Below are 71,864 nucleotides of genomic sequence, written 5' to 3' on the forward strand. Positions count from 1 at the left end.
CCGGACCTATCTTAAAGTCGTTCTTATCAAAAAAAAAAAAAAGGTATCTTAAAGTCGACAACTGAATGGGTCTACAGTATTATTCGTCATAGTTGCGCACCAACCCCAGGTGGTGAGTTGATGACGTGGCATTTTTCAATATCTGCGATTCGCACGTCACGTATGACGTATATTCTGTTACATCGTAGACTCTGTATGTGATTAAATGGATCCGGTTTTAACGGTTAAGAGAGTACTCTCATGTCATATCCAACGGTAAATGTCATCTTAAAATTAGATGCTGTTAGCACCATTATTTTATTTTGGGATTAAGGATTTGGTTTAAAGAATAAAAATTTAATTAATAATAATCACCCATCGACTGTGAACAAACTCCACAAACTCCAAAGGAAGTGGAGTTAACATGGAAGCATATCATCCGTTGGCCGCGTTTTTAAGGTTTCAACAGGTTTGCATCTCTTGAGGATAAAATTACAACATTAGATTTGCTCTTTTTAGCAAATTTTGTTAGTTGTTAGGATAGAAGTCGATGGCTAAACGAAAAATTAGGAAAGACGCTCTGGATTAGAGGATCTAATCAATTCGGATAAAGGAATTTAACAGTAATGATAATAATTATAGTTAGAGACAAAAAAATTCCAAATATGAAAATTTTTAGACAAAGACAACAAAGATTTTTTATTTTCTCTTCATAATAATCAATCTCTGAGCACCCAGTTGCCTTATTGTTTCTGCTATGCTCCAAGATTTAAGTTTTGATTGATTTTGATTTTTTTGGAGATTTGTGTATACAGTATGATGGTGTGGATGCGTCTCAATGTTTATGTTCGTTGAAATTAGATAGGGAGATAATGAAAATATTATCCCAATGAATTTCAGTGTTTAATCTGCTTGTATATTTTAATTTTCTTTTTCTCAGAGTGCTGTGAAATTTTTCCTGACGATTTCCCTTAAAAAATTAGGGACCATATTTTTTTCTTGTTCTTTTTTTTTTGGTTTCCTTTAAAACAAGAAAAAGAGAGGTGTGAAAACATGGGTTTTAATGAAATCAGGAGTGGGGTGATTTTATCCATCAGAAATTTTTATAGATGGGTTGGTAGTTTTCCCTTGATTCTGGGTATGGTTGTTGTGTTCTTCCTCCTCCATAGATTTCTTCCGTCTGTGTTCAGCTTTATGCTCTCATCATCCCCCATTATTGTATGCACCGTTATTCTTCTTCAAGCATTTTTAAGGTTTGGACATCGTAATGTTCACAAAGATGAGAAGAAAGAGAAAGATGACAACTCTGCAGAAACTCCTCTGGCCAGTAGGAGAAGAGACATTACAGACAAGACCAAGTCTTCTGGATTTAGTTCGCACCATGGAGAGACCTCCTTCTCTGGGCAGGAGGAGAAGAGACATTCGGACTCTAGACCTCATCCATCTCTTGCATCTCTTGAGGATTCTTACGATATCTCTGAATGCTCAATTGCATCCAATGATGGCAGCTTTGAGATGGAGGATGAGGCCGAGAAACTTGAAGATGGAGTTCAACCTGTGGAATGGACAGAAGATGATGAGAAGAATCTCATGGATCTTGGGACTTCCGAGCTAGAGAGGAACCGAAGACTAGAGAACCTAATTGCAAGGAGAAGGGCAAGGAAGATCTCGAAACTGGCGGCAGAGAAGGATTTGATTGATTTCGACAATAATGAGTTCTTTCAAATTCCTGCCATCACAACAAAGAGAAATGAACCTCCTCTTGACCTCTCCTACAATCCCATTGACGCAAGTGAGTTACCACCAATTCCATGTTCAGCTCCTCCTGTTCTTTCGTCAACAAGGAACCCTTTTGATATTCCTTATGACCCACTTGAAGAAAAACTAAATCTCAAGGAAGGCAGCTTCCAGGAGGAGTTCATGGCGGTTCTTCAGAAGGATGTTCACTTCTGCAGGCATGAAAGCTTTTGTTTGGGGCCTTCGTTCATGGGAGAGCCTAAGAAAGACATATGTGACAGCAAGTTGACTCTTTTCGAAGTAACTGAACAGAATACATCCGAGAGAGTGATGGGTGGAGGCTATCCTTCCTTCCCTGAAGGAACAACTGATGAGCCACTTCCTTCTTTGGTTGCAGATTTGGGTGATCAGGAAAAGTTCATTCAACAGGATTTTTCCCAAGAAGGAACATTGATCTCCCACACCGGTTTTGTTCCCGAAAGTGTTGAACAAGAAAGCCAAGCCTCCAATGAAGTGGTGAATTCCAATTCCGAGGACATTGAGCACGAAGTGAACAAAGAACTGCAAAAGGTCAGCATACATGGAGTGGACAAAGAAATTACCCATGAAATGGATTCTGAATCGACCACGTCTAACCCAGGTGAAGTTTATGTGAAACCGGAGGTACCCGGAAAGTATGAAAGCTTGAGCTCCTCTCCATCAAAAGAAGATGATGATGATGCTGAAAGTGAAAAGACCTTCGTTAATAATAAAGATGAGGAATTGGAAAATCCGAGCTGCCATATTGCAGAGGGAACAGATTATAATCAAAGAGAGGAACCATATTATGATTCAAGCCTGTCAGCAATTGATAAGAAAACCATAGAAGAGAGTTTGTTTTATGTGGACAAGGGAGTGATCCTGACCACCGCTTCCTCCCTAGCTTCAGACTTACAGGTTGAAGTATCACAAGCAGGCTCACCTCCAACAGCGCTTGATAGAACCTTTTCACAAATAGATGGGGATTCCTTGGTGTATGGTGAAGGAATCACTAAAGAGGAATTGAGTTGTGGTAGTGAAGTGCCCTATGATGCCTCTTCTCATACTAGTGACGAAGGAAATGAATCGAGATCCAACCACATAACCAAAAACAGCGAAATTGAAACTACTAGAGCGGGACATTCAGGGGACAGTGATAATCAAACTGCACCACATGTGGTGCTGGAAACAGTGGTTGTTGAGCAAGTCTCATCCGACTCATCATGGGATTCAGAGGCTGTTGAGCATGTTTCAATCAATACAACTTTATTATCTTCTCCTCCTCTCATGGATAGAGTTCTTTCAGCCACATCTGTTCTAAATGTGCTTTTTGATGTGGCTTGTAATGATTCAGATGCATCATCACATGAAGCTTTAACTCACCCTTTCAAAGGGGAGGTGAGTTCTGACAATGAAGTACCGTATGGTGCCTCCTCCCATCTTGGTGGTGATGAAAATGAATCGAGTCCAAACAAAATTATTCAGAGCAGTGAGGAAACTATAAAAGCTGGACTTTTAGGGGGCAATGATGATCCAATTGCACCACATGCAGTATCGGAATCAGTGGTAGTTCAGCAAATCTCCTCCCACTCATTGCCAGAATCAGCGGTTGTTGAGAAAGCTCCAATAGAGACATTCACATCACCTTATCCTTCCATGGATCAAGTTCTTCTGCACATTTCTGATCCAAAGATCTCTGTTGATGAGGAGAAAGATAAATCGGTACCCTTGATGGAGGAGCCAATCGTTCAGCCACCTCCTAAAGGAGTTCATGAAGAACCTCAGATGCAGTTCTTGATGGAGGAACCATCTCTCAATGGTAAAGAACCTCAGCAGATCCCTGTTGACGAGGAGAAAGAGAAACTGGTACCCTCGATGGAGGAGCTAATTGTTCAGCCATCCCCCAAAGGAGTTCATGAAGAACCTCAGACGCAGTTCTTGATGGAGGAATCGTCTATTAATGGTGAAGAACCTCAGGAGATCCCTGTTGATGAGGAGAAGGAGAAATTGGTACCCTTGATGGAGGAGCCAATTGTTCAACCACCCCCCGAAGGAGTTCATGAAGAACCTCAAACACAATTCTTGACGGAGGAACCATCTCTCAATGGTGAAGAAGCTCAAGAGATCCCTGTTGATGAGGGGAAAGAGAAACTGGTACCCTCAATAGAGGAGCCAATTGTTCAGCCACCCCCCAAAGGAGTTCATGAAGAACCTCAGATGCATGTCTTGATGGAGGAACCATCTCTCAATGGTGAAGGAGCTCAGGAGATCCCTATTGATGAGGAGAAAGAGAAACTGGTACCCTCGATGGAGGAGCCAATTGTTCTGCCACCCTCCGAAGGAGTTCATGAAGAACCTCAGATGCAGTTCTTGATGGAGGAACCATCTCTAAATGGTGAAGGAGCTCAGGTGATCCCTGTTGATGAGGAGAAAGAGAATCTGGTACCCTTGACGGAGGAGCCAATTGTTCAGCCTCCCATCGAAGGAGTTCATGAAAAGCCTCAGATACAGTTCTTGATGGAGGAGCCATCTCTCAACGGTGAAGAAGCTCAGGAGATCCCTATTGATGAGGAGAAAGAGAAACTGGTACCCTCGATGGAGAAGCCAATTGTTCAGCCACCCCTCAAAGGAGTTCATGAATACACTCAGACGCAGTTCTTGATGGAGGAACCATCTCTCAATGGTAAAGGAGCTCACGAGATCCCTATTGATGAGGAGAAAGAGAAACTAGTACCCTCGATGGAGGACCCAATTGTTCTGCCACCCTCTGATGGAGTTCATGAAGAACCTCAAACGCAGTTCTTGATGGAGGAACCATCTATTAATGGTGAAGGAGCTCAGGTGATCCCTGTTGATGAGGAGAAAGAGAATCTGGTACCCTCGATGGAGGAACCAATTGTTCAGCCACCCACCGAAGGAGTTCATGAAGAACCTCAGATGCAGTTTTTGATGGAGGAGCCATCTCTCAATAGTGAAGAAGCTCAGGAGATCCCTGTTGATGAGGAGAAAGAGAAATTGGTACCCTCGATGGAGGAGCCAATTGTTCAGCCACCCCCAAAAGGAGTTCATGAAGAAACTCAGACGCAGTTCTTGATGGAGGAACCATCTCTCAATGGTGAAGGAGCTCACGAGATCCATATTGATGAGGAGAAAGAGAAACTGGTACCCTCGATGGAGGACCCAATTGTTCTGCCACCCTCCGATGGAGTTCATGAAGAACCTCAGACGCAGTTCTTGATGGAGGAACCATCTCTCAATGGTGAAGCAGCTCAGGTGATTCCTGTTGATGAGGAGAAAGAGAATCTGGTACCCTCGATGGAGGAGCCAATTGTTCAGCCACCCACCGAAGGAGTTCATAAAGAACCTCAGATGCAGTTCTTGATGGAGGAGCCATCTCTCAACGGTGAAGAAGCTCAGGAGATCCCTGTTGATGAGGAGAAAGAGAAACTGGTACCCTCGATGGAGGAGCCAATTGTTCAGCTACCCCCCAAAGGAGTTCATGAAGAACCTCAGATGCATGTCTTGATGGAGGAACCATCTCTCAATGGGGAAGGAGCTCAGGAGATCCCTATTGATGAAGAGAAAGAGAAACTAGTACCCTTAATGGAGGAGCCAATTGTTCAGCCAATCCACAATGGAGTTCATGAAGAATCTCAGACGCAGCTCTTGATGGAGAAACCATTTGTCAATGGTGAAGAACCTCGAGAGATCCCTGTTGATGAGGAGAATGGGAAACTAGTACCCTTGATGGAGGAGCTAATTGTTCAGTCACCCCCCAAAGGAGTTCATGAAGAACCTCAGACACAGTTCTTGATGGAGAAACCATCTCTCAATGGTGAAGAACCTCAGGTCAGTTTGTTTTACATAAATGACATTTGATTTAAATGTAGAACATGTCTGCTATGATTCATTGAGATGATCTAATTTTACCGCAATGCAAGAGTTTTGTAAAACAGAGATTGATTGTAGTAAGCAATTGATGGCAAGCATAAGAATTCTTCTGAATTGCAAATTGACAAAATAAATAGCACCAGATGCTGACAGCGGTAGCTTCTTTATACAAGCAGGAACAATCTACAATTCTGGTGAATTCCACTGAAGAAACCAAGATCATCCCAAGTAGGAACGAGGCAGTAGTTTGCCAGGATGAGATAGAGGACAAGGAGAAATCAAAGCCTAGTGAAGTTAATGAAGCTGAATCCACTGTTCACTCAAGTAAGCCTTATCTCTATTGCTTGATTCTTTTCTTTTTTTTTTCTCTAACAATGATATATGTCATTGACTCATCAAATAGATTAATATGTTTACTGCTCATCTCAGGTGGGGAATCATTATTGTGATTAGAAAGAAGCTAGTTTGAAGGTGGAAGTTCTCGCGACAAACCATCTGAAGCGAAGTTTGATAAACATATCATTTTGGAGTTTGCTCAGTGACGACCCAGTACTGAAGGGTAACAAACGTGGATCGATCTGCTAGTGTACATTATATTAACCTACTGAACCCCACAAAATTTGTAAATTGGTTTTCAGTTGCAAAGGAAGTAAATTATGTATATTGGGTTTGAGGATCATTATTCCTCGCCATTCTTTGTGGGGGATGGGGGAAGATCCAAGCATGTGATGAGGCAATAAATGATTCAGACCTCACCATGCATAAACAGTGTGAAGTTCTGTGATACTTCTCTCCTCCACCCCACCCAAAAAAGGGGAAGTAAAAAAGAAAGAAAACCTCTTGTTCTGTGCATGGAGGTTGTCCAAGTGGTGAAAGAAATGGCAAATAAATCTTCCTAGTGTTGGATTGGGCTTGAGGTAAGAGGACTCAGAGTTGGGCTAGGTTTTTTAAAAACTCGATCTAACCTGTCCTGTTTCACCCCTGCCACATGGTTATATACTAACTCCAAATCATTCTATATTTGGTTAGTCAATTTCACTTGCCTAAACTCCTCCATACCATCTTGGATAGACCTTTGGATGCTGCACGTGGTCTATCTGGGGATGCTACAGTACTGAGGAGTAATTTTGATTTTGATTCAGATTGAAAGAATTAAAAGAGCCAAAAGCAAACCTAAAATGACCCTAGAAGAAGTGTTGTGAGGAAAGACATGCATAGTTTAGGCCTTATATCAAATATGACATCAAATACAGCTGATTGGAGGACAGTGGCCCATAGAGCCGACCCCATTTAGTTGGAATAAGACTAAGTTATTGTTGTTGTTAGTGGGTAACCTATGCCCGAAAATTAAAGATTCAGGCTGGCTGACCTCTACCCAAATCGCCAGGCCTGCCAGTTCAAGCCCTAAGCCCCTAACCATATCAAATGTGATTACCTATGGAATATCTAAAGTCACACACACCTACATGGATGAAGGATCTCCTTGGGGAACGGTTGTCCATGAAGACATTCTTTTTTTGTAGGGTACCTTTTAAAATTTAATCGTAGGGGAAGAATGCCCATAAGAGGATTAGGGGGGCAGAGTTTGAAGAACTATTACCCAGGAAGAAATAAGAGTCCAATCCAACATAGGCTAAGCATTGACATGTTTATATTTGGTTGATTGATTAATAGTTGGTAATCGGGGTCAAGCTAATTGGGCTAAACAGGCTATAGTTGATCTTTAAATTGGTTAATTGGGCTAATCGGGCTATAAATGGGCTGTAAGTAGATCATGAACGAGTTGAACAAGCTATAACTGGGCTAATTGAGCTATAAACGATCGGTTACGGGTGTCGGTCGGGCTCCTAGCAAGCTACAACCGAGCATCGTGAATGCCCGAATAACAATCGGTCTAGGTCTGGCACCGGATCATCTACTAACTCGTCGGTCTGATTTCAAGCTTTAATCGGTCGGGTCTATCGGAACAGACCAGCTTTTGACACCCCTACTCCTTCGTCCTTACCAGGCCCAAACCCATCTAAACTTGCCTGATTTACCCAGTCCAGAGTCTCTAGATTCCATACTAACAGAAAACCACAAACCATGTTTCCTGAGATTCTAAAGGTCTAATGGCATAGTTTTTTTTTGGTAATAGTCTAAATGCATTGTTGATTGGCATGTGGGGTGCTGAAACTTTGAAACATATGAAAATGTTTTACATTACAACTCTTTATTATTATATATACAATTCTTAGTCTCTGATGAACTCAAAAGCTGATTACATCACATGGTGTTATTAACAACCATTTTAACTCCTAATAATGATGCTTCTGTGTGTGAGAGAGAAAGAGAGAGACAAAGAATATGTGGAACCCACCTTTACTTTTATAAAAAATCAAAGGGGGAGGAGGTAGATGAACACCATGAATGAACATGACTCATTTCTGTGAATGAATTCGCATGCCAGTTCACCCAACAATAAAAATCGCATGAATAATTGGTGGGTTCCACATATTTTCTCTCTCCTCAAAACCCTCTTAATGGATTCATCTCCCATCTAGGGATGTAAATGGATAACCGAAATCCGAATCCGAATTCGCATCCGTATTTGTTTAGGGGCATCCGTATTCGTTTAGAGATATCCGGAAAATAATCCGAATACTCCGATTAAAATTCGTCCGAAAAAAAATCCGAATACTTAATAATAAAAAATTAAGTAAATAATGATTTTTAGGGTTTTTGAAGATTAAACAAGTTCTAGAATATGATGAAAAGAGAATCATGATCTAAGAGATATGGATTGAGAGAGAATTGTATCCGCTAGGGGGAGGAAGGTCCGGGTTACACAAGGCAGATATGTAAACGGATGGTCAAAAATCCGAATCCGATCCGCATCCGAATCCGTTTAGAGGTATCCGTATTCGACCAGGGAATATCCGGCTCCGATCACATCCGATCCGTATCCGATCCGAATCCGATCCGTTTACATCGTGACTCCCATCTCTCCCATTGCCCATAAACTGTATGTGGGCCTCTTTTTTCTGTGGGCACAATTCGGCAGTTCTAAGGTTTGAGCCCACTAAAAGTTAAGGAGACATGCAAAAGTCAAGGTTAACGATAAAGATAAGGCTAAGAACAAAAAAGAGATATTGATAGTGATGTAAACAGATTGAATATGATATACCAAAAAAACAAAAACAGATTGAATATGATTTGGATCTGATTGAATCTCGATATTTCTTGATAGGATACAAATATCCTTAATTGGATACGGATATCAATCAAATTCGGATTTTCGGTTATCTTTTTACATATCTAGATATTGATACTCACGAGATCTGTAATCAAATATTACAAATTGCACGCCAAATATAATTCAGTGCTCTTAAGTTTTGAGATGAAAGCCGTCATGATAGAGATGGTGGGAAAAAGATTCTATCTAGCCGTAGCTGGAGTTGGAGCATCCAGTCCCGCTAAATGATAGCAAAAACAGGGGTGGGGTGATCATTTCATAGGTGGGTCCCACTTGGACCCCATATGTGAAATGTTCACCCCCCCTCCCCCTGTTTTTGGGGGTGGTTTTCGAGCACTAGACCATCTAACTCCCGCCACGACTAGACAGGAGCCAGGTCCGAGATGATGACTAAATTTCTAAAGTCTTGGTACTGTATACAATAACTGAAACTGAGTAGGTAGATATTTTCAAAGTGGTCATCTCTTAAATAGTAGACCAAGAAACCCCTTTCTCAGACTTGGTTTGGCAATTTAACTTTGAAAGTGAAGCTAGTGTATAATATTGAGGTGACTAAATTCATTGAAGGGATAGAAACTCTAAGACATCAAGCTTTGTAGAGAGCTTTTCAACTCTAAGACCATCTCTATTCCCATTCTAAAATTGGAAAACTTGGACCATGTTACATTTTCGTTTATATGATGTGTTATAATGTATACATGTATGCATGCATGACTAGTTATGAGTTATCGGCCATATATATATGGGAAGTTAGTAGTTATCGGATAGGTTCATATGTGTACGTAACTTGCTATAACTTGAAATTTTTTTCTAAAATTTCTCTTTTGAGAATAGAAGGGTTTCTCACGTTATGCCTATTATTTCTATAATTGCTCTTTTAGAGGAGGCACGACTTGCTCCATAAAATCATCTGTCTCTCTCTCTTTCTCTCTTACCCCTTATCTCTTCCATCTATCAGGTAAGCGAAACACTTTTTTGTACGTGAGAAGCTATTTTCTTTAAATTTACAAAATGGTTCTTTACCTAGCAGGTGGATTTTTTAGTGTCTTATTCATAATATTTTATTCTATATGGGTCCACCGAAATCAGGGTGCTTTTTGGAACTCTAACCTTAATCCCTACGTGGTGTTCAATATGTTTCGAAATTGGTTTTTGATCGAATTATTATCACCTCCAATTCGTTGCCCACTCCAATTCCTTCCAATTCCTCACACAGGAGTGGAAATGATCACCTTACCCCTTGCCCGAACACACTGCCCAAGGTGGGGTAGGGTGGTCATTTCTGCTCCTATGTGAGGAATTGGAGGGAATTGGAGCGGACAGCGAATTGGAGGTGATAAAAATTCGTTTCTAACCTCCAGTTGTATTCATTCAATACTCTCACATTTCTCTTACTACTAACTCTATCATCACTTTCTAAAGTGGATTACATCAACTTGCCAATTGAGGATCATGTTCTGTTAATGCTTGGTTGTGTTTGATCAATGTTCTTGTGAGGTTGGAGGGGCTCTATTATATTAATCCCTAATCTAACTTGTTTTTGTAGCTATGAATTATGGGATCATTATCGTTTTTAGGTCTCTGTCCGGTACAGTTGTCTAGTTCCTCTCATAGAGGGTCGAAAATGATGACCTAACCTCTGCCCAAACACATTGCCCGAGTGAAGTTAAATCATCATTTTCGCTTCCCTATGAAAGGAACTGGACAACCGTACTGAACAGGAAACAGACAAGATAAAAATTCTGAATTATGGTGATACATAAGATAAGGTTGAGACAAAAGGCAAGTGGACTACTACTCCAAGGAGTAGTGTTGTGGGGTGCAAATCCATAGAAGTGTGGACCAATTCTTGGGAATGGGAGTTGGCTCAATTTATCCCTAAATCTTCAGCAAGTACGTGGCCGTGAGATTTTTATTTTCGAGTGTTACATTCTTTAATTAAAAAATAGTTTTTTTAAAAAAAATTTATGAAACTCTAACAACCTTACTTTGCGTATAATTCAATTAAAAGACAAATATTTTAGATTAAATAAGAATTGTTTTTTAGCCATTAGAACCGGTTCACCCGAGACATGTCAATCTCTACCCCGGATCCAAGCCATCCGCTGGTTGATCCGTTGACCAATTTGGTCCTGGCCTGAAGTAGGCTATGAAATGAAAAAAAAATTAAAAATAAATAATTTTCAGAAACATGATTTAAAATAAGTTAGGTTATGGTTTTATTTAGAGAAAATTACTTGGACACCCCTCTGTACTATGGCCTAATTACTTAGTCTCCCCAACGTGTGAAACAATTACTTGAACACCCCCTACAGTTTACCATTTCTTTCAAGTAAGTCCTGTCCGTTAGTTTAGTGATGATGTCATCGGTTAAATTTTTCGTAATACCTAAACTACCCTTAAAGATTCAAACCCTTTTACCCTCTTCTTCCTACAACCCAATTACAGATTCAAACCCTAATCGATTTCAGAAAAAAAATCTCTTTTCTTAAACAAATTTCAAATCAAAATAACCCAAAACCCTTAATCGATTTCAGATTTAAACCCTAATAAATCTCTTTCATGGCCGATTCAAGTACAAAAAAAATAATAATAAATTTGAGCCAAAGCGCCACCATACCCGACTGTTCCGCTACATCCTCTGGTTGCCCCATCCATTTCAGAACAGGAGTAGCAAATACGTACATGGGCAGAAGCAGAACAGAGCAGAGAAACAGAACAATCCATGATCTCTACACATAGATTCCCAGCATATGGAATTTCTTGGCTCCAAATGCTTGTCCATATAGTGTCTCTAATGCACTAGCCATTCCTAACTAATAAATCCACAAAAAAACAAACAAAACCCAGAACAGAGATTGTTATGAACATTCAATTAAAACATTAAAAAGTGTAGCAGAGTAGAGAAGATTAAGTACCAAGAGACCGTAATTGAAGCCAACAATGACATTATTGGCGATGGAGAGGGAAGCGAGATCGAGATCACCAAGATGGGCAGCGAAAGCTTGGGTGATGACATTCATAGAGTAGGAGGAGACACGACTGAAGATGGTTGGACCAACGATGTGCCATAACAGCTTTGATTCGATCCAAACCCTTTTTCCTAAATCTTCATCTTCTTCGTTCTCTCTTATTGATGGTATTTTCTACAACAAGGGAACGGATTCTTTGAGCATGTTATGGCCAATTATGGGTTTGTGATGGAAATTACTTTGCTTCCTTATTTAATTGTCCATTTTGACCTGGTGTCTTAATCTTCCCCCTCCCCCCTCTTCAATTTGAGAGAGAATGGAACCAAGCTGAAACGCCCAAATACCCTTGAATCTGGTTGTGAAAATCTTTCATTTTCCCTTACTTCCATATGCACCAACAAATGGCAAATAGAGTCAACCTTCAGAGATATGTCCTCTGCTACTTGGGCTATGACAGCTTTACAGATCTTGGAACCAGCCTTCTGTTCACAAGCTGAAGATAGTATGGTAGACTGGCAGTTTGATTTTGTCCATTCTGAGATTATTGCTGCAATGGTGTACATCAATTGACCTTTACAAATGGACTGTTGGGGTCCATGGATTGAAAATTTTGACCTCTACAAATAGACTGAGATTATTCCTGTGAGATGAACTGAGATTATTACTCCACCCCTACTCCCTCTAGGGTTCGACTGATTGAAAAAAAAAAACAAGAGAAGAAGAAGAAGAAGAGTAGAGAGGGCGAGGAACCAAGAATCCCTCCCGATGTACCCATCATGCATTGATGGTAACGGTGGTGAGGCTCTGTCCTCCCGCTGCAGCTGAATTGTACTTGCAGGAACAAGAAGAAGAAAAAGTTAAAGAAGAAAGAAGGACAGAAAGGAGACGAAGAAGGAGGGTAAGTTGATCATTTAACTTCATAAATTTAAGTTAAATAACTCATAAGGGTAAAATGGACATTTTCATTTAAACACTAATAGCAAACTAACACCGTCAGGTTTCGGGGGGTGTCAAGTAATTGTTTCAAACGTTGGTAATCGTAAGCAAAATGATCATAGTACAGGGGGTGTCCAAGTAATTTTCTCTTTTATTTATAAAATTGATTTCTGTGAACAAAATAAAAAATTAGTTTGTTTCTATTTTAATTTATGGTTTTGATTTCTATAAACAATTTATGTAAATTAGAGATAAGTAGCTATGGATTTTGAAATAAATTACAAAACTATATGTTTCTATAAAATAAAATAAACTTAAGCAGAGAACACAGTTCAGAGAGATTATAGATACCCTTGTTTACTAACTTCCATATACATGCCTTAGTGGCTAAAGCACGAGCAGGCAAAATATTGTCCTTGTTCGTACCAAAAAAAAAAAAAAATATTGTCCCTATTTACCTTATGTACAACCATTGAATCAAAAAACTCAAAAAGACTAGTGATAGAAAATAACAGAGGATAAAGCTCCCACGACCTTTTGCAAGAGTTGTCTTTCTTCAACCATAAATTGAGGTTTTTTGAATCTGTCCAATTATCTAGGTGTTGGATCCCTTGTTCTCTTGTTGCTGTTCAACTGCTTTTCCTTCTGCTTCATCTGCAAAATCTAGGTTAAATTAATCAAAAGAGAAAACAAAAACATATGTATGAATCATTAATATGGATGCCCATCCACCTTGTTTAGATATAGAATGGAAACTCCCATCAATTAGAAGGATTGCATGATCTGATAAGTGACAAGAAACGAGGAATGTAGTTGACAAAATTGTGAGACATAATAAGGTGAGATTTTTATTTTTGGAAGATGATTCTACACTCTGAACTGTAGCTAGTCCATGGTCTAAGGTGCACACCCATTGGCTGATATGATAGATAAGGTAAGTTTTTTTTTATGAAAGGAAAAGTATATTAAAGCTAAGGAATAAACAGAGTATGTACATCATCCTGATTATACAAAAAGTGGTGGTGGTACTCCGCCGCTTTTCGAGCAAAATGGTTTAGCCATCCAAGTAAACTACTATCATTGTTTTCCAAAACATACAAATTATCCACAAAAGCATTAAGATCCATCAACAAAGGCACCATATCCCACGGCCAAGGGCGTGTGGATGGTTGTGGAATATGCTGAAGGATTTCCTTTGTTGAAACCCGGACTTCTTTGACCTTAATGCCCAACTGAGTAATATGACAAAGGCCAAAAAGTAAAGTTGACGCCTCCGGTTCCAGAGCATTATATGCCGTCAAAAAACCCGCATGAGCCGAGAACAGACGTCCCTGGATCATAACGTAAAAAGCCCAAGCTGACGAATCTAGGCCTGGGTAGAAGCATCCTGCACAGAATAAAGTGGGAGTTACAAGATTAGGTAATTGCAAATCAGTAACGGAAAGTGGAGTGTGTGAGGTAAGCTCGTAAGCACTATCACTATTATTGAGCATAGGTGATTGAAGATTAAGATCAACGATCCAACGGTTTATCAAATTCATGGTTTTAAGAGGATCTGCCTTAGCTTTTCCAGCAACAACTCTATTTCTAGAATCCCAATTGAAGTAACAAGTAATTATAAAAACAGAGAAGAACCAGGTAAGGGATTGTAGTCCGAGATTACTTCGAGAGAGAAATGAAACACATAAATTTTCTAGAGAGGGGAAGGAGAGATATTCGGTTCTCAAACCCAGAGGGCCTACGGCCCAAATATGCTTAGCCCAATTGCAAGAAAGAAATATGTGCCAAATCGATTTCATAGAGTGTCCGCACAACAAGCAGCTCGGGTCGGTCCGGCTCCATTTTTTCAAAATTGCACTTGTAGGGATACTTGCATGTAAGACACACGCCAGAAAAAAATTTTAAACTTAGGATATAGAGGTAATTTCCAAAAAAAACCCCACCAACGGGTAGATCTAGATTTGATAAGAGAAAAAGAACTATTGAGAGATAGAGAGCGCGCAGCCCGACCCGTAGAAAATTGACTATCCTTGGCCAGATTGCACCACCATCTATCAGCATGAGCTGAAAACCGAACATTAGTAACTTTTGGAATAAACCAATAGGGAATACAAGATGAGCTTAAGTCGGTATTCCATTGAGAACTAGAGCAAAAGTGGCTTACCCTGTCATTCTTCAAGGTTGGATTCAAAGAGCACGGTAAAGAACAAGTTTGCAAGTTAGGAATCCAAGGATCATCCCAGAAGAAAGAATCGTTACCATTACCAATGATTCGAAATGAAATTCCTTTGAGGACCGGTATCATTCTGGCGATGCTATTCCAAGTCCAGGATCCATGCCTCCTTGTGACTTTAGGCTGGAAAATCGAATGGGAGGAAAAGTACTTTGCCTTAAGAACCCGGGCCCAAAGGGTGTTTGGCTCGGATAAAAGTCGCCAAGCAAGTTTGAGAAGAAGAGCGGAGTTAGTAACAGAGGCTTTAAGAATACCCAAACCCCCAAAATTAACCAAGGGACAGATCTTGTCCCAAGCAATTAAGGAATTGGTCCTGGTAGAGGACGACCCTCCAGTCTAAAATTTGATACAAATCGAATCAAGAGCCTTGCAGATTTTATTAAGTAAGAGAAAGCAAGACATAAGATAGACTGGAGTGGAGGTGAGAACCGATTGAATCATAACACGGCGACCTGCAAAAGAAAGGAAGTTAGATTTCCAGGAAGCCAGTCTACGTTGAACTTGATTCACAACCAGCTGCAGATCTTTTGATTTGGATCTGAAATGGAAAAGGTAGACACCCAGGTAAGTAGATTGTTTACTCATTTCCTTTATCCCAATAACGGAACATAGAGCATGTCTTTCAGCGGGGGGAACATTTTGGCTAAACCAAAGACCACTCTTGTCATAGTTTATTTCTTGTCCAGATAAGTCAGAGAAGAGGTCCAAGACTGCCTTGATTGTGCGAAGATCCTAGGCCGTGGCCCTGCAAAAGATAAAAGTATCATTTGCAAAGAGAAGGTGAGAAACTTCAGGCACAATTCTAGCAATCTTAATACCATGAAATAAATTTAAATCCCTGTATGTACCTAGAAGACGGGACATCACCTCCACAGCAGAGATGAAGAGATAAGGGCTTAAAGGGCACCCTTGCCTAATACCCCTAGAAGTCGAAAAAAGATTGAAAGGACTCCCATCTAATTTGATAGAGAAAGTGGTGTTAGAAATAAGAGCATAGATGAGACGTCTCCAGGCCTCACCGAAACCTAAAAAGTCAAAGATGGCTTTAACAAAGGACCATTCTAATCTATCATAAGCCTTGGACATATCGAGCTTGATGACCACGAAGCCACCCTTACCTTTCTTGTGATTGAGATAGTTAAAAATTTTCTGGGCAATAACAATGTTGTCAGTAATTTGTCGACCAGGTAAAAAGGCAGCTTGAAAAGGAAAAATAAAAGAGGGAAGGTGAACTTTGAGCCGATTAGCAATGATCGTAGCTAAAATTTTGTAGGACACATTGCAAAGGCTAATGGGCTGAAAATCAGAAACCTTACAAGAGACATCCGATTTAGGAATAACACAAATAGGAGTATGGTTAATCCCTGCGGGAAGTGTAGCATTGCTGAAAAACTGATGAACAAAATCAATCATATCGTCAGATAAAATATCCCAAAACTTTTGATAAAAGCAAGCTTGAAAACCATCCATACCTGGGGCCTTCCAAGAGCCCATAGAGAAGACTACCTTTCTCACCTCGTCACCTGATGGTAAACGGCAAAGAGATTGCCTTGCATTGGTAGAGATGATAGGGGAAAACAGACATTCCACAAAGGAGGGATGAAGTGGATTAGTAGTTGTGAAGATCTGCTGGAGATGAGTGGTAAAGGCCTGGGCCATTTCCTTTGGGTCTTCCACCTTTGAACCATCGTCAGACATAAGAAAATTTATTCTTCTCTAGCATAAATTGGTCCGAGAGACAACATGATAATATTTAGTATTCCTGTCTCCGTCCTTGATATAAGCCTTTCGAGATTTCTGTAATCAGAAGGCTTCCTCTACGTCGAAAATCCATTGAAGGTTTCTTGAAAGCAGGTTCAGATAAGAGATATCAGAGGCATGCCTATTCTCCAGGTAGAGAAAATTGTCCGAAAGATTTTTCTTTAGCAAGTCAACATGTCCGAACACCGATCGGTTCCACCCGCGTAGCAGGTGGGAAAAACTTTGGAGTTTGAGGTGGAGAGGATAATTACCCAAATTCCTCCAATGAAGGAGACAAAAATCCGAGAAAGCAGGGTGCTGTGTCCAGGCCTCCTGGAAGTGGAAAAGCTTTTTGTAAGAAGGTCGGGATCCAAAGGACTGAAGGACCAAAGGGTTATGATCCGATCCCACCGAAGGAAGCTCGGTAAGTGTGGCATGGGGAAAGGCATGTAGCCAATTCTGATTAGCCAAAGTTCGGTCAAGGCATTCCTTTATTAAGCCAGGGGGCTTTTGCTTGTTGGACCAGGTGAAGCAGGGGCTTGTCGATTTAATTTCTTCAAGGGAAAAGTCATTGATGATGGATCTATGCCCTCCAGTAGAAGGAGAGGTGAAACGACGAACCTCCAAGCTTCTCATTCGAAGAGAGAATCTCATTAAAGTCCCCAATAATCAAGAGCATTCCAGAAGTGGTAGAAACAAAATTGTATAAGTCATTCCAACACACATTCCGCAAAGCATAGTGAGATGGTGCATATAAACACACAATCCAAACAGCGCCCATCAAAGGATCCGTGTACTTAAAAGCAATGAAATAACAATGAATGGAAACATCAATAACCAAGTTAGGATTAGTAACAAGCACCCACAAACCATCTTTGCGCCCTTTAAGCCCCACACTATCAATAAATGCAACCGTGGTATAAAATCTCAAAAGACCAGGAAAATGAAAGGAAGCATGGTTAAAGCATTTAGTCTCACACAACAATCTCAGGAGAAAACTTTGTTAAATGTATAAGTAAACCTTTTTTGAGTTAGGGCCATGTCCTAATCCAACGACATTATTAGATTTAACCCATTATTTTAATCCAGCCCTCTCTTGTACCTCTCTCATCCGCCTAGATCCCATTAAACCCGACCCGGTATATTTCGAAAGGGTCCCCATTTCGTCTCTTTGTTTTGCTTGAGCAATGACAAACCCTAGGGAGCTCTCACCATCTCCACTGGTTGAATAGAGAACGGCTAACGGCGAAAGGCGACGAGGAGACCGATGATCGGCGACAAAAGGTAATGTGACTCTCCCCTCTTCTTCTCTCTCCTTTTCTCTCTCTCTCTCTCTCTCTCTCTCTCTCGGATTTGGCTCATTTTCGGTGGAAGTTTGAGTGTGTTTCTATGTTTCCTTGACATCCCTTATTGAAGTTAGAGATTTAAACCGATGGAAAACAGCCAAGCATCATATCCATCACTCTGTTCACAGAGATCCGCAGGTTCAGGCAACTCTCCTACATCCTTGATTGCCCTCTACTTGGGGTAATAGTGGGTAGGGTGTGTCCTCCTAATCTGCTGGTGTAGTTGTGAATCACTAAATTGGTGAAATTGGAAAAGTGGAATGGCAAACAGAGACTAAACTATGTTACTTTGTTGAGAATTTAGAACCAGAATCGGAAGTCGAAATTGAAATTGAAATTGACAGTTAAAACCAAGTTGAATAGAAAATATTTTGTTTGGTCTTGGTTTTGAAAATTTTATTCGATTTGTTTCAGTTTTGATTTTTAGTAGTTATTCAGGAACGAAAATGAGCCAAATCAGAGAGAGAGAGAGAGAGAGAGAGAGAGAGAGAGAAGAAGAGGGGAGAGTCCCATTACCATTTGTGGCCGGTCGCCGGTCGCCTTTCGCCATTCGCTGCCGTTCAATCAGTGGAGATGGTGAGATCTCCCTAGGTTTGTCGTTGTTTAAGCAAAACAAAGAGAGGAAATGGACACTTCTCTCTTATTTTTTATTTGGTTTTCAAAAAATGAAATATACCGGGTCGGGTTTAATGGGATCTGAACGAGTCAGAGAGGTCAAATAATGGGTCAAATCTAATAATACCGTTGGATTAGAACATGGCCACGTGGAACAATCGCAGGCGATGCTGAACGCTCCAGCTCCTGCCACTGCTGGACACGAGCCAAGCACGTGCACTTAATTTTTAATAGGACATCCTCTTCAGGTATTCAGCGTTAGATATGGACGAATGGTCCATCACTTGACCCTTTGAACAGTTTCTTATCAAATCCTTCTTTTTTTCTCATAATTATATTTCTGGGTAACAAACCAAACCGCGCGCATCAAGAAGTGACGAACGGTCGAGAATGCAGGGCACTATACCCAATCAAGTGGAAGGATAAAGCATCTATCTCGACAAACTTGAAACTAATCTGTCCCCAGTGGTTGTTTGTCTGCTTCCTCTTGAGTTATCATCCGTAACTATCTTAAAGTCGACAGCTGTAACGCTTTAATGGGTCTACAGTATTATTCGTCATAGTTGCGCACCAACCCCAGGTGGTGAGTTGATGACGTGGAATTTTTCATTATCTGCGATTCGCACGTCACGTATGACGTATATTCTGTTACATCGTAGACTCTGTATATGATTAAAGGATCCAGTTTTAACGGTTAAGAGAGTACTCTCATCTCATATCCAACGGTAAATGTCCTCTTAAAATTAAATGCTGTTAGCAACCATTATTTTTGGATGGGGCCCACTATAATACAGATGGATTAAGGATTTGGTTTAAATAATTTTTTTTTAAAATTAATAATAATCACCCATCGACTGTGAACAAACTCCACAAACTCCAAAGGAAGTGGAGCTAACATGGCCAAGAATCACAAACCCTTGGGAGAACAGAGAACCCTTGTCGTCTTCAGAGGGTAATGAGGTTGGCTTTGGCTTGGCTTGTTATAGTAGAAGATAGATCTGGTTATGATGTTTGGAACTTCATTAATGGCAGATTTTTGATTTGGTGGCAAAGTTTCAGTTCCTTAAAACCTCTATGTTGGCCCTGAGATGACTTTATAGGTGGGAACGATCGATCTGAACAGTTTCTACTGGTATTGATTTACTATCTGTAGTTACCTGCTAAGTCGAGGTGCTTGTTGCTTCCATCAAACAGATTCTAAGCTTGATTTAATGGCTGATTGGTTGGTTTACATGTTAGAATAAACATTTATTCTGGTTGCAGACATGTTGCAGTTTGGCTCATAACTCTGTTGGATCAGTTAGGGTTACGTGTTGGATTACTGTGGTATTACAGAAGCTTTTACTTTACTTTTACTTTACTTCTATCATTCTATCCTGGTAGAACAGTTACTAATCAGCTTCTGCTACTCGATGTTGTTTTGGAAATTTGGGAGATTTTAAACTTCTTCGGATGGGGATTTGAGGTTCTTCAATGGAATAATTGGCACCGACGGTTGGTCAGGTTTTGGCTTTTCCGATTGATTTGTTCTTTGTGGCAGGCTAGCAGATGAATTAGAGTGCTTTTTTTTATTTAAACCATGTGGGTACCCTATTCAGTTTAAAGGCTTTAGTCGGTTCTCTATTGTCGCAGTTTTTTTTTCGCCTTTTATAAAGCCAGACTTCCATTTTATTTGCTTTCACTTTTCTTTTTCAGTTTCACCCAATTTTTTTCTTTTCTTTTTCGGAATTCCTCTTTCCCGCACGGCGGCTCCTCAATTTGGAGGAAGGTTTAAGCCATGGCGGGCCGAAACCTTAACAGATTGATGAGTTTTGGAGTATCAGATGTGGCTTTAGAACTGGTTATGGCATACATCAATGATCCTCGTGACCGTGATGCTGTGTCTCTGGTTTGCCATAAATGGTTTGAGATCGATGCATTGACACGGAAGCATATTACTATTGCTCATTGTTACACAGCAAGTCCAGAGCGTCTCAGACGAAGGTTTCAGCGTCTCGAGTCACTCAAACTGAAGGGAAAACCAAGGGGTGCAATGTTTAATCTTATACCTGAGGATTGGGGAGGATATGCTGGTCCCTGGATCAGAGAAATTGCCGAGAGTTTTAATTGCTTGAAGTCACTTCATTTCCGGCGAATGATTGTTAAGGACGCGGATCTTAAGCCTCTTGCTCGAGCTCGTGGTCAGACGCTCCAGGTGCTCCAACTTGATAAGTGCTCTGGATTTTCGACGGATGGTCTTTTGCATGTTGCACGCCATTGCAGGTGCTTTTTCTCCTCAGAGTAGCTTGAATCATTAGCCCCTCCTCTGCTTCTAATTCCTGTCTATTTAGTCCTCCTTATCTTACTTCTCTTTCAAGATTTTTATTCTAGTGGGCTTCCTCTTGCAAAATGAATTTAATTTTAGAAATTAATGCTTTTGAATTCAAGAAACACTGGGAGAAACTATGAGGAGATCTTCCTAACACAGTATGATTTTTTTCATGGATTCGTGAGTAAACAACCGAGTTAAAAGAAAAGATTGTACTTTGTAAGAATTTAATTTTTTTCTTTTAGTATAAGCAGTCCTGTCTAGGAATTAATTGTGAATGAAGTATTAGGTAAACTCTTTCCATAATGTATTATTTTCTTTTGGGAAAAAGTTCCCATGATGCCAGTGTACTATTGCCCTCTCATATGTCGCGGATGATCTGCACCACCCTTGGTGTGGCATGGGAGAACCCCCCCTGGCATTATGGGGAAACTCCTCTTTGATGTGGCGTGGGAAGACCCCCTCCACACTGCCATCATGGGGAACCCTCTCTCCTTTTCTTTTACCATAAGATACTTTGATCAGACGTTTTCATGAATTCTATTTTTATAAATATGTTCCTTGGTAAGGAGTTTTTTTTTTTGTTCCTTGTTTTTTCAAAAAGCAGTATTAAATTTTCTTTTCCCTTGAAAAAGTTGGTAATTCTCTTAACAAATAACTCAGCTAAGCATGTACCTGATGATCTGTCTAACTGTAGATGGACGGTAGGTAGTCCATGTAGGCTGTCTCAGGCAATCATAGATAACGCAAAAACATTTTTGGCTTGGAATATATTATTAATTTCTTTCCTTCAAGAAAGGGAAAACTGATCTTTCTAAAGGTTATGCTTGGTTTAAATTTTTTTAGCTGAAGTCGTTGAATGGTGAATTAGGATTTGTGTAGCTGACTGCACTTAGTTCAGATGAGGCATAGTTGAGATGAGTTGTGGTGCTCTACCACCCCCGCCCCTTTTCTTTACTTCTCTTTGGTATGGATTTTACTGCATTGTCAGGACTCAGGACTGTGGACATTTATTGAGTGTAAAAATAGGAGATAAGACTTTGGTTTTTCTTTCTGAACCCAAGCCCTTGACTGAAAGGGTTCTGTTCTATTTCTATGGTGTTAGACTGTTAGCTAAAGGATTTCACTGTTTTCTTTTGAACCAATATTTGGAGAAGTAAACTCTGGCTTGATAGTGCAATTCAATTTCCATCAACGGTTTCCATAACAATCCAATGCTTCATGAGAATCTGACTAGTTGAATATGGATTGCTTTAAAGGGTTGAGGTTCAAGGAGTTTCGTCTCTTGTTGGCTGAAGCTTATAAAAGTTTCTGGAAATGAACTATGGTTTTTATTTAGTTCTGTAACATGTTCTCTTTTTTCCTAAATCATATAATTGCTGAGGGGGCTGTAAGCTTTTCTGCCCTTCTGAAATTCTTGGTCATGGTTGACAAGCCATGATACCAGGGTAATTTACATGCTTAGTGTGATTCTGTCAAAACTGTTTGAGATCACTATTGTCACTAGATACTGCTTTGAAACTTCTGAAATTTTTTCCTTCTCTTCTCCGACCTCTCTCGGCACCTCTCTCTTTCTCACCTTCCACTGCTGCTCTCAAAGGGTCTATCCTAGGCCACTGAGGGTCATTCCCTCTTCTATTGGGTTCTCAGATCTCTCTTGAATAAATGATCTGAGAGCCCTCCTATGTTCCAATCGACTTTTTCAGGGTTTTGAGGTTATATTGACTTTTTCAGGGTTTTGAGGCCTGGATCGACTTTTTCAGGGTTTTGACCCTCTATCAAATTTTTGTTAGTCCTTTATGATGATCATCGATCCCTTCAAGGCTTCATCTCTCCTTTGATTATTTTAAGCTCTTTGCATCAACCGGAGTGGTAACTATGTCGGCTGACTCTACTGCATCAACTGGAATTGAAGGATCGAGTCGTGGAACTCATAATGATTTTCCTTCATTCCCTGTTAGCTCTGTTCGATTGGATGGGAGCAATTATTTGAGTGGTCTCACTCCTGTTACCTCTCCATCGATTCATGTGTCTATGTAGGTTATTTAATGGGTGAAACTACAAAGCCTACTACTATTGATGCTTCACAAGGGAAGTGGAGTTTTGGTAACTCCTTGATAATTTTTTTTTCCTCATCAACTTTATGCAACCCAGAGTCCCACATTGCTCAAGGTTATCTCCTATTGGATACTGCAACCAAGATTTTGAAAGCAGCTCAGGACACATATTCTCAGGTTGGGAATGGTGCCTAGGTTTATGAACTGCGTAAGAAGATTCATGAAACCAAGCAGAAGGACCAAACTCTTTCTCAATACTATTTTGAGTTGCATAGTCTATGGTAGGAGCTTGACTTTTATGATACCTTTTAGGTAACCTGTACTACTGATGCTACTGGCTTCAAGAAACGGGAAGATAAGTTTCAGGTTTATGATTTTCTGGCTGGTTGAATGTTGAGTATGATCAGATTCGTGGCCAAGTACTTAGCTGGTTCCCTTTCCCTACCTTGGAGCAGTCTTATTCATTGATTCAGTTAGAGGACGGCTGCTACAATGCTATGTTATAGCATACAACTCATGACCGATCAACTTTACTCTCTGGGTCCACTTAGCCTAAAAGTGGTCCTCTTTGATCTAATGATCGTTCCACTGATCATGTCTCCTCTGATAGGGAACCGGTCAGGTTTGACTATTGCGGTAAGGAACGTCATATCAAGGACTTTTGCTAGATGCTGCATAGCCGACTTACCTCCTCACGAGGCTGTGGCCAATCCTCCCGGGCTACACATCGCACAAAGGCCTCTGAACTTGCTCATGGTAGTACTAGTTCCGCCTTTCTTAGGATGAGCTTGCCATGCTTCAGTGTTTGATGACTCGATTGGAGCATTCCACTACTCCTACTTCCGCCTCTACATCTACTTTGGTCTCCTTTGACTCCCATCTTGCTTACTTAGGTATTCTTTTTGGTGGTCATTGTGCATCGGTTGTCTCTCGTCCTTGGATCATTGACTCCGGTGCCATTGATCATATGACTGGCTCTTCTAGTCTCTTTTTTTAGTATTTCCCTTTTTCTAGTAAAGACAAGGTTTGAGTGGTTGATGCTTCCCTCTCCTCGGTTCCTAGAAAGGGTTTTATTACTTGTTGTCCCTCTTTATCCTTAGCATTTGTTCTTCATGTTCAAAATTTTTCTACTAACCGTCTTTCTATCAGTCGTCTTACCACTGATCTGAATTGTAAAGTGACTTTCTTCCCTTCTCACTGTGTTTTTCAAGAACTGGTGACAGGGAAAACGATTGGATGTGGTAGGGTACATGGTGGTTTTTATTTTCTCAACGATGATACTTCTTCAGTGGGTCAAGCTCATCAGATTGGTTCTCCTTCAGCATCTTCTGAGTTACTTCTTTGGCATAGGTGTTTAGGCCATCATCCCCCTGTTGGTACTTTGGTTAAAATTTTTATTTGTGATGCTTATGTTTTAGCCAAACAAACTCATTCAACTTATTCCAGTTTGAATAATAAAAGTCCTCCTTTTATGTTATTTCACTCTGATGTGTGGAGCCCTGCCCATTCTTCCATTATTGGTTATCGTTGGCTTGTGACTTTTATTGATTGTCATACATGGGTTACCTGGATTTATTTGATGCATAAAAAAGAGTGAAGTGTTTCGCTGTTTTCAACTTTTTCAACTATGTTCTGTACCCAGTTTAACTCTACCATCAAAATTCTCTGTAGTGAATGGCAGAGAATATATATGGAGGGTTCCTTTCAGTTTTATCTTGCCACTCAGAGGATTAATCCATCCGACCAGTTGTGTTGATACACCGGCTCTGTTGGATAGGCATCTGTTGGAAGTGGCCCGTGCTCTTATGTTTGAAATGAATGTTCCTCCTTAGTATTGGATTGAAGATGTCCTCACTGTCACTTATCTGATCAACCAGATGCCGACTCATGTCCTTGACTTCAAGGCCCCTATTGAGGTTCTCTAGGGTTCTTCCACCTTTTTATAGGTAAATTTACTTCCACTTAAAGTCTTCAGATGTGGCTGTTTTGTTCAGAATCATCATCTCCATGGCAAGTTAGATCGATGGTGACTTAAGTGTGTGTTCATTGGATACTCTGCTACCCAAAAGTGTTACAAGTGTTATCACCCTCCTTCTTGTTGGGCCCGTGTATTTGTGGGCGTTGTGTTCCATGAGTCTGCTCCCTAGTACTCTCCGGCACCTCTTTATTTGGGGGGGGGTTTCTTCTCTGTTTGGTGAAGATGTGCCTCCGGCTGTTCCTATTCTTGCCTCTGAGTCTACTTCTCCAGTTCCTTCAGTTCAGGGGGAGTCTCCTGTTCATGTTCAGTCCCACATGAAAGTATATGTCCGTCGTCATCGTGAGAAGCAAATAGACACCACCCCTGTGGCACCTATTGCACCTAGGATACCTGTACCACCACTACCTAGCCAGCCGTCATCTCCTAATCCAGGTCTTAACTCTCGGTCAGGCAATACTCACTTTGGTTCTCCTATTATTTCTGACCCATCTCTTGACTTACCCAATGCTGTTCGAAAGCGAGCGAGATCTTGTACTCAACAACCTATTGCTAAGGTGATTTCGTACAACTCTCTTTCTCCTTCATATCATTCCTTTGTATCTTCCTTGTTATCTATTTCTATTCCCCAAAATTGGCAGGAAGCTATCATAGAACCACGGTGGAAGGCAGCCATTACTGAAGAAATGCAGGCGCTGAAATAGAATGGTACCTCGGATCTGGTCTCTCTTCCATCATAGAAAAGGACAGTGAGTTGCAAATTGGTTTTCACTGTAAAGCGAAATATGAATGGGACAGTGGACTCGGTACATGGCCAGGCTGTTTGTAAGAGGATTTACTCAGACTTATGGTCTAGATTACCAGAAGATGTTCGCACCAATTGCAAAAATGAATACCATCTGTGTGATTCTTTCTTGTATTATAAATTTAAGGTGAGACTTACAACAACTTGACATCAAGAATGCATTTCTTCATGATGAACTAGAAGAAGAAGTGTACATGGAAATTCCTCCCGTTTCTCATGCCAGAAAACCAAGGGAAAGGTTTGCAAGCTCAAGTGAGCTCTGTATGGGTTAGAGCAATCTCCTCGTGTTTGGTTTGGGAAGTTCCACAAAGTTATTGTGTCTGTAGGCTACACTCAAAGCAATGTCGTTCTCACTTTGTTTATTAAGCGGACTGATTCTAAGATTGCTATTCTCATTGTGTACATTGATGCCATTATAGTCACTGGGAGTGACATAGGAAATTTCTCTCCTGAAGGTTTACCTTGGTCAAGAGTTTGAGATCACGAACCTTGGTAAACTGCATTATTTCCTCGGTATTGAGGTTGCTCGTTCCACCAAGGATATTTTCCTATCTCAATAGAAATATACTCTTGATCTTTTATCTAAAACAGGGATGTTAGGTTGTAGACCTTTAGATACTCTTGAAGTGAATGCTCATCTCTCTAGTAAGACTGGTGATCCAGTGGATAAGGGACATCAACGATTGGTTGGAAAGTTGATTTACCTATCCCACACTCGCCTTGATATTGCCTTTGTTGTTAGTCTAGTAAGCCAGTATATGCATGATCCTTACTCCTCACACTTAAAAGCTGTGTTCCGGATCCTGCGCTACTTGAAGTCTGCACCAGGAAAGAGAATTCTCCTCTTTTCTCATGGCCATTTATGAGTTGAGGCCTTACCGATGCTGATTGGGCCAGCTCTCTAGATGATCGACGATCTACCACTAGTTGTGGTACTTTGTGGGAGGCAACCTGGTTACTTGGAGGAGTAAGAAACAGGCAGTTGTTGCTCGGTCCAATGCTAAAGCTGAAATTTTGTGCCATGTTTCATGACATTTGTGAGTCGCTGTGGCTTCAAGGTCTCTTAAAAGATTTGGACCTTCCCGTTTCCTTTCCTATGATGCTTTATTGTGACAACAAGCCCGTGTTTAGTATTGCTCACAATCCAGTCCAGCATGATCGCACCAACCATGTGGAGATAGTTCGTCATTTCATCAAAGAAAAGTTTGATCAAGGACTGATTTGTATTCCTTTTGTAAAATCTGGCAATCAGTTAGCAGATATTTTTACGGAGGGGCTAAGTAGTAAGTTGTTTCATCCTATAGTGTGCAAGTTGGGCATGTGTGACATCTATGCATCAACTTGAGGGGGAGTATTGTAATATGGGTGTAATATGGACATAAGGGTAAATCTGTCCATAGGGACGTTATTGTACTTGTACCTGTATGTCACTTATTATAATAAAATAGGGCTGTCTCACAGGCAGTCTAATCATTCCTCTCAATCAAACACTGCTGTACCATAAGAAACTTTGTATGTGTTAAAAGGGAAATGTTTGTTTTCAGTTTTTACAGCTTGTTCAGATAATCTTATCTGAATGGTCTGCCATTTTGAGCCACGTGGAGAGTTGGTTTTGGCCAACTGACCATTGGATTAGTTGTACACTTTATGGATTAGCCAAATGTTAAAATTACAGACTCAAGTCAATCAAATACCTATCATTTATGTCTTTGCATCCTCATATTTTTAATGCAAACCCAGTCCAAAAATTGGTCCTATGTTAATATCTATGGGTAAGGGTTTTCAACTATTTGGTTTTATTTGTAACAGACTGAATTATAAGGCTCAAAGGTGGGGGTCTAAAGGATCATATGTAAACAGATATGTAATTAGTTGTTGAGTTCATTAGGTTATGTAGTTGGCTTTAGTTTAGTCATTAAATAATCCTTACCTAGAAGACTTAGGCTTCAACAATTCTAATTAGTTAAGTATTTTAGAGTCCGTGTTAATTAAGTTAGTCTAGCTACCTGAGAGTTTTAAATCTAGGAGACTTTCTTTTGTTTTCTTATAAATATGTAACCCTGCCAAGAAGGTTTCCTCTTTTCTCTCTCATATCCTCTATCCGTCTCTTCTCTCTCTTCCTTTTCTTCAGTTATTGTGCAAGAGTACTGTTTACAGTCCTATAGCACAGCCCTTATCTCTTCTCTTTCTTTCCCCAATGCAGGCTGCTGAAACCAGCAAATCAACAAGCCTTTTTCAACCCTGGTTTAATAGTTTAGATTTGTGCCTGCAGAGCAGCCAATTTAATTTTTGACTCCTAATCTGGAAACTAGGTTGGTTGGCTGCATCAACTTGGTATCATAGCCTAACTTAGCCATAAATACCTTGTTTTTAAGTAGAGTTTAATGAAAATACTTCTTCCCTATTTATAGGTAAAAGGTGGAATGAGAATCTTGTCTTGCAGTTTGTGGTAGAGATGTTGTCTGAGACAAATGAGATCATTGTTGAATCTATTGGTGATGTGTTCATCTAATTTCAGTTTCTTCATACTTTGATGGTGCTAGATATCATGTATTTTCTTCCAAAAATGCCCTTGTAGTTGGTCAATCATGTATGGAAGAACGGAATGCTGTCCTTGATCATGAAAGGAGCTCATGTATATTAAAGCCTTCTCATCTACAACAAACTAGTGTTTTGAAAAGGGTTGCAGTGTGGTAGCTCTTTAAAGTTAGTTAATTTGAAAGGGGGCTAAACAAGATGAAGAGCTTGTTTTTACTGAGCCTACCGAGGAAGTTCAGTCCCTTTGAGCAAAAAGCGAGCTTGTGAAAGATCCTATTGCGACGAAAGTTGTTACATATCATGAGTTTGTTCTTACTCACATGTTTCAAGATACTGACATTGGGTCAAAGCTTCATATTCTGGATTTTGTTCGAGTTGAAGACAAGGAGCTGCAAATGCCCGTCAAAGTATTCTTATTCCTACCCTTTTATAAAACTCATGGATTAGTTTTTGAACCAAGGGGGAATAATGCAAGCTCAGTTCAAAAATTGGTCCTATGTTAATATCTATGGTGTATGGGCTTTTAATTATTCGGGTTTTATTTGCAATGGACTGAATTATAAGTGCCCAAAAGTGGGATCGAAAGGGGTGTATGAAAATAGATATTTAATAGGTAGTGGGGTCCATTAGGTAATGTAGGTGGCTTTTAGCTTAGTCATTAAAGAGTCCTATTTTGGTTAGTTGTGTGGGACCCAAGCTATCTAGAAGACTCAGGCTTCAACAATCCTAATTAGTTAAGGATTTTAGAGTCTGTTATTGAAGTTGGTCTAGCTACCTAAGAGTTTTAGATAAGGAGATGGTCTTTTGTTTTCTTATAAATATGTAACTCCCCATGATGATGGTTAATGGACTAGAATACAAAATTTGGATTTTAATTGTATAGCTAAGAAGGCTTTCTCTCTTTTTCCTATCCTTCTCTTCTCTCTCTTCCTATTCTTCAGTTATTGTTCATGAGTACTGTTCACAGTCCCTTACTTTTCCCTCTATTCCCTTCTTGTATTTTTTCTCTTTCTTTCCCCAATGCAAGCTAATGGAACCAGCAAATCAGCTAGCCTTTTTTAACCCTGGTTTACCAGAAAATAGTTTAGATCTAGGCCTGTGGAGCAGCTGATTTGATCTTTGATTCCTAATCTGGAATCTAGTATGAATTCACCTAGAGGGGGGGGTGAATAGGTGAACGTAGTGGAAAATATAAACTTTCGCGGAAATAAAAATGTTATCAATATAAGACAAATAAATTGCAAAGATAACACTAAGATTTATAGTGGTTCGGCCAAAACTTGCCTACATCCACTCCTCTTAAAGAGAGAATTCTACTAAATCGAGAAAGAGCAAGAGAACTTTTACAACTACTCTTGATTCCGAGCAAGAGGACTTAAACTACTCTTGATTCCAAGCAAGAGGACTCATGCAACTACTCTTGATTCCTAGCAAGAGGACTCAAACTAACATTTGAATAAAGAGTACTGAAGGAGTTACCTCAACCTTAGTAGTGTACCTTCCAACCTAGGAGCTTGAAGCTGGATGAGGTAGAGGAGCTTGAGTGTGTGAGCTTGTGATGATTAGATGCTTGAAATCTATGAATGCTCACTTGAGGCTATTGCAATTAGAGCTTGTGGTGAAGTCACTTAATGATGGTGATTAGTATTAATTAGAGCTTAAACAAGTGCCTATTTATAGGCTAGGCAGCTCAAATTAATTAGGAATCTTCCTTAAGATCGGATTCATAAGATAGAGCTAATCCGGTATACCGTTTCCCAATCCGGTATGCCGATTCTCCAAATTTCTTATAATAGCCTTTGACTCAGCGGTCAAGTCCCAATGGTCATAAAAAGGATTCGGTATGCTGGATCAAGATTCGGTATGCCGGTTCAGGGTAAACCAGGCAAAGATGATCCAGTATGTCAGATCCCAATCCGGCGCACGTTGGAAGCCTTCTAAATTCATTTTCTTGAGATTACATCTGATCCGGTATGCCGTTTTATGATCTGGTATGCCGGATCAGCCAATTCTGTTGAAATTTGTTAAGTCCTTTGTTGGACTTACTTAGGTAATTCCAAATGGGTTTGGTCACACGGATTGGGGTTAATTTTAACCTCCTAAAGTCCATCTAAATGAATGCATGCTTGTGTGTGTGCATTACATCATTTGTGGCTTTAATTGTGATTTTACAACTTAGTACAATTCTAAGTCTTCAATCTTCTTCAAGTCTTGAACTTCACTTTTTTATATGTATGTCTTCAATGTGAGTTCCTCTAACTTGGCTTGATCTTTGTCTTCAAAACTTGTTCTCCATTCTTCGTGATTTTTTGATGTCTTGAAAGATTGGACAAAGGTTCAATTTTCTTTGAGCATCAATCTCTTGAATTGAGTGCTCCCCCTCACTTGGTGCCATGCTCTTTTCTATACATCTTAAACAAGAGTTAGTACAATTTGGTTTATTTGTTATCATCAAAACATTTATATCATCATGATAGATGATTGGAGTGTATGTATGAGGACTTTTCCTCCACATCTAGGTTAGTTGGCTGCATCAAATTTCCTACTTTCCATGTATGTCCATGCACTCTCCCATATCTGATAGTCTTATATTTTCAAAGCTTTATTTTGCCTCGTGGCGAACTCCTTTGAGCTGAAACTTGTCAGTTGGCAGAGGACTAATATGACTTCACAAAATCTGGATCCCATTAGATCTTCCACGTGGGAATATGTGGACCATTCAGGAACTTGCTCGTGTTAGAATCTCTATTAATTTTGCAGGACTGCGGGAAATTTTTTTAATGATAATTATGAATGAATTATTGAGGGTTGTTGACAGTCATATTTGTCCATTTCTTTATCCACCATCTTAGTTTCCAATTTCCATGCCTGCTTTCCTCATAATTTGAATCCTGTGTTTTTTTCTTTTTTTTTTTGGGGGGGGGGGGGGAGGTGCTGCTTTTATTTTTAATTTGCGTTTCAGTTTTGGATAATTAATGGGTTGAATCCAAGTGTGAACAGGACTTTGATTTAGAATAGAAATGGTCCTAAATAGCCTTGTCTGTGGGATATATTTAACCATGTAGTCAAAGTGTCAAACTTCTTTTTTCTGTTGTGAAAACGATTATGTTTTAAGAGAATGGGTATCCTCCTCACAGTTGATGGTCAGACCTGAATCTTCTCTTCTTTCTTGATCTTCTAACCCCTAATTATCCAACTCTTTTTTTTTATGATTTTCTGACACTATTCAACCAATCTATGAGGTGAGTTTTGTGTTCAAGTTTTTCTGCAATAATTTCTCTTATCAACTGGAGAATATAGTTCATATTATAAAATCGGTTGGCTGGTTTTTCTGCAGTTATTCAGTTTATTGTCTCCCATTATTCACATAATTTCCATTCATATCAACATCTCATTGATCATCTTTATAGCTTCTTATACAGTTGTCATATTTCACACCCAGCTTTAGTTCGAATTCCATTTCTATTTTGGGACCCAATATCAGAATCTAGTATTTGATTTTTATTGCTGGCTGTAGCCTTGTTTTCAGATCTAGAACCTGGCCTGTGTCCAGAGGGCCATTACCTGCTGTTTTTTAATTGACCCTTTTTTCTATTAGTATTAATTGACCTTCATTAATTGTATTCTGGGGTGTTTCGTTAAAGTGATATTTCTCTTGAGATAATCTTAACTATCTGATTTATGTGACATCTCTTTGTTCCATTTGTTTTCCTTGGTTTGGACTTGGACCAAAGAAGCAATGTCACTCAAAGCATTATCAAACTACCACTATCTGCTTGATTTCACTTCCTAGCTAGTGGGAAGTATGGTATGCACATACAATGTTTACCTATAATCATGCATTTATATTTTTGATAAATTGTATTATATTCGTGATTTTAAATCTCACGTTGGAGCTAAATTTCACCTTAGCTTGAAACCTAACTTTTATTTTTTTAAAAATTTGTCAAATTCAAGGGTTAAGACAATCTGAGGGGGAAATAATAAAAATTTCTGCCTTTTTCATATTGACCACTTAGTTGCATATAATCAAGTTATGTGCACATGTGATTGCCTGGAATTAGAAAGGTAGGTTATCTCGCAGATAACTACAGTATTTGGATTAACTCTTGACTTTGAAAGTTCTTGTTCTATTATATCTTGGGCTCCTTGGAGACTACAAAATTGGACCTAAATGGAAATGACATGAAAAGTCTTTTTCAAAACCGATCATTAAGGGCGTTACGACGATGAATGGATAAAAACTCGTGATTGGTATGGAGGGGAAGATCTGTTTATGAAATAGTTCAAGAAAGAGTCGTCTCATTTCCTTCTTCGTTCTTTCTAATTCATTCACTTCAAGGCTGGTTCTGAACGCCTCGTAATATCATCTTCAACCAACTGGAACCTACTCGACTGAAAGGAGAGGGCTTTCGGCGAGGGCACTAAAGAATTGCTTAATAAATAAACAGCTGCTTATATACGCTTACTAAAAGACTGACTTTCATTAGGCCAGCGTGAAACTAAGAAAGAGAGATGTGCCTAAGGCGGCATGCAAGCAAACTGTGCACGTTTGTGTGGAGCTGAAGATGGAGTGATATTAAGTGAAACAACCGTATTTGAATTTACGGTATCAAGGAATTATGGCACCAGGTTGTAAAGTGAAAGTGGGTCCTAAGAGGAGTTTATGTTCACCATGCACTGCAAGTCTTTTGGTCATTGCCTTCTTGCTATGATTGCCTATTGTTTATATTTGCTTCTCATTTGTTCCTTTGCCTGTTTAGGATGGTGCAACTTGGGCCCAAAAAGCTAGAGCTTGGCCAGCCTGATTCCTTCTGGGCTTATGTTGGGATTTTTAGCATGTGAGAATGTGTGTTGGGGGAGGGAGGGGGGATGTACGAGCGTGTGCCCATGCATGCATGTGTGTGTGTGTGCATGTTTCAGCCTCACGTTTTATTGTGGGGGGGGGGGGGGGGGGGGGGTTGGCTTGGGAAGTTTTTTAATGACTCTCTGAATAATGGTGAATTTTCTTTTATATGCACCATTACAAGTCCTGATCAATCTAATATATTCTACAATTGTATTTTTCATTTGATTATTTATAATATATTCTAAATTTTTTTCCCATTGATCCAATTTATTGGAATAATCCTTCATTTTGGAAAAATTAGAGGCCTGGAGTGGGGGACTCTTTAATGAGTTTTTCTTAAGAATGTTTTAACTTGTAGTTACTTTTTATTGAATATCCTATAATTTATATGTTGTAAGAATTAGATAGTTGTGTAGCTGGAATTTTACATAATCTGATTGGTCACATTTTATGGTAGAACCTTGAGGTGAAATTGCTGTGCATATTATATATTGGTTTACCACAGGAAAAGATCTTTTACTGTGCATATCATCCATTATGATTTCCAGTTTTTGTTTCCACTACAGAATATGATTTCGTGTTTTTGATTTGTTTGAACCTAGATTGCGCCACCTTAAAGTATAATGAACCTCTCTCTCTCTCTGAGTTACTTGTTTTGGAGTTTAATCAGTACATAAAGCGTGAATAATTCTTGGTGATCCCTTCATTGTCCTGTGCCATTTCTGTGAATGAAATAATCATCCATTTTGCTTTTTTCAGATCCCTAAGAATATTGTTTTTGGAGGAGAGCTGTATAGAGGACAGAGATGGTCAATGGCTCCATGAGCTTGCTATAAACAACACAGTTCTCGAGAATTTGAACTTCTATAATACAGATCTTAGTAAGATCAGTATCATGGACCTTGACTTGATAGCTAGAAACTGCCGCTCCTTGGTCTCTTTAAAAACCAGTGATTGTGAGATCTTGGATCTAGTTGGTTTTTTGCGTGCTGCAACCGCATTAGAGGAGTTTGGTGGGGGTTCCTTCAATAAGCAATCAGAAGACTACTCTGTCATCTCATTCCCTCCAAGATTATGTCGTGTAGGTCTAAGCTACATGGGTAGGAATGAGATGCCCATAATATTTCCATTTGCATCCCAACTCAAGAAGCTGGATCTCATGTATGTCATGCTTGATACAGAGGACCATTGTCAGTTGATTCAACGATGCCCCAATTTAGAAATTCTTGAGGTATCATCTGGAAACTGTTTTTGTCCTTTCAGCATTTCTATCAATGCATTTTGTTGGAAAGTTAACCAAGGAACTTGGTCTCTTTTCCTTCTTATGAGTAGGCAAGAAATGTCATTGGAGACAGAGGGTTAGAAGTTCTTGCTCAGAGCTGCAAGAAATTAAAAAGGCTTAGAATTGAGCGCGGTGATGATGAACAGGGAATGGAGGATGAACAAGGTCAAGTTTCACAGAGAGGATTATCTGCTTTAGCACAAGGTTGCATTGAACTTGAATACTTGGCTGTTTATGTGTCCGATATAAACAATGCTTCATTGGAATCATTTGGCACATACTGCAAAAACCTCACAGATTTCCGTTTAGTGTTGCTCGAGCATGCAGAAAGGATCACAGATTTGCCACTAGACAATGGTGTACGAGCCTTATTGAGAGGTTGTGAGAAGCTTAGGAGGTTTGCCCTCTATCTACGAGCTGGAGGCTTGACCAATGTAGGCCTTGGTTACATAGGGCAGTACAGCCAAAATGTGAGGTGGATGCTTCTGGGTTTTGTGGGAGAGTCTGATGGAGGGCTTTTGGAGCTCTCGAGAGGCTGCCCTAATCTGCAGAAACTTGAAATGAGGGGTTGTTGCTTCAGTGAACGTGCACTGGCTCTTGCTGTAATGCAGTTGACCTCACTGAGATACTTGTGGGTGCAAGGATATGGTGCATCTGCAACAGGTAGTGACCTCTTGTCCATGGTTCGCCCCTTCTGGAACATTGAATTAATTCCTCCAAGGCGTTTTGTTTTAAGAGATGAACAGGGGAACGAAATAGTCACTGAGCATCCTGCCCAAATTCTTGCTTACTACTCCCTTGCTGGGCCGAGAAATGACTATCCAGACACTGTCATCCCACTCGAGCCATTACCATGATAAATTCATGAAACTGTACTTATCTTCTCCAGATTGTCTCTTGCACCATCTGCATGTACTTTAAGGTGCCCTGTCCATAGATCTTCCCTGTATTTGTTTTCTATCCCTTCCAAGGCCATCTGTTCTGTAATAAGTTTCTGCTATATCATACTCTGAAAGAGCTTGCCATCATGTGAAGTACTATCCAAAATTCTTGCCCCGTCAATCCACTTCTCTCAGACCTCCCTCTTTGCTAGTGTTGGTTGACTTGAGATGACCTTTTTCAATTAAAAATAATTACTGGAACTTACAAATTGATCTGAGATAGTACAGGGATTGCATCCAATATGCTCTGTGAGCATTTGGAATGCCTTGGACAAGAGAAAGAAACCTCAGCCGATAAATGACTGCGACCCAGTTTATATTAGCTTGTTCGGGGCTAAGATCATGAACCAGAAGCATCAATATGGACTTGACCATTTCTTGAATTATCGTGGGTACAGGAGAGTGCAGAACTGAGCCAATGTTTATGGTGTATCTTTATGGAGTGTCTTTCCTCGGGTCGATGATAGAGCCACATTAGACATTCTTACTCTTTGGTTGATCCTCCCCCCTCTCTCCCCGTCGCTTGGTGGCATGACTGAAAGAATGTACATTTTCTTTTGCGTAGAAGGGTATTCCTCCATACTCATGTCTAAATCCATAAATACAAACAATATATGAAGAGATTGATCGTCTTATGTATATGAGTTTATAATTGTTCTTTAAATTTTCTGGAGGAGTTATGGTTCTTTTGGTGCTTTATTTCAGACATTGCATGTAAATTAATCAAACTCTGCCTCCCTTGAGAAGTTGATAATTAGGCCTTTAACAAGTGAAGGGGTCCTGCCCAGTCTAAAGATGATTACTGGAGATTTCATGGCAGCTAGTGTTGAGATTTGTTTGTGATTCGGAGATCTCTTCTTCCTTTTATCTAAAATGCATTTATCTTGATTACATCAGGTCCAAATGTCCAATAGCCTGAGATTTCCATTTCTTCCTCTTCATTTTAACAGCTCTGCCCCTGAGTAGTTACTGTCTCGCCACTTGTGCATTTTGGCAATGGCTAGTTTTCTGTTTTCTCTCTAATCAAGAACCACCTCTTTTGGATGGGTACGCCCAAGGGGTTTTTTATTCTATAAACAGAGGATGTCCCGAACACTTTGGTATAAGTTTCAAGTGCCTCCTTCCTCCTCTCTCTATTTCACTATCCTTTGGTGGAGTTTAATTGTTTTAAAGTGCTTTTGTGTGTCCTTGAGAGTTCCATTCTCTTGTTGATTTAGCACAACCCGAGTGTATCCCGTCATGGCCCAGTGAATGCAACGACTATTGGAAGAGCCTGTGGGGTGTTTTATCCTCTGGGATCCCGATAATTCTAACAGTTACTTCCATTTTTACATCATAAAAGAAATTTCTGTTGACAAATTTTAGAGCAAGACTTGAGTGACTGGCTCCTGACTGCTTTACATTGGCATCTCCCAAGAATTTAACAGGCCAGACATTAGCCTAGTGCTCCCATCATCTTCCCTAACATATTGTATATTTTAATTTGAGAAAAAGAATAAACATAAATAGTACATATCTAGGTTTCTTGGTTTTGTTTGGCCAAGAAACTTAAATATTTCTTTGTACATGACATAAAAACAATGATATAGTATGACATATGACACAAATATTCATTAGGACACATTTAATTAAACTTAAGAAAAGAGCGTATAGCTGTATACAAAGACTTCACTATTGTTATATGGAGGTGATGGGTTCTAGAAGCCTAAGGAACTAGGTTTCAGAAACTCAGATTAAACCAGAATCACTGTGATATAAAAAAGTGATCGACCAGAATTGAAGAAAACTTGATAACAATAGACCTACAACTCAGATGGATGTAATCTTCTTCTAATATGAAGATAATAACATAATAACCAGAAACAACTCCTCAAAAAATGATTTGAATCCAACGAACGGCCAGATTAGAAGTTATGGCAGTTTCCTACTTGAGATAGGAAACCCAAAACACTTAGATGGATAGAGTTGAGAACAGTACGTTATTGTATAATTGAAGGGTTAATGGAGAAGAAGAAGAAGAAGAAGAAGAAGATAAGACTAAGCATCCCACCTAGCCTCGACTGGAATGAATCCCATCAGCCACTATTGGCTTTCCACCAACACATATAACATGGGGCATCGATCTCTTAACAAATCTGAATCTCGATATATCACAGAATAAAGAAAAGGCTCGATCAAGCCAAAATCTCATTAACCAAAATTCAATTCTGTGTGTAAGACAAGGCTGGACCCCCTTACAAACTTATATAGAAGACTCAAAAAATAGACTCAAACATTTAAAAAAAAAAGAAATGTCTAAATCAAAATCCTTAACTAGTAAGATAACATAAATTTACTAGGAAACTAAAATAATAGGGGACACTAACTCATATTAGAATTCAACTTAATAGAATCCTATTTAACTAATTTCGTAGGCCTAGCTATTATCTATATTATTGGCATATTAAAGCGGCCCATTATAATAAAAACACATTGGATCAAAGGTCCAACACATACATAATTCAACCCAAAGCTTATTTCTATTAAAAAAAAAAAAAAAAACAATTTTGTTTTATCTTCATCAGGAGACCACCACAATGATAGCCTACATGGACATCAAGGTGCATAGGTACTCAGTTATACATTCTACTAGTTATCCATTACCTAGAAGCAGCTTCTTCCATTAGATAAAAATGCCAGAATTAAGAATTTTTGTTGCAGGAAGGCATGCTAATGATCTTGGATATCAATGTGGCGGTTGGAGAGTCACCTGGTATGGGACCAGTGGCAGAAATACGTACTATTGGTATGTAATGTGAACATAATTCTTAGTTTTGCCAAAGATTTTAAAGAAGCAACTTGGGATTTGGTGCTGGGGCACATTCCTGGGACATTGGAAGGGAATGTGTCCAATATTATCCTAAATATTGTCTTAATGTTCAAAGTAAATTATAGTGGATTCTTGGAATATTCTCATGTAGTAGAATAGAATAACTGCTGCTGTCTTTGGTTTGGTATCCTCTATTGGGAGAGGGGTTTTGCATGCATTTCTCAGTCTTAAGGGTTTTCTATCTTTTGCTCAGCTTAGTGGTCATATGGCCATAGCCCCCCAACCCCCACCCCCCCAAAAAAAAGTGCCATAGGCATTTCTGCAAAAAAAAATTTGGCTGACTTACTTTGTTCAAGAATTTTGTTTTATCATTTTCTGTTTTTGCAATATCTTTGCAATGAGATCTAGCTTAAGCTGTTGGCTTAATCTTTAACCTAATCTGCAAGTCAACACAGGAGTTTTAGCTATTATAAAGAATCTTTAGTATTGTGATACTTGAAGTTTTGTTTAGTTTTAATTATATGTGTGTCTTGAATTCTTGGACCCGTTTCGAAGAATGACCTGTTCCGATATTTTTTGGTGGCGACCCGAATGGAACTTTTTCTGAGATCTGTGATGGTAGCGGCGGAGGGCTTGGGCCGATAGGCCCAAGTCCAAAGCCCATCACTGATCTCGTTGAGGGTTCAGGTACGGTTCGATCCGACCCGAATCCGATGGAGGAGTATTTATGTTCTTTACCCGCTTTGTTGTAAGATTTGGGGGTTTTGGTTTTAGGGTTTCAGGGAGAGAGTAACAGCGTCGTTTTGGGTGTTCTTGAGAGTTCTCCATTGTAACTTTCTCCGATTTACATAGTGAAACAGCTTCGCCTTCGTCCGTGGATGTAGCACACCATACTGGTGTGTGAACCATGTTAAATCTTTGTGTCATTTTGCTCTGTTTTTGTTTCTTTTCGTGTTTTGGTTGGTGTTTGTTCTAACATATAATACTTTCTCTCTCTCAACATCCACACACCCTCACTGACTTAGGATCTTGATTTTAATACTATGGTTGAAGCTGCTTCTAGAGATCCATAGGGAAAGGGAATCTAGCTAGGAAGCAACTGCAATGGATATTGGAAGTGTTCTGTCTTGGTTATCTTGAAATCTCCTTTTGGATGCATGTTATAATAGCCTGAGATTTATCTGAGCTTTTATGTTGTAAGCACAACCATCTTGGATGCCATTAAAGAGGCAGTAGGAGACAAAACAGAAGTGATTTATGGGCAATATCCATCACCAACCACCTTTGCGGATCAAATTTCTGCTTTGCCATTGATGTCATAGGGGGAAGCTCCATATGCAGAGGACATGGATGCTAATTCTGAGCTCATCATTCCCTTTAATGGCTCCGACATGATTAACTTTGTCGCTGATAGAAGAGTTCCAACACTGGTGATTATGATATCTGGGAGACCCTTAGTTCTGGAACCGGAATTGTTGGAGAAGATGGATGCTTTGGTTGCTGACTCACTCTCTGCTATGCAGATTAGGCTTTGAAATAGGACCTCAAGGAATCCCTTGCTTCTCTTTAACTCTTAACTGTAGCTCTCATTGACTTATTTTCTCTACTCCTTTTCTCTTTTAGTTTAAACTAAATTTTTGTTTTTCTCTAATGATACCAAGTGATGACCAACATAGCAGTGGATGATGAGTTAGCTTTTCCACTACTCAGGGATAATCAGGTCAGCAGGACAAGAGAGATATATGGAGATCTTTCCATATAGAGTAGACAGGTGAAAGTCTATGGCTTTTTTTGCCCATTCCTAATAAATCAGGTTATTTTCTTAAAACTTTAGGTCAGTGGATACCACCCCCCACCCCCACTTCTTTGTGGCTTATAGAATTAAAAAATGGGAAAAGATTCTTTGAGCCATTAGGGTAGGATACCTAACACCTCTGTGTTTATCTCTCAATTCTTCATATAAAAATGATCTCATTGTCCTTCAATGTACGATATCGTTTTGTCACATTTCATTTGTGCACTCCTCTATGCTGCTTGCTTTGAAAACCCTCTCCCTTAAAATATATATGTGATTTTAAATTTCTAGTGCCGCTATAGGAACAATTCAGATCGCCTACGGTGCAGCTGCCCATAGCGGCTTGTGCGGTGCAGACTGGGCCGTGTGCACAATGACTGCCTTACCCTCGCTTGACGCTCGGGCAAGGCATTTGGGCAGGGGTAAGGTGGTCTTTACGCAGGCTGCTCAGTCTACGCTGCTCAAACCGCTATGGGTAGCGCACCGTAGAGGATCTGGATCCCTATAGAAATCCATCTAGGAGTCTGTTCCATATAAAACACAATTTTTTTTTGGTTGGTTGTTGATAACCATCATGTTGCTTACGTTCATTTTTAGGTAAATTTTGTACCTTTTGCTTCAATATGGCGTTGACCTTGTTTTAATAGATACCAAAACCTATGGACAAAGAGGAATCTAGTTAGATTATCGTAATTATCCAATCTATTTTGTTCTTTGTGGAGCTTGATGTCGGACAATAGAGAAATAGTGCATCTCTAAGGAATTATGGATATTGACTATTGAGAGAGATAAGTTAGCAAGATTTGGAAGGACAAAGCCATTGATGCGAATTTTTTTTTGATCAAAGAAAAAAAAACTTTATAGATTAAGGGATAAAATAGTATTTACATCATCAGGATCATACAGAAAGTGACGATGGCAGGTCACAGCTTTCCTAGCAAAGTTATTCATCCAAGATAAGATAAAACTATCATTAGTTACAAAAAAAGAGATATTATCTTTGAAATAAAAATTAAGATCAATCAACAAAGGCACCATATCCCATGCCTAGGAACTGTGTGCTGGTTGTGGGATATGTTGAAGAAGTTCCTTTGTTGAAACCCAAATTTCCTTGGTCTTAATACCCATACTGGAAGTATGCTGTAGACCAAAAAATAAAGCTGTCGCTTCCGGCTCCAAATCATATTACGTTGTCAAAAAACCTGCATGAGCTGAGAACATCCGACCCTGAATCACTATGCAAATAGGAACATCCAAATAAGGTAAATTGAAACCAGTAATGGATACCAGCATATCAGGTATCATAGAGATGTCATCGTTACAGTCATCAAGAATGGGTGGGTTGAGTTTGAGATCAGTTATCCAATTATTAATTAGAGTCATTGTTTTAATAGGATCAGCCTTAGCATTCCCAACAACAACTCTACTCCTTGAATCCCAAATGAAATAGCAAGTGATTATGAACACAGAAAAGAACCAATTAAGAGATTGTTTTTCAAGTGTAATTTGAGAAAGAAACAAAGTGCAAAAAATTTCAAGAGAAGGATAAGAAAGTTGCTCAGTTCTCAAACCCAAAGGGCCTGCGGCCCAAATGCACTTGGCCCAATTGCTAGAAAGTAATATATGCCAAATCGATTCTATAAAATTTCCGCAAATCAAACAACCAAAGTCGACTCGACTCCATTTTGCAATGATCTCTTGAGTAGGGGTTCCTGCATGTAAAACGCGCCAAAAAATATTTTAAATTTAGGATGTTTTGGCAGTTTCTAAAAAAATGTCCACCATGTGACAAACTTAGAATTGAAATGCAAGGGGGAATAGAATAAATCGTGACGCCCGATGCATAGAGAACTGACCATCCTTTGCTAAAGTACACAGCCAACAATCATCATTAACTGATAAAAGAATATTAATAATTTTTGGGAGAAACCAACAGGGAATACAAGATGCACGCAAAGAAGTATTCCATTGAGAATTAGAGCAAAAGTAGCTTACCTTTTCATTCTTCTAGGTTGGATTCAAAGAAGGTAGTAGAGAACAAAGTTGAATATTGGGAATCAACGGATCGTCCCAAAAAAAGAATTACTGCCATTACCTATTATTCGAAAGGAGATTCACTTGAGGATCGGTATCATATTGGCAATGTTGTTCTAGGTCCATGATCCTTGCTTTGTCATGACTTTGGGATTGAAGATTGAGTTAGTAGGAAAATGTTTAGCTTTGAGAACCCGGGCCCAAAGGGTATTGGATTGTGAAATCAATCGCCAGGCAAGTTTGAGGATTAAAACAAAGTTAGTAACCGAAGCCTTGCGAATACCCAACCCGCCAAACTTTATAGGAAGACAAATCTTGTCCCAAGCAATCAATGATGACTTCTTTGTAAAGGTTGAACACCCTGTCCAAAATCTTATGCAAATCAATTCGAATACTTTGCAGGTCTTAATAAGGAAAGAAAAGCAAGACATAAGATAGGTTGGGAAGGAGGTAAGAATCGATTGGATCATGACCCGACGACCTGTATAAGATAAAAAATTAGATTTCCAATAAGCAAGTTTATTACTTACACGAGAGACTTTATTGTTTAAATCCTTTGTTTTGGATTTGGAAAGAAACAGATTGACACCCTGATGAGTGGCCTTTTTCGACATTTGCTTAATTTCAATGACTGAGTATAGAATATAGGGGATGCTTCAACCGAATGATGCTCCCTCTTCCCCTCTAGCTTTCCTTCCATTAATGCTTTTTTCTCTCTCGCCTATCTTTCTCTCTCTCTTCATTTAATTCTTCTATATACCACATTTACCTCTTCTTGGTTTGGTAGGTAACTTTGGTCCTCCTTAGATTGCATGGGACCACATCGCTTCTCTTGCCTAATCACATTCCATCAATTAGTCGGTCCCCTTCACTATCTCCTTTCTCTTAAACCTTTGCGACTTTTGGTCTTTTCTTTTATTTTCTTTCTCCTCTATTTCTTGTGGCTCTCTTTATGGGTTTCTCCTTTGCAATGGCGTTGGTTCCTTCGTTGGTGCATTTGCTTTGATAAGGTTGTGTCCATCCCCAGGGTCCCCCATCTTTGCGTGATTCTCTTTTTGTGTTCTTTATGATTGAAGGTTACTGTCATACCCCCAATCCGATGAGAGATATTTTACAATAAAGTGGATGACTGGGACAACACGTGTCATCCCAATACCTACCAGGATCACAGTTACAGTGACCCGAGTCACAGTCCACCCCATCATCAAGTCATAATAACAACAAGGAACGTACCCAAATGGAATAAATCGTTCCAATTACAGAGTTAGCAGAAGTGAAATTTATTTAAATCATGTGAATATAGAGCATCGGTTCTCTAATAATAACACATAGTACAATTTCAATGTTTGTAACCATTCATTTATCTCCTTATAATTAAACATAAAGTTTATGGAGAAAAAGTCGCAGCGCGATCGATAAAGTACCTTAAGCGCACCACTAAACGCGACGGATGAATCTCAACCATTGAGATTTACCCTGTGAATCGTAACCGTTCAAAACACTGACAGGGTAACTGGCATTTTACAGTTACTTAACCGGTTACAATTAAAAAAAAAAAATTCCCTTTACCGGAAACACTGGAAGGAATTATATTGAAAAGAAAAAAAAAAGAATTTTGGAGGATGAAGCTCGTGATCTGTGTTTTTGGTCTGGAAAGGATAGATTTTTCGGCAATCCATCTTCCGACGATCCTTATTCAGTTGATCACCTTAAAATCTCGGTATATTGTGAAGGTTAGACGTCTATCCCACTCCTGTCGATCTTTGTTCCTTTATTGAAATTATTGTTCATATAACTAGGGTTTCGAGCGTAGTTCTCTGTTTCTTTCTCTCACTTTCTCATTTTATGCATTATAAATTTGAAGTTGAAGAGTTTGATATGTTTAGGAGTTGATCGACTGATGAATTTTTATCTTAACATTGAAAAGGAAAAAAAAAATTAATTGGAGGAACGAAAGTCGCGATCTATGTATTTGGTCTGAAAAGGGTAGGTTTTTCGGCGATCCTTATACGGTTGATCACCAGTGAAATCTCGGTATCTGACGGTTATCCCACTCCTGTCGATCTTTTTTCCTCTATTGAAATCATTGTTTTATTGAAAGGGTAGGTTCTCTGGTTCTTTAGTTTTTGGTGTCAAGAATGGAAGAAGGGTGTTGAAGTCTTAAACAGTTTAATTTTATCAAATACAATCTGTAAATGATGAAGGTCTATTCTTGTGTGTTGATAGCATTGAGGAGTATGTATGTAGTAATGTTGGATCTTGAGTCTTCTCTGTTGTTTGGAAAACCACATCAGTCGTTTCTTAAAGTTTGGATGTGATGATAATTCATGTTACTATTAGCTAGCAGCTACTCTCGATTGGTTTGCATTATTGCATTTTGATATCCTTTCTTCATTATTGTGTTGTCCCCCCAGCACCTATAGACTTTGGTTTACATAAATCTCCCTCTAAACATTGCATTTGGTACCAAGAAGAGGCATGATTCAGTCATAGAGACTTTGATGCTTCATTTATGATGGATTACTATACTTAGAAGCAGTTAGAGGTTTCAAATAATGTATTGGTAGAACTCCACCATAGCCATTGCCATTAGCCCCATCCTCAACTACAATTGAAGGATCCCAGAGGTATGAGGGCACAATTTTTGATCCCTAAGAAAGTGGAGTGGGGAAATATGCATGTGCAATAATGGGTTGTGGAAAGATGGGGAATGGAAAAGTATGGTTGTTGAACAAAATACTGTTCAATCAATGCCAATTTTAGGTCCAGGGAAATGTGGGTTGCAATGAATGTAAACAGGTTGAAACCATGGCATGTAGTAGATAATAGATCCATTATCAGAACTGGTCAACTTGGGATTGAACTGTTGGTTCAGTTGGAGCTGAACTGTTGACAAATCTATTTCACTTGGCAAGTAGTTAGGAACAGAATTGTTGGATCAGTTGGAGCTCTTATAATGCCATGTACAGCTTTAGCTGCTAATCCACTACAACCTAAACCCAAGATAATTAATTTTCAGATATATATCAGTAAGAAGAAACAATTGTAAACAAAAAAACTTAAATTAACCTTGCATTACGTATGGATTCAGTTGTTTTGGTCAAGGAATTGAAATAGAGCTGGCGTTTGGTGATAGAAGTCATTTTCGGGCTTGAAAGTGGTGTGATGAAAACACTACAACAAAATACACTTGTAGCTACACATAGTTAACTGCGGTTTTTTAAAACCGCAGCTATAAATGTCCTGTAACTGCGGTTTATTCTTGTCCAGTAACATGGGATACTTATTGCGGCGGTATGTACAAACCGCATTAACAAATGCCTTTATAACTGTGGAAACAAAAGTGCAGTCAACAATCGCAGTAATATAGAATACGTATTACTGCGGTTTTTGAAACCGCAGTAACAAAGGACCCTCTAACTACAGAAATAAAACCGCAGTTATAAATCGCAGTAATATGATATTTTTATTACTGCGGTATTTAAAATCGCAACAATAGAAGACACTATAACTATGGAAACAAAACCATAGTTAAAAATCGCAGTAATATGAGAGACTTATTACTACGGTATTTAAGACTGTAGCAACAGAGGACCCTGTAACTGCAGAAACAAAATCGCAATTAAAAATTGCGGTAAAATGGCGTACTTATTGCTACAGTTTTAAATACCGTAGCTACAAAGGACCCTATAATTGCGAAAACCAATCCGCAATCAAAAGTCTCAATAATATATGAGACTTATTGCTGTGGTATTTAAAGCCGCAGTAACAAATGAACACTATAACTGTGGAAACAAAACCGCATTTAAAAATCGCAGTAATATGAGATACTTATTATTGCGGAATTCAAAACCACAGTAAAAAACGGACCCTATATAACTACGGACACAAAACTGTAGTTAACAAGTATACACTACCCTTAAAGTGTCCAATATCTCAAAAACTTACCATAGTTGGTCAAAAAGGCACAGACTACCCTTATTTTTTTGAAGATATATGAACTTAGTCCACTCCGTTAGGCTTTTGGGGTTTAGTTGCTATTAGTTTTATCATAGTGGCGAAATTACCCTTACCATAGGTGAATTTCCCATAATACCCTTAATGTATTAAACAATGGGTTCTCCTGTCAAACCAACATGGACCGGTTCGATCAGACCAAAAGGACCGAACCTATCTTGAATCCCAAGACAAAACCCTAACTCATCCATCGTCTTCTTCCTCTCAGATCTCCGGCCCCTTTGCTCTGCTTCCATCTCTCGTCTCCGTGAAAGGTCGCTGCTAGAACCAAACCCTAAATCGAGATATGTAGATGAGTAGATATTGTATTTAAGAGAGAAGTGAGTTGTTCCATTTTCGTGGTTTGAAGCACCGAAGAAGAAGATCCATTTTGATCGAACTCGACTTGTGAAGATCGTGTGTTTGGGTTCGGTTTCGTAGGTTTCAGGTGATGATTCGTTTTTTGCCGGTGAAGTTTTCCATTGAGGGTTTGTTGAAGATGCCGAAGAATGTTAAGGCCCTAAAGTCACAACAAGTGATCTACCACTACGAAGCTCGAGAACCAACGAATGAGGCTTGAAATTAGAAGGCCAAACAGTAAAACAAGTCTAAAATTTAGGGTTTCAAATCCTTCATTCAATTAGTTGCAGAGGAGTGAAGATTAAAAGGAAGAAGAGTTCAAGAGTTCCAAATAGTAAAACAAGTTTGAAATTTTAGGGTTTCAAATACTTCGTTCAATGACTTTGGCAACAAGTCTGCAATTCTCTAATCACAGCAATTGAAGGAAGACGATGCTCTGGCAAGAGAAAGTGATGGAACCAAGGAGGGTAAAACCAACATTTTCTATTTTAGGTGATACTAAAAGGGTAAAATCGGCATTCCCTGGCCGAATATGGATACCTCTATATGGATTCGGATACGGATTGAACTCGGATTTTCGACCATCCATTTACATCTCTGCCTTGTGTAACCCGAACCTTCCTCCCCCAAGCGGATACAATTCACTCTCAATCTATATCTCTTAGATCATGGTTCTCTTTTCCTCGTACTCCAGAACCTATTGAATCTTCAAAAACTCTCAAAATCATTATTTACTTAATTTTTTATTATTAAGTATTTAGATTTTTTTTTTGACGGATTTTTGTCGGGGTATTCGATTTTTTGCCAAATATCTCTGATGTCCCTTAACGGATACAAATGCGGATCGGATTTTCGGATATCCATTTGCATCCCTACTTCCATCTTGCAGCCTAAAAAGAGCAAGGATATATTGTGTGAAAATTTTCGATTCAAACTTTAATTTTAATACTATATGAGGATTTTTTATTTTTTACAATTTTTTTATATATGCACAAATTTATGTAATGACTTAATGCATTTTATGCAAAATTTTAAAATATATAAATATTCATAGATATATCTTTAATAAATATTTTATTATTCTTCTTAGATTTATTAATGAAAAATATGCAACTATTTTAATATAGATATAATATTTTTGGTAATATAGATATAATATTACTACAAAATATAATAGCAAATCTAATTCGAAAGGGCATATTTTCATTCCTTCTCACGTTACTCCCTTTTTACTCCTAAACCTACGGCTTTCTCTTTCTCCAATTTTCCTTTTTTTTTTTTTATATTGTTTTCCCGCTATTTTATTTTTTTTCCCAATTCCCGCGTAGAAATCAATTTGGACTCAATCACTCCCACTCTCGCCATTACGAACTTCTCCGTCTCTGTCGCCCTCAACATCTCAATTATTCCTATCGCCCTTAATCTTTCACCAATCCCTCTTGCCTACGACTCACCTCTCATATCTGTTGCCCTCTCTCTGAGAACTCCTCTGATCTCTCTCATTGATCCCTATCGCCTACGAATTCCTCTCTCATCTCTCTCGCCCTCTTCCTTAATATCTCACAGATATCTCTCGCCCTCAACCTATCAATCTACCGCTGGTCAGTGTCTTGCTCTCAGTATCTCTATTATTTCAAGTTTTCTGCTATCATTCTCTCTTTGATTGTGCGTTTTCAACAGCCTTTTGAGGATAATAGTTAATAGAAAACAAAAGAGGCTCTTCGAATTGCTTCATGGAGGAAGAGAATCAGTTACTTAGGGTATTGCTTTTGCGGGTAAATTTTTTTTTGCATACTGTTCATTGAGCAATATACAGTCATTCTCTTTCATTATTTGGGGGCTTTTGCATGTAAAACCCCAATGTATTGCCTTGGCTAGAACAGGTAGAGGGACTTCCTTAATCCCTCTTTGTTATGTTTGACCTGAATGAAGTGCTTTAATTTTGGTGGTGCCTTTTCCATGCTCTCCTTTGTGTTTTTATACCTTTTGGATGCATATTTAACTGAACAGTAAAAAAAAATTGTGTACATCCCTTATTTGTTTTCACTAACAGGCATGGTAATCACATTCTTGGAATGGAATATGATTTCCTTGTTAAAATAACAAATCAAGCTCTTCCGTTTTTCTATGTAGTATCTTTCTCTGTTAAGGTTTGAGGAAAAATAGGAATAAGGCTCGAGTCAACCTAAATGATTTCTCTCTCTCTTTCATTCTCTTTCATTGGCTTTAGAGAGAAGAGATATATAGACTGCTGATCTTTTGTTCATGCCCACTACCCCCCAGTTGAGGAATCAGTAGAGAAAGGGAGAGAGAGAAAAGAAAGCTTTAGTGGTTAATTATTTAGGTGGAGTTATACTTCAGCAACCTGTGGAAGCTTGCATTCCTTAATTCTTCAGTTTATACAAAAACAGTGTGGGAACAGCAGTGGCAGATTGAGAGACTAGTTCCTTGCTGGTCACATTTTATCCCCTTCCAAGAGAGGTGCAGGTATGTTATAGGAAGTTGACTGTGATCATATTGATTTTCCTTTTTTTTTTTCCTGCTCCACTGTTAAAGCATATTCCATGGTTTTGGTTTCAACAAAGTGCTTATCTGTTACATAAACAAATCACACCATTGGTTAATGTAAACGTCAAAACAAACAAGATATTCAATGAACAAATAAATCCTCAAGAAGACTCTGTTTCTTTCATATGACATCATTGAACAATTGAGGATTTAAGTTGAAGGGAAAATTTGCATTTGGATAAATTCATTGAGATCACTAAGAAAGAATATGACATTGGCCAGAACCTTGTTCGATGAAATGCCTTACAAAAGTCAAGTGTCTTGGACAGCTATACTTGTTGGATATGCACGGACAGGGGAGGTGGAAATTGCAAGGGAGCTATTCAATTATATGCCTCAGAAAGATGCCGCAGCCTTCAATGCAATGACAGATGCTTTTGTCAAATCAGGGAATGTGGATTCTGCAAGGGAGTTGTTTAATGAGATGCCAGAGAGGAACGTTGTCTCTTGGACTACTTTGATTTATGGGTATTGCAAGAATGGTGATCTCAAAGCAGCTAGATTACTCTTCAATGCAATGCCAGAGAAGAATCTGATCTCATGGAAGGCAATCATTGGGGGTTACTGCCAGAACAAGCAACCTCAAGAGGCATTAGAATTGTTCAGGGAGATGCAATCATATGCTTCTCTTGAGCCAGATAAAGTTACTATTGTGAGCATTCTTCCAGCTATTGCTGATTTAGGAGCATTAGATCTGGGTGGTTGGATTCACAGATTTGTCAGGAGAAAGAAACTGGATAAAGTGAGAAACGTTTGCACTGCATTGGTAGACATGTATGCTAAATGTGGTGAAGTTCTGAAAGCAAAACAAGTTTTCGACAAGATGCATGATAGAGAAGCAGTTTCTTGGAATGCCATGATCAATGGGTTTGCCATCAATGGATGTGCCAAGGAGGCACTAGAGGTGTTCTTGGAGATGCAGAAGGAAGCAGTTGAGCCAAATGAGATAACCATGCTTGGGGTATTGTCTGCTTGTAATCATGGTGGCCTAGTTGAGGAAGGGAAGAAATGGTTTCTAGAAATGGAGGGGCGTGGCCTCTCCCCAGGAATCGAGCATTATGGTTGCCTTATAGATCTTTTGGGGAGGGCAGGGCATTTGGAGGAAGCTGAGCAATTGATTGTGAAAATGCCTTGTGAGATTAACGGGATAATCTTGAGCTCTTTTCTGTTTGCTTGTGGCTGCCGTGGAGATGTTCTTGGGACTGAGAGGGTGATGAAAAGAGCATTTGAAATGGAGCCGAAGAATGATGGGAATTATGTCATGTTGAGGAACTTGTATGCTGGGGAGAGAAGATGGAAGGATATGGAGGAGATTAAGGGATTGATGAGGAGGAACAGCGCCAGGAAAGAGGCCGGTTGCAGTGTCATCGAGGTTAACGGAGGCACTTGGGAATTTGAAGCAGGGGACAGAGTGCACCCCCAGTGGCATTTGATAAATTGGGTGCTGGGTCAATTATTGGTACATATGAGGGGAGAAACCACTTGATTATGTATACATGGAATGACAATTGAGAACTATTACCCATTACAATTCAGGAGAGCATAAGAAGTGACCAAACTCGAGACAAACCTCTAACAATGATACTTATGAGAAATGTAAAACCTCTAACAATGATTCTTATGAGTAATGTTTAACAAAAATTTTTATAGGGAATATGTGGTGGTTAACACATGAGTTGTACTTTGCACTTAGGATAATGGGAATTTTGTAGCTGTAAAAAAAAAAAAAAAAAAAAAAAAAAAAAACTAAGAAAGAATATGCTGAGCAGATAAATATTTATACTATAAATTAATTGGCCAAACCATGAAATTATTTTTTTTATGCCATAGTTTACATTTAACATTGAATATGATTGGACAAACAAGAAACACCCTCCCCCCACCCCTCTAATGCAGCATTTTTTTCATATAAATAGTAAGGAACTCAAACCAAATTCTTTCTGACCCCCATCCAACAAAAAATAAAGAAGAAGAAATACCTAACACTGCCTATTTCAGAGGAACTACTTTCATGTCATGTGCTCTGAATTATTTGGATAAAAGGTTTTCAAATGCATGGATTTGTTCTAACCCAATTCAAAAGGTGTTTAAATGCACAGTTACTTCTAATCAAACCCAACTTGGAACAAAGATTATCTTGGAGGCTGCTTTTAACTCTGGGGAGATGGGGACATGGGATAAACTGCCCAAGACTCGACCTAAAATGAATCATCTCTCAACAGAGACAATAATATCCAGAAGTAAATCTAAATCAATTGCTAGTGTTCTTTTTAATTCAACTGGAGTTCCATATTAAAAACTATAGCACAAACTAGTGTTGCACTAAGCCTAAGATGAGGACTTTGTCCAATGTTAAGTAAATGACAAGCAAGAACTGCAGCTTATATGAATAAACAGAGGAGTTGTTTGAATACTGCAGCAGCTTATATGAATAAACAGAGGATTTGCTGTTTGGTATGTCAGGATTCTTGAGTGAACCATGGATTGTTTCTTCTTCTTCTTCTTTTTTTGTTTCTAAATAAAAGTGTGAAATTTCAAATTTGATATTGATATTTGTAACTTGTATTCTCCATGAATTGTTCCAAAATTCTATCTTTCTTTTGAAAGTTCGAAATTGTCATTGTATTCTTCAAATATGGTAATCTGTAACGACCCAAACCTGGATAAAGGTAATAGGTCTCGCCCTCGCGGTTAGAGGGTGCAATTTATAGGACTTTTCGTTTAGAGTGGTTCTTATTGAATGCGGTTGTTTTTGAATTTTATGGAAATATCTCCTTTCTTGTCCTTGAAAGATTCTAAGGGTTACATTAGTAGAGAATGGTATTGTTTTGGTAAACAATGCGAGTTAGTTCTTTCTTCCCAATCTTTTCTGCTTGATCTATGTATATGTTCTTTTATTCCTGTTGTTGAATTCATGTTCATTTTTTCCACCGTTGCTTTCGATTATTCATCTTTTTTCTTCTTCTTCTTCTTGTTTTTTTTTCCTCTCCTTGGTTAGTTCTGCTACTACATTGTTGGTTTTGTAATATTACTGTTGCGTCAAGAAATCGTCGAGCGGTCCTGCGAGTGCCGTCACCTGCAAGTGGACCAAGGGGTCAACAGAGAGAACCGGTGTGGTTCCGGCCTAGGGCTCTCCGATGCCAAAGTTAGATCTCCTGAGCAAATAGATGAATAGTGATTATTCTATATGAGTTTAGATGTCTTTTAATAGGGTTGTGTACCTTGCCTTTTATAGTAGTGCATGTTGGTGTGGAGAGTCCCAGTTTGATGGTGAGTGTGCCGTTGAGTGGATAGAGGCCCTGGGTAACAGGGCTCTATCCTGATTGGCCATCTCCCCGCGGGAGGGAGTATCCTGGTGGTATCAAGATCCTTGGCGGATAGATACCCGCGTGTGGTGATAACGTCATTGGTGCTTGAATCTGTCTGGGTGACGTGACTTCTAAACGGTGGCCTAGAGTCCTGGTGGTGACATGAGTCTGTAGTGACACGATTGGGTCATAGACGAGTGGCCTCGGTGTCTGTGTACATCACGTCCGTGTCCACGATGCTGCGCCTAGGTGTAGGCCACGCCTGGGTGAGGCCACGCCTGGATGCAGGCCGCGCCTGGGTGAGGCCGTGCCTGGGTGTAGGCCACGCCTGGGTGAGGCCGCGCCTGGTGCAGGCCGCACCTGGGTGAGGCCATGCCTGGGTGGGACCCCCAGTTCGTTCTCCTTAGTTCTGGAGTGGGTCGCCCTGTGACAGGTGGCGGCCGATGATTGGTCCGATGAATCTTGGATGTATCATTTGCCCCCCACTCTCTTGAGATAGGATGTCCAAGAGAGTAGATGTCTTTACATAGTGAGGGGTCCGCTGTGAATAAACTTTCTTTGCGGGGCTTGCCTGTAAATCTATTAGTGAGGTAGGAGAGGTTGGGGGTTCAAAATTTTCCTCCTACACTTTTTCTTCTTTTGTTTTTTGTAGATATATGTTCCTCTCTTTCTGTTATACCCGTACCCTGGGATATAATTAAATATTATTTCTTCTCGTGACATGTAGATACCGCTGCCATGTATGTTGGTGACCTGTTCTCCATGATGGTCAAACCTAGTTACAAAATCATTGACCACAGTACGGGCTTACCTGTAGAGGAAAGGTTCCTCAACCGCCAGTGGGGAAAGTTCGTTGACAGTGACTTCGTTGATTATCCTCCAAGTACTAGCCCGGGAAGCGAGGAGTTTAGGAGAGAGCATCCTGGACCGTTGCCTCAGTTGTACACTTCATTCAGTGATGAGCTTGGCATTGCCGTGGCGAAGCTATTCAGGGTCATGGGTGATAAACCATGACAGGGGAAAAGTAAGTTCTAGCCCTCAAGTTTTATTATTTATTCATTCATTTCTCGGTGACCTCGAAGTGCGGGTCAAGGCCTGAATCGCTCGAGCTATTTCATGTGAGAAGGGAACATTTTAATTTCGGGTCCCACTTACCTTTGGGAAGTACATTGAGGACTCATACCCATCTCATATGAACCCATCTTAAAGTGGGCTTTTCCCTAATTAAAGTTTGTGGGCATGCCCATTTAACTTAAGAGACCATTTAACTTGTATGGCCCATTTCACTAAAGACCCATTTAGCCCTATTGACCCAAGGATGGGTTATTCCATTCACTTACCCACATAGAACAAATGGGTCAACCCATTTAGCTCTTGACCCATTTGGCTTAAGAGACCCAAGATCCATTTTCTATAAATAAGCCAAAGGGGGAGAAAGCATTCAATTATCAATTACTTCTCCCATCTAACCTAAATCGTGGAGGAGAGAAAGAGGAGAGAAAGAGGAGGAGGAAGGTGGAGAAGCTTGGTGGAAGGTTGAGACCCCATCTCTTGGAGCCATAAATCGTGGAGCTCTCTCATCTTGGGGGTAGGTAAGCCATTGAAGCTTTCTTCCTTCTTCTATTTTGGGTTTTAAAAGGGGTTGGGAAATGGGAGAGATTCGACCTAGAGCTCTTTTGGAACCTAAGAAATCGATGGAACCTTAAAGCCTAGGCTATGATGGAGTTATTTCACTCCATCATGAGCTCTCATGTTAGTAGTCTCATTCCATTTGAGAGATTTAAGGTTTGGACCCTATTATGCTTTAGGTTAGGTTCTTCTCGGTTCCTTCTCTTGAACCTATTGGGATTGTTGGGATTGAATGGATCTAGAGAGGTCTTAGGACCCTAATGAGCTTAGGATGGAGTTTCCTTAATGTTCCTATGCTTTAAACCACTTGAAATGGAACCCTTGGAGGGGGATCCTTTGGATTTTGGACCTGCAGGTGTGAGGTTTTACATGTGATTTCAGACCTGCAAGAAACCACCCTGAAATTTCCTCCCTGAGAAGGCCCCTGGAAAGCTAGGATTTATGTGCGGTTTCATTTCCTGAGAAACCACTCCTGCAACCGCCCTTGACTGAGACTGTCCAGAGCCCCTGGTTTCCTAGGATTTACCTGTGGTTGCAGAAATTGGGCATGAAACCACTCGTACAACCACTCTGTTTCTGAAACCTTGTACTTAAGTGGTTATGGGAGACCTTTTGGGGATCCTTTCCCTTTGCTCGTTTAACCTTATTTTACTCTTTGTTTAGGTTAATATATCCGTCTTGTGGCTTATTATTTGATCGAGGCGACAACTTATAATCTTGGTGCTTGGCATATACATTGTGAGTAGGTTTGGTTGTTTGGGCTTGATATTATTATTGCATTGTATATTATGTCATCATTATAAATTATTAAGCATGCTTGCGCATATTGCATACTTTTATATATGATTGTTATAATGTGGATTGGAAATGCTTTACTTTGATGGGTCTCGGTGTCGGTGGGTGCCGGTGTCGAAACCCCGGATATTATATATATTTTTATGAGGTCATTATGCTGAATGTCATGTTGGATTGTATGCGCCGTGCCGTGTTGGTAATCGGGCACTAAACCAGATGAAAAGTTGATGTGCCCGGATTACCTCTCGGGACGATAGGACTTGCATGTAGTATATCTGCAGCTAGGATTTCACACCCTTGTGCTACGACCCTTACCAACAGGGGTTTAGGTGTTGGGTAATCAGTACACCGGATTCTGTGGAGGTGGGAGAGACCAGTCATGGTAGTATTGGTTATCAGGGGTCTGCCACTGAGTGGTCTTAGAGGCTTTGATAGGCGTAGGTCCCAGGTGACAATTGAGGTTTCATTGTGGCGATAAATTAAGTGACCCACAGTGTCTCCCGAGTTGTCACAGTAGCATATACCGTTGACTTAGTTGTTTGTTAGGTGGAAAAATGGAATTAACATGTGCATGCATCATTGGACTATGTGAATTATGTGTTTGTGCATCCCCATCCCCTCACTGGCTCAGTGGAGCTAACCCCCTAGTGCGCACACTTTTTAGATTATGATGCAGGTGACGGATATCTCGCGGGACTTCGAGTTCAGCCCTCGGGATACGATGAGATTGGTGAGGAGGAGTCGGAAGCCGTGTTTGAGGAACATGGCGATGGGTGTCCTTGCGATGATTGTGCCTACGGGCCGTGAGGATATTCGGGACTTGGTCCCTTTTGATTTACCTTTGGGGCTTAGGCCGTGTATAAATATTTACTGTTATACCCTTTTGATAGTTATTAGATGGTCATTGGAAATGTAACTAACTACTGTATTTATCATCTAGCCTTTGAACATCTTGTAACTATTTGATTTATACGCTTCCGCAATACTACTGATGTCACACCCCTATCCCGACAAGGGATAAAATACAATATCAGGGTATGATTGGGGTGACACGCGTCATCCCACCTCACCGCCAGGATCTCGATGCAGTGGCCAACTCACAGTCATAAATCAATATTACAATACAATAATATCAGAGTGCGAAAGATAAAGGAATATTACATTTCCAACGATCATAAAATAAGCGGAAGCGCTTACAGTAGTTACCTCATGTTCACACGGCTAAGTGATACATAAATAGTTTGGATGGATATCCCGAATGACCATAGCATAACTACCCCAAAACAAGTATAACAATAAATATTTATATAAGGCACGTGGCCCCCAAAAAAAAAACAAAAGAAGGGAACAAGTCCCAAGTATCAATACAGCCCGTAGGCACAATCATCATGGGCAACAATCGCCATGATCCTCAGTCACGGTCTCTGGCTCCACAGTAATCATCTGCATCAAAATCTAAAAAGAATGTGTACACGGGGGTTAGCTCCATCGAGCTAGTGAGAGAGAAAAGGGGATGCACAATCACACAATCACAAATAGTCCATGGTGCATGCCATTATTAATTCATTTACCACCTAACACACAATGCTAAGTCAATGGGTATATGCTACTGCAATAACTCGGGAAGACACTGTGGATCCTTCCATTCTCACCACAATGCAACCTCAATTATTACTATGGAGCCCGCGCCGGTCGTAGTCATCACCACCCAGAGGCAGACCCCGATAACCATTACTACCCCTGGCCTGGCCTCTCTAACTCTCCACAGGCAGCAGGTGCTCTGGCTACCCAACACCTAAACCCCTGTTGGTAAGGGTCGTAGCATAGGGAACTGAGCCTAACCACGGATATACTACATGAATCCTATCGTGTTGAGAGGTACATCCGAGTGTGTCAACGTCCCATTCCATCTAACACCGGGTACCGGCAGACAACACGGCGCATACGAGCAAGAATGAGATGCAATATACAATTCCACGTATCACGGGGTTAGGTGCCGATCTTCCAGCACCGTAACCCAACACAAATCCATATCATCTAAATCATCATCATCGAATAAGAATAAATGCAAATATGCAATCATGCTTGAAATGATAATGTCACAATATAATTCATAAATGCATGAATAAGCAATAGTAAACAAGCTCAAACAGTCACCCAAACCCACTCACCAATTACTTCAAATGGAATTTGTATAAGCGCAACGATTCCCGCTCAAAATCACCCCATTGCACATATGTTGGCGCCTATGGAAGTGAATAAGAGTGTGAGAGAGTGTAGGGGAGGCCTCATAGAGAAACCCCACCGTTTACATAAGTTATAAGCCTTAAAAGCGCATCGGAGGCAACGTCGGACTCGCGAGGCTTGCCTCCGACCTTGCCTCCGACCTTCCTGCAGGCTCGGGACACATCGGAGGCAAACATCGGACTCACGCAGTCTTGCCTCCGATGCAACCCAAGTGTGATTTCAAGGTCTTTAAAAGCCCAGGGTTGTCCCATTTGGTTCTCTAAGCCTCAAGGGACAAGGGAGGGGTGTCTTGGAGTCTATTTGGGTCTTAGAAACACCCAACATTCAAAGATTTAAGGGGGTTTAAAGGATCAAAAGCTCAAAAATCCAGATTTGGGGTTTTCTTTGGTGGTTGAAGCTTTAGAATCAAATAGATTCAGCAAGAGGTCAAAATAGAGGTCTTCATAGGATTGTAATGAAAATAGGAAAGCATCCTACAAGGGAAAACTACACATGACTCGAGCTAACCCTTTGGGTTTCAAAAAGAAATCCCCATCTTGGGGCTGCAACCAACGAACCACCCAAGCTCAAACGAGCAAGGGGGAAGAGAGAAAAATGGGGGAAAAGGGCACTTGGCTTACCTGGTTTGAGGTACACACGATGTGCCCTCTTTAAAGCTCCAAACCCAGCAGCCGTTTCCTTCTTCTTCTTCCCTTCCTTCTCCTTCTTCTCCTCCTTGCCGCCTCCTCTCTTCAAAGCTCTCCTCTCCTTTTCACGATTAGGTTAGGAAAGAAAAGAAAAAGAAAGACTAAGGAATAGTCTTACCCCTCTCTCTCATATAGAAAATCACTTTTATTGGCCTATTTGGATAAGGCCTCATAAGTGTAGGCTAGGGTCTGTTTGGATAGGGTCAAACAACCATTCATCCCTACACAAGCTTTAAAATCCCTAATTTGGGCCCCAAGGCCCATATAAGGTCAAGTTAATAAAAAGGGGTAAGGGTAGGGTCAAACATGACAGGGCACCAATAGTACCTTAGCCATAGGGTCTCACCCACAAGGGTCCTTGTCAGCAGCATTGGATGCAGGGTCGGAGGCAGCCAGTAACCTTGCATCCGATGCGAGTAGGAAGGTGGTTCCCACCATAAGAGGTCAGGGCCTTTGGACCACACTTCGAGGGCTTTGAGAGGGCAGTAAGCACACAACAAAATTTGGTCAACTACTTACCCCTGACATGTCAAGGTGCAACCTCCGTGGTCCCGACTAGTTTCCACAGGCAACCTCGTACTATGGTCAATATAGCTGGGTTTGACCACCAGTGAGAACAACTCACCGGCATACGTGGCAGTGATAACTACACGTCACGGGGAAGAATTAATAATTAATTATACTCCCGGGGTGCGGGTATAACAACTGATCTTTGGAATGTAATATTCCTTTTTCAGCATTCTGATATTATATTGTGTTAATATTGATTATGACTTTGCGTTCGGATACTGTGTCAGTGATCCGGGCGGTTTAGTAAGATGACACGCGTCGTCCTAGTCACCCTTTATATTATAGTATATTCCTTGTATGGAATAGGGGCGTGATACCTTCACTTTCTCTTCTTTCACTTCTCATTTCTCTTTCTTACTTTTTGTCTCCCATTTTGTTCTTCTTTAATTTCTCCTTTGCATTCCACTTTTTGTCTTTTGTTCTCTTTTTGGTGCCCACCATGTGCTTGTCTTTGGGTCACCTAGACTAGTATCCATTCTGCTTGATTTTGGGTCCTTGTGTTTGCTTTGTGCTCACTTGGTGCCTTGTTTTCTTGGAGGGCTTGAGTGGTGCTTGGCTTGAGTGCCTTGCCTCTGGTGGTCTCTGTCACTTGATCGTGCCAGTGGTGTGGATGCGTCGTCGTGTGCCTGCCTCCCCGTGCGATCGCCTTCCCCCTGAGGTAAATTCGACCCCTTCTCTTTCTTTTTCTTTTTTTTTTTTTTTTTTTATGTAGGGTAGTGCCTAGGTGAGGCCGCGCCTAGGGTGGCCGCGCCTGCGGGCGCGAGGCCGCTCCCAGGTCACCGCGCTTGTGGGGCGTGAGGCCGCGCCTGTGGGCGTGAGGCCGCTGGGTCGCCTCGCCTGGGTGGCCGTCGCCTGCGGGTGTGAGGCCGCGCCTAGGATGGCTATGCCTGTGGGTGTGAGGCCGCACCTATGGTGGCCGTGGCGTGGGTGTGATGGACCCTTATACTTCTCCACTTTTCTTCTTCTTGTCTGTGATGGATCTGCTGTTTATACTTTGCAGGTGGCCTTCATTTCATTTTTCTTGCTAGCTTCTCGTCTAGGAGATTACTTTCTCTAGTAAGTAGTCCATTCCTCTCTTGTCGTTCATGTCGTTTCTGGGTGACCTTGGCCCTGCTTCAGTCGGGGTTGGATCTTCAGAGGAGCGTTCCCCAGGATCGCTTTCTTCTGTGGGTACTCCATCCTCTATACCTTCCCTCAGTGCTATTGATGGGGGGTGTGGGACCTTCTAGTGTCTCTGGTCCCAGTAGGGATCGTAGGCCCTCTGGGGCGACGTCCTCAGTCGCCGGTCCTACTGATAGGTTGGGTCATGTTGCTAGCATCTTGTCCCCTTTTGACTTGATCTCCCTCTGTGAGGAGTTCCATATTCCCGCTGAGGTCGTGTTGCGTACTCCTGGACTTGGCGAGTATGCCTTCTCTCACCGTGCGGATGAGATCTGTCTCTACCGTTCTTTTTTTCTTCAGGGCCTTCGCCTTCCTATCCCTCGCTTTGTCGAGTTGGTGTTAGAGCATTGGCACCTCACCCCTGGGCAGGTGTTGCCCAATTCTTGGAGGGTGATCTTGGGTTTCTATGCCTTTTTTGCCCGCCTGGGGCGTGCCGCCACTGTTCCCCTGTTCTCCCACTTTTATCTGTTGAAGAAAGGGAATCATGGATGTTATCACTTTGCTCGCCGCGTGCTCAAGGGGTCCTATGCCTCTGTGGAGCTTTTCACGGGGATCACTAGCAACGTGAAGTATTGGAGGGATCGCTTCTTTTTTGCCATAGTCCCCCGATGCCCACTACGGATTGTTAGGGAAGTCATTGACCTCAAGAGGGTCAATCAAGGGCTTGAGCTGAGTGATTTTGAGGGTGACTCCTTCAAGCTGTGCCTGGGTCGCGATCCGTTCCAAGTCCAGGAGTTGGACTCGGAGGCCTTCTTGTCCCTCTTGAAGCTGAGTCCTGGTAAGAGCACTGTCTTTTGTACTTGATTGGCATGTTTGTATTTGAATATATATGTCATCTGACTGGTTGGGTGGTCTATGCAGTGGATATGTGTCTGGACTTCAGTTTGCTCCGTGGCAATCTGCGGAGGAAGGCCGCTTCTCAGGGTGGTCCATCTGCTGGAGTGACAGATGTTGGTGGTCCTTCTGCGCCTGTGGTTGTTGGAGCGAAGCGGAAGGGTGGTCCAGGACATGCCCATGTGACTAGCTCTGGTGTGCGTGTCCTCCTTCCCTGTACTTCTCCTAATGATGATGGCGTTTTGGGCTCTGTGCCTCTGCCTCCATCTGTCGCCCCTTCCGGGTCTTCTGCATTGCCCCTCTCCAAGGGGAAAGGGGTGAGTTCCTCTGGTGGTACTACCACTGATCTTCTAGCGATGGATGAGTCCCTGGTGATCACCTTGGGCGTGCCGGCGGGCTCGACCTTGGCTGGAGCCGACGTCATGCGAGAGTGGGTGGACAGGGGTAGGCTCCCTACCACGAGGGTGGCCTTGTAGAGGCTTAGCGATGCGTGTCTGGCCCAGACTCTCTACCATGATATGGCTTCGGTGAGTTATCCCTTTTTTGTCTCGTCATGTTCGCTGCTCCACTTATGCTTAGAGTGTTTTATCGCTTGCCATGTTGATTGTAGGTCCATCACCGTGTTGTTGAGGCGGTGCGTCGATTGGAGAGTCATGCTTCTCGCGAGGTGTAGATACAGCGCACCCTGCGTGATGTGGAGAGGGAGCTCCAGGGATAGATAGATGCCCGTGAGAAACATAGTTGTCATGGCGTCGCCATGACGTCCTGGCGCTGGAGAGGGCTGCATGGTGACCTATGCCATGGCGACCCTCTTTGATTTCTTCTTCCTATCTCTCTTTCCCTCTTCGATTTCTTCTTCCTGTCTTCGATTTCTTCTTCCCTCTTCGATTTCTTCTTTCCCTCTTCAATTTCTTTAGATTTCTTCTTTCCCTCTTCGATTTCTTCTTCCTGTCTTCTTTCCCTCTTCGATTTCTTTCGATTTCTTCTTTCCCTCTTCGATTTCTTCTTCGATTTCTGAATTTTCTTCTTAAAACTTGAGAAACAATAGAGAAAAAATAAAACATGGCTTGAGTATACATCTATTAACACATTAAAAATAGAGAAAATAAAAAATAAACATGGTCGACATGCTCGCCATGGCAACGCCATGGCGGGCGACATGTCGATATATCGACGTGACACCCCTCCACCGACTTGGATCGCCGTGACGCCGTGACAACTATGGTGAGAAGGCCAAGGCCGACGCTCAGAGGGCATCGGAGGAGCTCGCGGTGGCTTTCGGGAAGCTCCTGGAGGTGTCTGAGGAGCTTCGTGTGACCTCTGCTGGTGCGGCCGAGAGCTCGGCTAGGGTTCTTGCCTTGGAGGAGGAGCTTCATTCGTTGAGGGGGAGTCATGAGGTGGAGTTGGCATCTGCAGGCGAGCGAGCTGTGGCTGAGTTCCAGGCGTCCTCGACGTTCTCGGTGCTGTATCAGGCGCAACTTCAGCCTGCCTATGAGGGAGGGGTCCGGGACTTAGCCGCTTGTGTCCTGGAGGTGACCCCCGATTATGACTTCTCTGTCTTGGGGTTCTCTGAGTTTGCTGCGACGCTTCCTGGTGTAGTGGTGGTGGAGAGCGTTCCAGTGTCAAAGGTGGAGGTTATTCTGCCTGAGGGGGGTGTTGCTGCATGCCTTCTCGGGGTGGACATGATGTCTCCTGTTGGGTCGGAGGTGACCCACCCCTTTGTGGTCCCTTGACCCTATGGCCGTACCGATCTTGTAGATGTCTTGAACTTTTTCCTTTTTGAACTTGAGTTGTAACTATTATGACTTCTCTATGTGATCGCTGTTGCTTTTCTTTGATTGCATTGTCTCTTGGTGGTTGATTGCGCATTGATGCCCTATGACCCTTGATAGTCATGGGATTTTGGTAGTGGCGTTGCGCCTTGGTGGTCATCAGACCTTGGTGGCTTAACGTCTTAGGCGTAGAGCTTCAGTGGTGGCATGACGCCTTAGGCATAAAGCCTCGGTGGTGGCATGACAACTTAGGCATAGAGCCTCAGAGGTGGCATAACGCCTTAGGCATAAAGCCTCGATGGTGGCATGACGCCTTAGGCATGAAGCCTCAGTGGTGGCATGACGCCTTAAGCATAAAGCCTCGATGGTGGCATGACGCCTTAGGCATGAAGCCTCAGTGGTGGCATGACTCCTTAGGCATGAAGCCTTAGTGGTGGCATGACGCCTTAGGCATAAAGCCTCAGTGGTGGCATGTTGCCTTAGGCATAAAGCCTCCGTGGTGGCGTAAAGCCTTGGTGCAGTGGCAGTGATTCGATTGAGTGGTAGAAGAAGACAAGTATTCCTGAAACACCTCTTTATTTTGAATGAAAATTTTCAAATTGCCCTTGAAACAATGATGTCGTCTACTGCTACTGCTGCTGCTACTACTACTGTTACCACTACCACTACTGCTACTACTTGATTGCTACTATTGATGGAGCTGTTTGCTTCTACTGGTAATACTTCTTCAGGTATTCTGAGTTCCAGGTACGGTCTACCTTCTTGCCCCCCGGAGTCTTCAAGCGGTAGGTCCCTGGACGTATCTGCTTGGAGACTATGTAGGGTCCTTCCCAGTTAGCTGACAGCTTCCCTGCCTTCTGTGGCTGTGATACACTTGCCCTCCGTAGGACTAGATCTCCCTGGTGGAATAGCCTTTCCTTGACCCTGGCATTATAGTATCTGGCCGTACGTTGTTGGTAGGCGACGTTCCTTAGTAGTGCTCTCTCACGGACCTCATCTATAAAGTCTAGGTTCGCCCGTAGTCCGTCGATATAAGTACGTTCGTTGAAGTGCAGAACCCTATGGGACATGGCGCAGACCTCTACTGGCGCCAATGCTTCAGTGCCATATGCTAGGCGGAATGGGCTCTCTCCTGTGGGTGTCCGTACTGTAGTTCGGTATGCCCGCAGGACGCTTGGTAGCTCTTCGACCCATTTTCCTTTGGCTCCCTCTAGCCTTTTCTTGACTCCTTCCGGTAGTGTTCTGTTGGTGACCTCCACCTGACCATTGGCCTGTGGGTATGCTACCGATACAGGCCAATAATTGATGTTGTAGCTGTGACAGAATGCTTGGAATTTGGGGTTGTTGAATTGTTTGCCGTTGTCTAAGACGAGGATCTGTGGTACCCCAAACCTGTAGATGACGTCGTCGCAGACGAACTTCTCCATCTCTGTCTCTGTTATCTTGGCCAAGGGTTTAGCTTCAACCCACTTGGTGAAGTAGTCAATCGCGACGACCAGGTACTTTCTGTTTCCCGGTGCTGTGGTGAAGTTGTCTAAGATGTCCAGTCCCCACATGGCAAAAGGTATGGGGTTGAGGAATGATGTCAGCTTGGTAGCGGGTAGATGGGTTACTGGGGCAAACAACTGACATTGCTCGCACTTCTTGGCATATTGGATGGCCTCCTCTTGCATTCGTGGCCAGTATAGTCCCTGGCGAAGGATTTTGTAGGCTAGGGCTCGTCCCCCCATGTGGCTTCCACATATCCCCTCATGGACTTCTGCTAGGGCGTACTCTGCCCCCTTGGGTCCTAGGCACCGGAGTAGTGGTGCTGTTGCCCCCCGCTTGTACAGTACCCCATCTAGGACGGTGTACTTTGCAGCTCTCATCCTGATCTTCCTTGCCTCGGCCTTGTCTTCTGGTAAGACGTCATTCTGGAGGTAGTTGAGTAGAGGGTCCATCCAGCTAGGTCCCTCCTTGATTTCGTTAACCTACTTTTCCTTATACATTGGTTCATGCAGGATCTCAACATAGACTACACTAGCCAAATTTCGGAGTTCCTCATTGGCTAGCCTGGATAGGGCGTCGGTGGTGGCGTTCTGGTCCTTGGGAACTCGAACCATCTCGAACTTCATGAAACCCTCGATCAATGCTTGAGCACGTGCTAGGTATGATGCCATCCTATCATCTTTTGCCTCGTACTCTCCATTCACTTGATTCACCACAAGCTGGGAGTCGCTCCGGGTGGATAGGTGTGTGACTTGGATGGCTTTGGCCACCCGGAGTCCAGCTAGTAGTGCTTCGTATTCTGCTTCATTATTGAATGCTTGGAAGGTGAATCGAAGAGCATATTGGATACGGAATCCTTCGGGGCTGGTTAATATGAGGCCAGCGCCGCTTCCCGCTACGTTACTCAACCCGTCCACAAACATGTCCCACGATCCGTGATCCTTCTCATCGGGCTCCCCTATCTCTGATTCGATCTCAGACAGGGTACACTCTGCAATAAAATCTGCAAGAGCCTGGCCTTTGATGGCTGTCCTTGGTTGGAACCTGATGTCATGCTCACTTAACTCCACCGCCCATGCTATTAATCGTCCGGAGACGTCTGGCTTATGGAGTATCTTCTTCAGAGGTAGGTCTGTGAGGGCCGTGATGGTATGAGCTTAGAAGTATGGTCGTAGCTTCCTGGCTGCGATTACCAATGCATAGGCTACCTTCTCGATCCTAGTGTACCTGGTCTCTGCATCGATCAGAACATGGCTGATGTAGTAGATAGGCCTCTGGACTTTGTCTTCTTCCTTCAGCAGTACTGTGCTGACCGCGACAGGGGTGGCGGCCAGGTAGAGCTGCAACTCTTCGTTAGGTTCTGGTCGCCCAAGCAGTGGTGGGCTCTCTAGGTACTCCTTCAATTCTTCGAACGCCTTCTGGCACTCTTCCGTCCATGTGAAATCTTTAGGGCTTCGGAGGTTCTTCAATGTTTTAAAGAATGGTAAGCACTTATCATCTGATCGTGACACGAACCTGGAAAGGGCAGCGACCCTTCCTTTCAACCTCTGCACTTCCCTGACCGTCCGAGGAGGTGTCATCTCTTGGATGGCCTTGATCTTGGATGGGTTGGCTTCTATTCCACGTACTGAGACCATGAACCCCAGGAATTTTCCTGACGTTATACCGAAGGCGCACTTTGCAGGGTTTAGCTTCATCTAGTTCCTCCTCAGTACTATGAATGCTTCCTCTAAGTCGCTCAGGTGCTGGTTGGCGTGGATGCTTTACACGAGCATGTCATCCACATATACCTCCATGTTGCGCCCGATCTGCTCCTCGAACATCTTGTTGACCATCCTCTGATAGGTGGCCCCTGCATTCTTCAACCCGAATGACATGACGTTGTAGCAGTAGTTCTCTTTGTCCATCCGGAATGCGGTGTAGGACTCATCACCTTCATGCATGAGGATCTGGTTGTACCCGGAGTAGGCATCCATGAAACTCAGCATCTCATGGTCGGCGGTGGCGTCGATCAGTAGGTCGATCCTGGGCAGTGGGTACTCATCTTTTGGGCATGCCTTGTTCAAGTCGGTGTAGTCGACACACATCCTCCACTTCCCACTTGGCTTTGGTACCATGACCACGTTTGCGAGCCAGGTTGGGAACTTCTCCTTTCTGATGAACCCTGATTGGCTTAACTTCTCGACCTCTTCCTTGATTGTTGCTTGTCGGTCGAGGGCGAATTTACGCCGCTTCTGTTGAATGGGCTTCCTGGTTGGGTCGACATGTAGTCGGTGCTCCGCTATGGAACGTGGTACTCTCAGCATGTCAGAGGTCGACCATGCAAAGACATCCATGTTCGCTTGGAGGAGGTGTCCAAGCCCTTCTTTCTGTTCCTTGCTTACTAGCGAGCCGACCTGAACTACCTTGGAGGGATCGTCCCGGCTGAGGGGCCATGGGATGAGGTCTTCCACTGGTCTTCCCCTTCTCTCTGTCAGTTCATCTCTCTGGTCACTGACCATGTTCTCTAGGCAGAGTGCCATTCCACGGGTGTTACCATTGTTCTTTTTCATGAAGGTGGCGTAGCACTCCCTTGCTTTCTTCTGATCTCCTTGGACTTCGCCTACCCCATTCTCGGTGGGGAACTTCATCTTCAGGTGAAGTGGCGATATGACTCCTCTAAGGGCTGTCAGAGATGGTCGCCCTAGGAGGCCGTTGAAGGACACCACAGACTTGACTACCATGAAATTCACCATGATAGTCACTTGTCGAGGGTGTACCCCGAAGGTGACGGGTAGTTCTATGGTACCTCTGATGGAGGCGGCGGCACCTGAGAATCCATGGAGGTAAGTGGGCTCTAGTTGGAGCTGATCGTCCCCGAACCCGAACTGTCGATTGGCGTCCAAGCAGAGTACGTCAACAGACGCCCTTGTGTCTATCAGTACCCTGTGTACAGGTCGGTTGGCTACCTCCACCTGTACTACCAGGGCATCTTCATGTGAGAAGTTTAGTCCTTCCAGGTCTTCATCCGAGAAGGAGATCACCGCCTCGGTCCTGGCTATCTTGCTTGGCTTCTCTGCCACTCCCACGAACCTGGCATGAGCTTTAGCTTTTCTGGTGGACTCTTGCCCCGGTCCTCCAAGTATGGTGAGGATAGGAGGTCCCTTGGTGTCACTAGGTTCTGTTGCATCTCTCCGCTCTTCTAGATGGTCTCTTTCTCGATCTGTTCTTCTTTCTTCTCGTCTCGGTTCCACTCTGTCTCCGTCGCGACCTCTGTCTCCTTGGCCTGAGCGGTTGTCACGTCTCCCCTTCACATACTTGTTCAAGCTTCTTGCTCTTACAAGTTGTTTTATCTCTCTCTTCAATTGATAGCACTCCTCTGTGTCGTGCCCATTCTCTTTGTGGAAGAGACAATACTTGTTAGGGTTGTGCTTCTCTGGTCCTGCTAGTATGGGTCGTGGCCAATGGAGTAGGTCACGGTCTTGGATCTGCATGAGTATCTGGGACCTGGTGGTATTTAGTGGTGTGAACTCAGGGGTGCTTGCCCTCTCACTTCTCTCTGGGCGACGGTCTGTCCTCTTAGATGGGCGGTCACCCTTCTCTTGTCGATGCTCTGTCCTCGACCTCTTACCCTCTTTGCGGTCATCAGGTGCTGACCTCTTGTTGTCCTGCTGCTTGGCCTCGATTATTTTCGTTCTAGCTTGTAGTACCTTGGCCATATTTGCAAACTCGTTGCACCGCTCCAGGAGCTCTTTCATAGTCCTGGTCTCATGACGTGCCAGGTCCTTGATCAGGTCCAGATCCCTGATGCCTCCTGCTAGGGCTGCATGCTGTGTCTGGTCGTCTAAGTCTCGAACCTCCAGGGACTCCTTGGTGAACCTGCTAACGTACTCCCTGAGAGATTCCCCAGGGTTCTGTACCACATTCAGTAGATTGACGGTGGTCTTCTTCTGCTTGACACTGCTTTGGAAGCGGGTGACGAACTGTTTGCATAGCTCTGCGAACGAGCATATAGATCTCGGTCATAGCCTGGAGAACCATGATGTGGCTGCTCCCTTGAGGGATGCAGGGAATGCCCGATAGGAGACCACGTCCGACCCACCATACAACGTCATCATGCCATTAAAGTAGTTGATGTGGTCATTAGGGTCAGTGGTACCGCTGTAAAGTTCAAAGGTGGGTAGTCGAAACCTGGAAGGTAGCGTGGCTGACATGATCTCTGCCGAGAATGGGTGTTGTCCAGGTATGGAATGTGTCTCGCCTTTGGTCTGCTTCTTCAACCCTTCCAGCTTCTCATCCAGGTCGCGGAGTCTTCGATGGAGCTCCTCGTCCCTTGTCTGTCCCTCATGCCTGGCCGGACGTTCGCTGCGACCCCATTCACGCTCTCTCCTGGATGTCCCCTCCTGCCTTGAGTGTTGGCAGGATGGTGAATTGTCATGCCGTGATGAACCCTGTTGTGAAGGTGAGGGGCTTTCCTCTCTATAGGTCCGGCTTCGTCGTGGCATGTGACCTTCTTCAAGTCGTCCGTCGAACACAGACCTCCAGACCGATCTCTGCGGGCTAGATACCCTCGCCCTGGGTGTTGGCATCCTCCCACGTTCTGACCGTGGCGAGAGGTCTCTTGTTCTCCTGGGACGCTGGGAAGGCTCCCCCCGCTGCAGAGTGGGGTTGCCCGTTGCGCAAGTCTCTCTGATCCCACGCCCCTGGGAGATGATCTCCTAGGGTTCGGCTCTTATCGAGGTACGGACTCCACCCTTGCTGATGGCGACGTCCTTCGGCAGTGAGACGTCGCACGCTGTGTCAAGTATTCTCGAAAGAGTCGTTGTTCATCGAGGATCTGTCATTGCAGGTCGTTGATCTGATCCACAGTGGCTGGAGCATTGGGGTCAGGTATCACCTCCACCACCACATCGTCTGCCTCGTCATTGTTGGGCTCGTCGACCACAAATTGGTCATTAAGGGAGATCTCTTCCTCCAGAGGGACATGGTCCTGGTCATTGGCTCTGCTGCGAGAGCACTCTGGGGGTGGTGATCCATTCCTTGCTCCGTTGTTGGTGGTGGTAGTCTTCCTTCGTGCCATTGAATGAATATGGAAGTGAGCTAGTAGCTGTAATGGCTAGCGTCGTTCCCACAGACGGCGCCAATCTGTTGCGTCAAGAAGTCGTCGAGCGGTCTTGCGAGTGCCGTCACCTGCAAGTGGACCAAGGGGTCAACAGAGAGAACCGGTGTGGTTCCGACCTAGGGCTCTCCGATGCCAAAGTTAGATCTCTTGAGCAAACAGATGAATAGTGATTATTCAATATGAGTTTAGATGTCTTTTAATGGGGTTGTGGACCTTGTCTTTTATAGTAGTGCATGGCGGTGTGGAGAGTCCCAGTTTGATGGCGAGTGTGTTGTTGAGTGGATAGAGGCCTTGGGTAACAGGGCTCTATCCTGATTGGCCATCTCCCCGCAGGAGGGAGTATCCTGGTGGTATCAAGATCGTTGGCAGATAGATACCCGCGTGTGGTGATAACGTCGTTGGTGCTTGAATCCGTCTGGGTGACGTGACTTCTAAGCGGTGGTCTAGAGTCCTGGTGGTGACATGAGTCTGTAGTGACACGATTGGGTCATAGAAGAGTGGCCCCGGTGTCTGTGTACATCACGTCCGCGTCCACGATGCCTCGCCTGGGTGTAGGCCGCGCCTGGATGCAGGCCGCGCCTGGGTGAGGCCGTGCCTGGGTGCAAGCTGCGCCTGGGTGAGGCCACGCCTGGGTGCAAGCTGCGCCTGGGTGAGGCCGCACCCAGGTAGGACCCCCGGTTCGTTCTCCTTGGTTCTGGAGCGGGTCGTCCTGTGACACGTGGCGGCCACTGATTGGTCCGATGAATCTTGGATGTATCAATTACGTTTCAATATGTCCCTTCTACAATGTGCTCACGATTATAAAAATTGAAACCAAGACTTTGAGCCTGTTCTGCGACAGTCTGGTTCTCAGTCTCACCATTGCACTGAGCAAGAAAACACGTATACCTTCCACACATGAGGAAACTCTCTCTTTCTGATGAAGTTTAACAATATTCTGAGACGACATGGACTTCGGCTTTTATTTCATTTGGTTTGCCTTTATACTTCCTAATGGTTTATGCCTGCAATTTGTACCAGTCGTGTTAGGTGTATCCAAACATATCCATTGAATTGCACTCTTTCCATGTCAGTGTCCGATTCCATATGCACACTTGTCAGCTATAGGCGTAACTCCTGCGTTAATGGTGGATGAGCTTTTCTGTGGCATTGGATAATGAGTTTTGTTCCCCATGCTTGCTAACTATACAAATATTATATCCTTCACCACTTGTCTCACCCCACCCTAGGGGCCTAGACCCTTCTTCCCATGTGTATTTGTGTGTGTGAGTGTGTGAGAGAGAGAGAAACAGAAATGGGTTTCCTTCACTTTGATTGCTTTCAGATTGTCTTTAGCCAAAAAGGCCTGCAAAATTAAATTGTTTAATCTGAATCTGAGATAAGTGGAGGGTTTGTGTAGAGTGTGAGCAACCCAAGAGTCTCTTTCAATCCAAAATCTATCCACAAAAGTTGTATATGGGAGGTAGTAATAGAAAGTATAATTCTCAAGAATCAAGATCTTTTCCTTTATTATCCCCTAATTTTATATTGATGGGTGTCTAATTTTGTTCCTTAAAAAAATTAATTCGACAACTATACTTGTACATTTTGGGTTTTTTCTAATCCCCATAGTACATTATTCTTAGTTGATTAAGTAGAGAGAGGGTCCATCGAAAAAGTGATTTTTGTCCTCTATTGATTAAGTAGAGAGAGGGGCCATCGGAAAGTCCCCACCATTTCCTTCCCCCGGAAGCCTAGCATTTCTCACTCCAGATACTTATTAATTTAAAGACACTAAAGAACTGAGTCAGAAGTACCACAAGTCAACTCTTCAAAAAAAAAAAAAAAAAAAAAAAACCCAAGGAACAGAGTAGAAGTGTAGCTTAATCTCTGTCTATCTAATTATTTCATTCCATAATACCCATCAAACTGTGTAAGGGATTGGATGCTATACGAAAGATTCTAGCCTCTAATTCAAAGCCTACTTAATGTTATTTTTAACAATCTTCTGATTACTTGATGTTTTTGTTTATAGAAATGTAGCTTAACAAACAAGGAAAATCATAAGAAACAAGGTGTACCCCACTCTGCAGGTCAAAAAAGCTTTGCAAGAATTCGCCATGAGAAGGTAATTCTTGAAAGGATTATGACTAAAAAATTAAGATTTTATATATTCATTTCCATTTTAGTATTAATTCTAAATTATGATATTTTTAATGTTACAACAGTTGATGGAAACTGGGGTGGAGCCAGACCGTGCTGATTTATATGTAATTACTCATGAACATAGTGACGGATGTCCTGTAGATGACATTGCAAGAGATATTATTGTATGTTTTTTATATTTTTGATAATGCCTTTCAAATATATTCACATTTATTTGAAGCACAATAAATATAAATATGATATACATATTTGTATGTGAATTGTAGGACAAGATCAAGCAAAAAAAATCAGAACCCAATACCTCCCAAAACACTGGTAAGAGTACTGGTCAGAGTAATACTTGGGATGGTGATCTCTTTTCTCAAGTGCTGGGAGAAGATAGACTAGGACGTGTTCGTGGGTTAGGATTGGGTATCACAACTTCTTTGTCTTCTCGTCACTCTGGAGAAATCAGGACAAGCTCTGAGCAGGATAGGAGAGGTGATAATGATCAAGTACTTTTATTGCAAAATAAAGTTGGTGTGATGGAAACCCAAATCAGTATGCTATTATCAACCGTTCAAGAACTACGTCCGGGATTTCACATGGCAGATCTTGCAAGCAATCCATTACGATCGGAGGGACAGGTATATAAATATTTTAAGAGTTTCTTTTATTATAGAGATTTTTTTTGTTGTCTATTATAATTTATTGGTCATTATTGATAGACCCAACTTCAAGCACTGCCAATCCAAATCCGTCAAGTTTTTTTCTAACTATCCATAGACCAGTTCAGCACACCGAGAATCGCATACAAAAAATTAAGCTGAATAATTAAACTTCAAAGATTATGGACAAAAAATGGGTAACAATTGATATATTGTAAGTGGGTGTGTTTCAAAATATAGGTAAACGTCAAGGGGTGGCGTTGATAATTTCCCTTTTTATTTTTAACTGTTATTTACTTCAAGAATAATCATTTGTTATCTATATTTGTGTGATAGGTACTTAATCCCTATAGTGGTCATGATGAGTCAACACTACAAGGGAATCACTCTTCTGTAGCAAGTCGTAATGCTACTTCATCTCAACAAGGTAAATTGATATACAATTTATGGTTTAGTCATCCG

At 41.6% G+C, this 71,864-nt stretch overlaps 3 protein-coding genes and 1 long non-coding RNA gene across 4 annotated transcripts; 3 read left to right on the plus strand and 1 right to left on the minus strand.

Moving 5' to 3' along the window:
• Positions 1–1,025: 1,025 nt before the first annotated feature.
• Positions 1,026–6,298, plus strand: LOC122650499 (titin homolog). The gene is made up of 5 exons (XM_043843910.1): positions 1,026–2,942; positions 3,315–3,456; positions 3,739–5,583; positions 5,802–5,949; positions 6,264–6,298. Exons 1-5 carry the CDS (start codon positions 1,033–1,035, stop codon positions 6,296–6,298), a joined length of 4,080 nt encoding a protein of 1,359 aa, XP_043699845.1. The 5' UTR covers positions 1,026–1,032.
• A 5,558-nt stretch (positions 6,299–11,856) lies between these two features.
• Positions 11,857–23,968, minus strand: LOC122650073. Its single transcript, XR_006331374.1, has 3 exons — positions 23,957–23,968; positions 18,144–18,147; positions 11,857–11,963 (listed from the first exon to the last, which is right to left on the minus strand). It is a non-coding gene; the product is annotated as an uncharacterized LOC122650073 (long non-coding RNA).
• Positions 20,419–35,843, plus strand: LOC122650072 (coronatine-insensitive protein 1-like). The gene is made up of 3 exons (XM_043843369.1): positions 20,419–20,964; positions 33,994–34,465; positions 34,567–35,843. The coding sequence occupies exons 1-3, from the start codon at positions 20,480–20,482 to the stop codon at positions 35,371–35,373; spliced, it is 1,764 nt and encodes a 587-aa protein (XP_043699304.1). The 5' UTR covers positions 20,419–20,479; the 3' UTR covers positions 35,374–35,843.
• Positions 35,844–49,227: 13,384 nt separating this feature from the next.
• LOC122652369 (pentatricopeptide repeat-containing protein At2g44880-like) lies at positions 49,228–50,605 on the plus strand. Its single transcript, XM_043846082.1, has one exon. The coding sequence runs from the start codon at positions 49,228–49,230 to the stop codon at positions 50,503–50,505; it is 1,278 nt and encodes a 425-aa protein (XP_043702017.1). The 3' UTR covers positions 50,506–50,605.
• Positions 50,606–71,864: the final 21,259 nt, after the last annotated feature.

This window comes from Telopea speciosissima, chromosome 2, assembly GCF_018873765.1.
Source record: "Telopea speciosissima isolate NSW1024214 ecotype Mountain lineage chromosome 2, Tspe_v1, whole genome shotgun sequence".
NCBI lineage: Eukaryota > Viridiplantae > Streptophyta > Magnoliopsida > Proteales > Proteaceae > Telopea > Telopea speciosissima.

Bases quoted from the DNA above. Each gene is read 5' to 3' on its own strand.
- LOC122652369 (XM_043846082.1), top strand. From the start codon at position 49,228: ATGACATTGGCCAGAACCTTGTTCGATGAAATGCCTTACAAAAGTCAA.
- LOC122650072 (XM_043843369.1), top strand. From the start codon at position 20,480: ATGGCGGGCCGAAACCTTAACAGATTGATGAGTTTTGGAGTATCAGAT. The intron at 20,965-33,993 runs GTGCTTTTTCTC...TGCTTTTTTCAG, and splicing joins CATGTTGCACGCCATTGCAG to ATCCCTAAGAATATTGTTTT. The intron at 34,466-34,566 runs GTATCATCTGGA...TCTTATGAGTAG, and splicing joins CCAATTTAGAAATTCTTGAG to GCAAGAAATGTCATTGGAGA.
- LOC122650499 (XM_043843910.1), top strand. From the start codon at position 1,033: ATGGGTTTTAATGAAATCAGGAGTGGGGTGATTTTATCCATCAGAAAT. The intron at 3,457-3,738 runs GTACCCTTGATG...GAGGAGAAGGAG, and splicing joins ATGAGGAGAAAGATAAATCG to AAATTGGTACCCTTGATGGA. The intron at 5,584-5,801 runs GTCAGTTTGTTT...TTATACAAGCAG, and splicing joins TCAATGGTGAAGAACCTCAG to GAACAATCTACAATTCTGGT.